The sequence below is a fragment of the Chenopodium album genome, chromosome 6, assembly GCF_948465745.1.
Source record: "Chenopodium album chromosome 6, dcCheAlbu1.1, whole genome shotgun sequence".
NCBI lineage: Eukaryota > Viridiplantae > Streptophyta > Magnoliopsida > Caryophyllales > Amaranthaceae > Chenopodium > Chenopodium album.
This window is the reverse complement of record NC_137839.1, coordinates 18696516-18768604: the sequence shown is the minus strand read 5'-3', so window position 1 is coordinate 18768604 and position 72089 is coordinate 18696516.

Sequence of the window (72089 nt, the reverse complement as noted above, 5' to 3'; positions counted from 1 at the left end):
ACTCCCTTCTTCTCTGTCGACTCCAGTGGTGCTCCCTTGACGCCGGTCGTCAGCCCCTTTCTTCTCCCTCGGCTGCTAGAGTATCTTCTCGCCTAATTCCGACCACTTGTCCTCCACCTGCAGCCACCCTTACATTGCGGTATGCTAATCAATTTTTAAGTTTCAACTTTCATTCTATAACATAAATTTCTGGTTTATAATTTGAGCCAATATGATAATTTGATGAGCACAGTTGAATTAGTTTGATTTCTTTGAGTATTTTGTGTTATATGTAATTTTAATTAGTTCACTAGTTCAGTAAATTTTTTTATTTTTGAAGAATCACTAGTTAAGTACATAGGGTATTGTAGGCATCGCTTAAAGTGCGTCTACGTTAAAGTATGTTGTGAATATGCTTGGCACTCATAGGAAGTGGGAATTGACATATACGATTAGAGACAAGAAAAGTAGGGAGCCGCCAACAAGTTTTTAAGGAACTTGTAAACAATTCACGGATCATAAAAGGCAACCACAAATAAGGGACAACGATAGGCAACAACGATTGACCCGTGAAGGTTACACCCCATTCATAATCCATGAGATTACTAATTCCATATGGTTAGAAACCACGAAAGGAGGATCGGGGATGATGGTACGAAGTGAGTCATGGAGTTACATTCGCCCGCATTGGCCTCTCTTCGATTCTTATAGTGAAAAGTGATTCTTGCGATCTCAAGGGCATGCAAACAAAGATTCAATTTGCTCCAAACTACTATTAAGCTAAATTAGTTTAATATTAATGCAACATATAATTTTAAAATATTGTGATCACTTGATTAAACAACAAGATTAAAAAGGAACCTAAACCAGTTGTCCAAATTATCTTATTAGGCGTGATTTTCAATTACATATTCCCTTTAAACATGCAATATGGTGATCATAATAAATAATATAATAAGCATTAATATTGGAAGCAATTTTAACAATAATAGCATTAGTCAAATCAAATATAAAATAACCTAATCATGACACTAGCAATAAGAATAAAAATATCACGACGCAACTTGAGACATGTTCATATCAAACACATTGGAACACTTGCCCTTAGACATTGTTTTATTGTTGCTTTGCTACTTTTTTTTTTTACTTGATTTTTTAATATTATACAATTACACATCTTCCAATCCCAGGGTTAAGTGAATGTGGGTTGAATAAATGAAGGTCAAACATAGACGAGGCTCAAAGTGGTTGATGAAGAAATGGAATGTGATTGAACGGTTAACAGGGAATGACAGGGTTGCAAAGGTGCCTCAAGTCATTGGTGTACTTTGTGTTTAATTCGGTATTTGATTTTTTTTTTTTTTTTTTTTTTTTGAGAATGAATTAATGAAAAATTCTATGATCGATATGTAAAGGAAAATTTCTCATTTTATTAATGGAAAAGGTGAACAATACACATGAAACATATAAAAATTCAAAACGGAAAACCAATGCTAGACATGAATGGGGGAATCGAGATGAATGATAAAGAAAAAAAGAAATCATGAAATCTTGCACGAAGGATCTGCTGTGCGCCTTGTGTTCATTACTTCTTGCCGCCTGGAGGGACAAGAAGCTTGTTTGCATCCACGAAGTCTTGAATGACGTCCTTAAAATTCCAACATTGCTCCGTAGTGTGGCACCTTCCTTGATGGTACTTGGAATGGGCATTGGGATTCCATTTGGCGCTCCTTTCTTCAGGTTTTGGCTTTGGAAATGGCCCAATAGGTATGATAAAGCCTTGACCGTAAAGGCGATCAAAGGCTACATCATAAGTCATTCCTAAAGGAGTGTAAGTTCTTTTCTTCTTGGGCAATAGAGCATCAAGAGCTAACACTTCATTGAGATTAACTTGGCTTATATTGTTGGTAGTATTTTCATGCTTAGAAGACGAAGAAGAAGGATGGTCGTTCTTCTTGTTTTTCCAAGTGTTATTATTGTTACTACTAGCAGTCTTTATTAGCTCATCCTCGATATTGATGCCAATGTCGTATACAGCTTCAAAAGTGTTCAGTGGAAGAAATTTGAGATGTTCCCTATACTTGTGAGTCAGATTTTGAATAAAGAGGCGAACCATCTCTCTTTCTTTGGGAGGATCTACCAAGAGTGAAGCCCTTTCCCTCCACCTGTTTAGATAAGCGGTGAAGCCTTCATTCTCTTTCTGTTTGAGAATGGAGAGTTCACGTTTAGAAGTTTTTGTTTGATTGTTACACTTGTAACGATTCATGAAACTGTCGGTGACATCTTGCCAAGTCGCAGTACGCTTGGCACCTAGGGAATAAAACCATTGTTGGCAAACATGTTCTAAGGAGAGAGGGAACATCGTAGGGAAGATTTTTACATCCAATCTCTTAAGAGCCATGGTTGCAGAGAACGCCTTCAAATGGAATATTGGATTGTCAGTAGGCTTGAACTTTGGAATATCAGCAGTGGAGAACTTTTTAGGGAGCCTATCTTTCACATCCAAAGGAGCGGGAGGCCTTTCCACATGGGTGAAATCCTCAGAGATCTTGCTCATTTGCTATTTGATCTTGTACATTGCAGCCGCAGTAACATTATTTTGCTCTACTGTGATGACTCTGGTAGTGAGTGCTTGCAACTTGGTAGACATTGTTTCAATGGACTTGTTAATGCTCTCAATATCTTCCTTAGTGGCCATTGGGACAAACTGAAAGTAGTTTGAAGGTGATGAGTGATGTGGAGATGGTGAAGTTCTCTTTAAAGCCTAAGAGGTTAATGTAGTAATGACTCGTACTGTACCAATCTACCCCTGCTCCTTGACCAAGTACCATGAAATGAAATAAATTCACTTAATTGTTTGACTCATTGCTCAAGATAGGAAAGGAAGGAAAAAATAGACATTTGAAAACAGGTGAGAAAACTCCACTTATTTTTTTATTATGAAAAAAAAGGGTGCGTGAACCTAGTATACGATCATAAACGACCTGGTGCACGACTCGAGTCGGAACATAAAGAAAGGGCGTGGACTATACTTGACTCGTGAGTGATTAAGTGATGTTATAAGACTCGTGGTATGATCGTATGGCTAGACATGTGAACGGTAACCAAAATGACTGACACGTGGACCAAAATTAGCACGGAAGACCAAAATAGGGGCTGACTGGACTAAAACATAGGCACCGTGTCGCGGCGCAACTGTCGTATCACGGCAAACCTGCACCGTGGCGCGGTGCAGGCCACCGTGACACGGTACTGATTGCCGTGACGCGGTGTTTTTTGCCGTGTCACGGTAATCAGTTCTAATTTTTTTTCTTTTTTTTTTTTTAATTTTAGGGTTTGTGCTAATTACTAAGTGAGTGCGATCCATTGGAAATTGTTAGTCATAAAATAATCAACCATAGACAAAGAAAGATCGTTAATGTTAGGATCAAAACGACCAAATATACACACATAGGACACGTAGGCACAATGATGCAAAGAATAGTTCGCAACCTAAGGTCCAGTTCTATGTTCCACTATGGTCAGGTTTTATTTGGTGTCAAAAGGGTACCATGGTTAAGAGTTTGGACGCATTAGCAAGGCAGCCTCCCTTGAGGGTGTATGCCAACGGGCGGCTCCGTGAGTTCGTGATGAAATCGAACTCGACTCCATGGTTTGGCTGGATTTAAAAACTCGGATAAACCCTTATTGCCATGAGAGTTTTTGGATTGATAGAGCTTAAAACCCCTTGGGCTAAGACGTATGTAGAACACACACGTTTTTTCAGAAAAGTCGAAGGAAGTTGACTGTGAGAAGAGAAATAAGGCCACTGGAAGAATTTCACGACTGCCGCGACACGAAATAGATCACCGTGTCACGGTGCCCTGCGCCGTGACACGGCAAGCTCTGCCGTGGCACGACAGTAAGGAAATCTGACTGGTGCCCCTATTTCTTTGTTCACGACCAGGTTATCCAATTTTTCCTACGACACAAACCTGAAATACGACGTTAAAACATCTATGCATATGTAAAAATGCCAATTTAATCACAGGAATATTTTCAAGAATCTTTCAAGTCTCATCCACTCATCTTAATTAAATACCTATCACTCAAGTCAATAAATAACCAAGAATCCTCCCCAGTGGAGTCGCCAAATTGTAGGCGTCGTTTGAAGTGCGCCTACATTAAAGCATGTTGTGAATATGCTTGGCACTCATAAGAAGTTGGAATTGACATATACGATTAGGGACATGGAAAGTAGGGAGCTGCCAACAAGTTTTTAAGGAACTTGTAAACCATTCATGGATCATAAAAGGCAACCACGAATAAGGGACAACGAAAGGCAACAACGATTGACCCGTGAAGGTTACACCCCATTCATAATCCATGGGATTACTAACTCCATATGGTTCGGAACCACGAAAGGAGGATCAGGGATGATGGTATGAAGTGAGTCATGGAGTCACATTCGCTCGTATTGGCCTCTACTCGATTCTTATAGTGAAAAGTTATTCTTGCAATCTCAAAGGCATGCAAACAAAGATTTAATTTGCTCCAAACTATTATTAAGCTAAATTGGTTTAATATCAATGCAACATATAATTCTAAAATATTGTGATCACTTGATTAAACAACAAGATTAAAAAGGAACCTAAACTGGTTATCCAAATTTTCTTATTAGGCGTGATTTTCAATTACATATTCCCTTTAAACATGCAACATGGTGATAATAATAAATAAGAATAAGCATTAATGTTGGAAGCAATTTTAACAATAATAGCGTTAGTCAAATCAAATATAAAATCCTAATCATGATACTAGCAATAAGAATTAAAATAAGTAATTAAATTAATTAGGTCAATTCCCGTTGGTACACCCGTGGTTTTGACTTTTTCCATTGATACACTCCAAAAATTTTGCCTTCCCATCGGTACACCCATGGTTTAGTCTTTTTCCTAACCATGACTCACACCGTTAAAAAGTACTTCATTAAGTTAAAATAATTAAGGAAAAGACTATAATACCCCTTTTAAATATCTAATGTCTCGATTTGCGTGTTGAAAATTGTTCGGTTAAAGTTTTGGAAGTCATCTTAGTCTTTAAGGATCCAAACCTCGAAATTAGCAAAAAAAATAACGCAAATGTCTCATGTATGTCTCATGTGCGTGTGAAAAAATATCTCGATTTGCGTGTCATTAATTTTTTGTGATAGTAATTGTTCGATTAATGTTTTAGGGGTCATTTTGACCCTTTAAGGGTTTAAATCGAACTCGAAATTGTAAAAAAAATAACGAAAATATCTCGTTTTGCGTGTCATGACAAAACAAAAAAGAAATATCATGACGTGCAAAATGAGATATTTTTGTTAATGTTTTTACAATTTCAAGTTTGATTTTGATCTATAAAGGATCAAAATGAAACTTAAGACCTTAACCGAACAGTTATTATCATAAAAAAGTAATGGCACGCAAATCGAGACATTTTTTGACACGCATATGAGACATTTGCGTTATTTTTTGATAATTTCTAGTTTTATTTTGATCCTTAACAACTAGGACTCCCAAAACTTTAACCGAACAATTTTTTGACACGCAAATCGAGACATTAGATGTTTAAAAGGGGTATTATAGTCTTTTCCTTAATTATTTTAACTTAATGAAATACTTTTTAACGGTGTTAGTCACGGTTGGGAAAAAGACCAAACCATGGATGTACCAATGGGAAGACAAAAACTTTGGAGTGTATGAATGGCGGGAAAAGTCAAAACCACGAGTGTACCAATGGGAATTTCCCAATTAATTAACTACTCACATTATGCGCGTTCCTTTAAATTGCTACATCATGAATAAACTGTTAGTAACTTCAATAAAAATATAAATCAAATGAAAGATAAATTAAATAAATGTAGATTTGATTTGGTCCAAGCCCTCAGTTATTAGTACCTTTCACGCCTTGGTTTAAGTACGGAACCTCGGGTGTTGTATGGACTCCTTGGAGTGCTTAGGGAAGAATGGTATAATTAGAAATATAGGTTTAAGGCTTAGAATATGAGAGAGAGAGAATAGAATGATATTTGGTGTAAAAGAAAGGAAGAGAGAAGGATTTGATGCCCCGAACTGCAGAAAGGAGGGGGTATTTATAGGGAAAATGAGTAGAGGGAACACACAAAACCCTAAAAAGATAAAAACCCTAAAAAATAACACCGCGACACGGCAGAGAACACCGTGACAGGCACCGTCAGACGGGGGAAAATCCCGTGACACAGTGGAAAACAGTGTGACGCGGAATAGAAACAAACCTATAGAGGATAAAACGCGTTTAGGGATTACGTGGAAAAAACACGGAGCAATCCCGTGTCACGGGGTGTGCACCGTGACACGGGAAGACATGCCGTGACACGGTGGAGTTTTTGCGTCCAGATTCTTAAGCGCGTGGGAATGAGACGCAGAAAAGACACGGGAAAGCACCGTGACACGGTGAAAAATCTCGTGTCACGGTGCCATACCCCGTGCCACGTCATCATCCCCCGTGACGTGGGGAGTTTACGCGTTAAAAGAACACGGAAACAAGCAAGAGAATTCCCGTGTCACGGCACCAGGCACCGTGACACGTTGAGAATTCTCGTGTCACGGCACCAGGTCCTGTGACACGTCACTTTCCCCCACAACGCGGTGGTTTTGTTGCATGGGTGACGATTCCAGTTTTTTACGCGTTTTTATAATTGCGATAACTTTTGATCCGTAGCTCAAAATAAGGCATATAATATATAATTGGAAATATTATTAAGTCTACTTTCGAACCTGATTAGAATTAGGTCAAAAGAATTTGTATATTTTAATATATGGCCGTTTTAGTGGAAGGGTGTCGGTTTTGGGCCGAGTTTAGTGTTTTGCTCATATCTTTTTCGTTATAGCTCGAAATTGGGATTATGATATATGGTTGGAAAGCTTATTTCAAGGCCTATCCAACCAAATAATAATTGGATCAAAATTATAGAGCCATAAAATCAGTTTAGTTCGGTTTTGTGATGTGGATACGAAAAGAGGAAAGCAAGTTATGGTTTAGGGAAATGAGCTAAGAAATGGGTTGGTTTATGAAATGTATTGGATAGTACATGGATTTAAGCACTCAAAAGATTAAATACTCAAGCCTACCAATAATGGCGGTGAAAGGTGTTCATCATCGGATTTGGTTTTGGGAAGACATTTTTAGGTGTCTACAAGTATGCTATTAATGCTATTTTTATATGTTTGTGGATTGGTAATTATTGTGGAAGCTATGAATTTTTCATTGCAATTGCAGAATTATCATGAAATGGGATTTGTAATTGTTGTGTTCAGCACTACTAAGATGATTTGAGTTTTCTTTAGAAAAAAAAAAGATAATTTGATCTTAAATTTTTGTAAAGCTTCATCATATTTCGACATTTGTTAGTGAATTTGATTTTGAGTGGTTCTAATCTGTTAATGATGATGGTCAATTGATGGGGTTATTCAATTGGACACTCTTTTCATTTTTATATTAATCTATATTTGTACAAATACTATTTGCCAACGAGGGTATACTAGTAGTATTAGTAGTCACTTACAACAACAAACCAAATATGAAGCTACTGAGAAAAACTCGAACAAATTAAACAAATTTGACCCGGTATATAATTTGAAGTAATAGACTTTGGATATACTTAAGCATATAACCCATTATAGACCCAAAACTGAACCTGAAAACTCTTTTACCCAAAAATAACATAAAAACAACAAAGATAAGTAAAAGTCAGTCATTTTCAAAAGTAAATTAATCAATCTTAAGAAACCAATTAAGATTATGACAAAGTGAGGGAGACACAGAAAGAGGCCCAAAAATCCCTCCTCCTTCATAGAAGTATTGAGCTTTAAAATTGTCAATTTTAGTTTTCAAGAGGGACTGAGTTATTAGTTGTACTTGTTTACAACTAACGAGCCATTGTGCATTGGTTTTTGATGATTCTATGATGAGAAAATATAGTTGTAAGCATTAACCGCTGACAATGGAACTTGAGTTAGAAGTGGAAGTTCATATTAGATTTGAGATCATCAAGGAACATAACAACCACTTCAAGATCTCCAAGGTAAGCTATCATATCAGCAAAAGTTTTAAAAGTTATATTTTTACTGGTTTAAGACTACATAAGATATAAGTTCTTGTTCACATGACGGCATTAGATGAATTGAATTGATATATTTTTGGTATGAATGCAATATGTGAATTTATGAATTGATTAACTTATGGTTCTGTCTTAACTTGTCATATTCTTGTATATTTCTTTATGGAACAAGACTTGATGAAACATAACATGAGTATAAAGTATTTTTCCCTTAACTTATGTCAAGATTGGGTTCCTATGCATGTTAAACTTGAAGTAAAGAATGTACGCTTATTGTTTATGTGTCACACTTAGTTCTTGTGTTGTAAAAGACATACTCACTTGCCTAAGAGTATTAGAGGTCTCATAACAGAACTATGGGTGTTGTCAAACACAAAGTTCCTAAGTTGCAAAAGGAACAATGGAAGAAACTTTGATGGAACAAGACATGTAAGTTCCCAGACCGTTTGTATCTCACCCGTTTAAATTTCAGAGGGAACTAACCTATCTATTAGCCAACTTTCAAGCATCCACACCATATTTCTTCTAATGCAACATTATTCTACAACTTTTAGTTGTGTGTCCGTGTTGCGCTATACTTAATTCATATTTTCATATATTCGAAATTCGATCTATCGACCCTATTTCCTTATCTTTTCATATAGCCATACTTCTTATTCTTAATTCCCATGTGCTCTAAGTTTGTTCATCATATTTTTATGGATCAATGAAACGTGAAGAATGGTGATCACATGTTGAGGGGGAAGTTGAAGAAAAAGAAAAGAAGTAAGCACTTGAAAAGGAAGAAGAATGGTAAGGAACTAAGGGGGAATAAGGTAGGAACCAAGAAATCAAAATGGTTCAAATCTGGTTGTGGAACTCAAGTGTATGAGTAAGTATTATCTTCATTGATTTAAAATGTGTTATTTTAGGAAATCATGCAAAATATGTGTAATGACACCCTATGTTAAAAAAAAAAAGAATAAGGGTGATCCAATATTTAATTTCCTAGATATCTAAATATGAAGAATATTGACTATGTTGATGTCGTGTACTCGTATACTTGGTAAGCTAGCTAGTGAAGAAGCAACATTAAACGTTGAAGGAACTTGACTATGAAGCTGAAATCTATTTAAATTCCAGTAAGCAGAATGTTTCTCAAAGAAGTTGGTAGTTGAAGTAAGGGAACTTGGTTATCAATTAGCAAGATGAATATGTGTTGTGTTTAGTAGGAGGTTCAAGAGTATGAAATGAAGAACAAATGTGGTGAATCATATCATCTCAAAAGGTCTAAACGAAGAGCACAAATTCCACTTCATGTTCCCTCTACTTATTTTGTTCCGTATGGTTCTATATATATCCTTTGAGCTTGCGCTTTCATTTGCCTATTTATGCAATCCATTTCTAACTTTTTAGCTATGTTCTTTACTTGATTTTTAACTTCTTATTTGTCAAGTTCAATTAAGGGTTTTGAAGTTGGGCCTTTGGATTGTGAGTTGGAAATTAGTGTGGAAATGGAATCTGTGTTTGAAAAGTGAGTACCTTGAGGCTTTTAGGAACAACAAGTGTTTAACCATTATATATTTACTTATTATATGGTGGTAGGTGTGACATATATGACTTTACGCGTGTGTAATTTACGGAAAACAAACGTGTGAAACAATACCCTTTTTTATAATGACAAAAGGAGGAAGAATATGTATGATGCTTATGGTATGCAATAGTTAAGTTTAAAGTTCTAACATCATTATCGTTGAAAGTATATATATATTAATAATGGTGTTTATTTCTAAGTTCCAAACTGTGTGAAGTTCCTTTGTATGTTCCTAACTTGTTCTAATGTTATCTCGTTGAAGAATTAAGGGGGAATAAATGTACAACGATTTATTCTTTAATGTGTGATAAGCATCATTAGTTTGTCATCATCAAAAAGGGGGAAATTGTTGAGTAATTAGGTTTTGATGATTGTAAACTAATGATGATTATCTATCTAACGTGTTTGTTAAGTTATGCATAGAAAGAACAAGTTATTCTTGGAACAGGATACAAGGAACCTGAGCAATGTCACATATATATATATAAGGAACCTGAGTAATATATGATAAGCAATAGAGAAACAAGAACAATGATGAGTGTTATGGTTGATAAACATGATGATGGCTAAAGAACCATGAAGGTAACTATGTAAATAAGTGTTTGCATATGTTAGCTTCATAAGGTAAGTACTCTATGCATACATGAGTTGTATACGGGTAGGAGTATTTACATAAGCTTTAAGTTTAATTAGTTCTCTCACTTGAAGTTTGTTTATGACAAATAAACTTCAATCTAATGTTCCTCTTAAGTGTTTATGTGAAGACAGGAACTGACTTAGGTGAAGTCAATGGGTTGGAACATAAAAGACTTCAAGAGGAACAAGAGAGAATGAATGAACCTAAAGCAGGTTCTCCCATAAGAACCAAACCAAGAAGGAACCAGAAGATATTCTCTAACGAGATGCAGAAGGAACCTTTGGCAGGCTTTCCCACGAGAGTCGGAGCATGTTCCCTAACATGTACATGAAGAGTTCCCTAACAGGAACTTAGTTCTCTAACAAGAACTATCTAAGTTCCCTAACAGGGACGTTCCCTAACAGGAACATTCCCTAAAAGGAACTTAACGTTGCCCCGAGATCTAGAATACATCAATACTACAAGATTCCAGAACAAGAGTTTCAAAGAAACAACATGAAGACGGAGAAATCGAAGTATATCGCTCTAGGATTTATGTAAGTATGTTGGACATAAAAGTCAGTCTGGAACAAGTCTAAAGAACCAAAGTGAACTCATGATAGTCAATGAAATTAGAGTTACTGACTTGTCAGGAACTCAGAGACTGTCAGAGTTCCGAAACCTAATCGGAACATAGGTCTGCACGTCGTTAAAGGTCGCAGGTCGAATTTAATGATATAAATATTTACCTAATACGTGCATATCTTTTAGGGATTTGGTTTTACAGAATAAAAATATTTATTTTCTAATAAATCCCTTTTGGAAAAAGATAAGTTATTTTTGGAAAATATTTTCAGTAAAATAAGTTTTAAATAAAATCTAATTTTATGGAAAGTATATCTTTTGTTAAAAGATATGGTAAATATATCTTTTATAAAAAGATATGGTAAGTATATCTTTTATAAAAAGATATGCAAGTTTATCTTTTGTAAAAAGATATGGTAAATATATCTTTTGTTAAAAGATATATTAGTATATTTGGAAAATATAAGATTTAGATAAAATCTGATTTTATGATAAATATATCTTATTATTATTGATAGAATATATTCTTAACAAAAGATATATTTTTGGAAAACTTATTTTTGGAAAACTTATTTTTGGAAAATATCTTTTATTTCTATCTTTTAATAAAACTTATCTTTTACGAAAAGGATGATTTGGGTGTACTATAAATATGCTCATATGTATTCATTCAAAGTCGAGGCTGATGAAGCTTTGTGGTCGTGCTTAATGGTTTCATCCTTCACCACGAAGCTAAGTCAAACCTCCAGGTCAAAGTTCCAGTCAGGTTTCGGTTAAAGTTCGTCCAGTAATTTCCAGACAGATCTCGATTGTCCAGCATATTAGTTTTATCTCTTTATTCATCGGTATGTATTTAGAGTTATTCTTTGGGATCTTGTAATTGGGAAAAAGGGTTTTGAGTGTTTTGTGTATTGGGGTGTGAGAGTTCGTGAGGATTCTCGTTATAATTGTATAGTAAGAGTAGTTTGTGTAAGCTTCTAGGTGAAGCTGTGGTTTTGTACTTAGGTGGTACAAGTATTTAGTACTTTGGCAGTACGTGTAGTGCTTTGGTGGTACGAGTGAATTTAAGTGTGGTGCTTAGATTGGGTAGGATAGGGTCCTATCAAGTAGCAAGTCCAGTGAGCAACTTGTGAAATAAAGGTCCGTGTCTAATAGGTTGTAACTTGGTGTTTGCCCTATTATAGTGAAGTGGTTTGTGCACTATTTGAAATCCCTAAGGTAGGGTCGAGGTTTTACTTCCAGTTGGGCCCTGGATGCTTTCCTCGTAAAATCTTCTTTGCATTGTCTAAGTTCCTAACAACAATCAGTTTTATATTCCGCGAAAAGTAGGCACTAGGAACATACTACAATTCACCCCCCCCTCTTGTAGTATATCATCCGAAATAGCAGGGGCTGAGGCGTTGGCTGTCAGATTATGGGTTTGCTTGGCTGTACGCTTGGGTTTCCAGAAGGTGGAGGTGGAGTGTGAGTGTGTGACTCTCTGGTTGTGATTAAAGCTATTAAAAAGCATACTGTGGGGTTAACACCCTTCGACCTGATCATTGAAGACATCACCATGGTAGGAAGCTCTTTTGTTTCCTTTTCTTGTAACCATGTTAGACGTAATGGTAACGTTGTATCCCACTCTATGGCTAGAGTGCTACCGGGTGTTGGGGATGAACAAGAGTGTTTTTTACTCCTTTCCGCAAGGTATTTTTACCATGGCGGAAATGGACTTGTTGTAATTTGCTGGTTTGTTATTAATATAGTCCCCTCTCCTATTTGTCTCAAGAAAGTTACTTAATTCTACCAGTACACATGATCTTTTCACCCAAGATAATTTTTGTATGGATTGGTTGTTTGAATGGGTATCCTCCCAAGGATCTTGTGATAGGATTGCCTGGCCAACCAAAAGTTGGATTCAGACAGTTTGCTGGCTACATTGATTTGGGTGATAAGACTGGTGGGAGCTTGTTTTACTACTTTGTTGAAGCTGAGAAGGATCCTGACCATAAGCCACTCACTCTTTGGCTCAATGGAGGTTAGCTTCTTGCTTTTCTGTCTGCTTCATATCTTGACGTTCCATTGTACATTTTTTTCTTTGTATTTGAATCATTGAATGTATTCTTCTCACTCTTTGGCTACAAGCACCATTGACTGCTCTGCATTCATCATTATTGATTATGTATTGCTATTCCACTAAGATGCCCTGATATTTCTATGTCGGCTGGAGTATCCACAAGGCCTTTAAAATTTCATACCTTAAACGAGTGACCAAATAACTGGCTTGATTACAGCTTTTAATAGGAAATTCCTGTTTTGTGTTTGTCTTCTCTTTTTTGCATTTTATCAGATGTGCTCCATACCTTTATTTGAATATTATTATTATTATTATTATTATTATTATTACTATTATTATTATTATTATTATTATTATTATTATTATTTCTGGTAGGTTTGGGTTTATTTCCGGCTGCTAGGTGAATAATTGTTCTTGTTTAATTTTTAATTTTAAGTGTTGTTCTTTAATTTTCAGTTTTAATTAATTTGTTGTGGAAACTAACTATACTAATGTGACTGTTCAATTTCAATTCAAAACCTTGTAAAATTTATATGAAATAAATTTATATTTTTTGAAAATTTGATGAGTCTGAAATAAATTTGCATGATTAGCGGGAGAATATGCAGTAATAATAAATTTGTATTTAATTGTATTGTTTGCCTAAAGAACTAAATGAGAAAATTCCATGTTTTGAGCTTTCTGAAACTGTTTTACCTCGGGTTATGCAACTAAGATCTGCCGTTGAAAGTATTATTCGTGAACAACCGCGATGAATTCAACCCCTAGCTCTGTTTAGCAGCTATTGAGCTACTCACTTCTGCAACAACTCACTAGGTTTGTTGCGTTTCAGTACTTTTCAATAAGAAACTGTAATGATGCCAGAGTATCTTATTGTTGATTCTATATGAATGGATTGAGTTGTGCTTAAAAAAAATTTGAATTTTATGTTGGAGTAAACTATTGCTGAATTTGTATGAATTATCTAGCTATGTATATATCTGCTTCCGATCTCTTATTCCCATATATTGATTTATAGTATTATCTTGTGCCACTAGGCAGGCAAAAATGCATTATATGCCACCATTTACAATGTGACCAAAGGAATGAACAAAAATCTTAATAATTGTTAAAATGTATAGTATTAAGCAGCAACACAAGATACAACATACATCTAAGTATCAAACTGCTCTGATTTTCTTGTTTTATTGAAATTATTACTCAATTTTAATTGTTTTTTTATTTTATGGAAATTTGTTGTAGTTTGCATTTCCATCTAGTTTAATTCAATTGAACTGTTGTTTTTATTTTGCTTGAACATATCCTTGATTTGTTGATTGATCTTGAATGTATTAGTATTTATTATGCATTATATCTTCATCTGCCTAGATACCTATTCAAGATAAAAGTACCTTAGGCAATTTTGAAGCCTTTGTGGCTCTAAATGCTCCAAAAAGTGAGTAAAGGTCATATTTCATTGATTTCAACTCATAGAAACCAAATACATGTTAATTATGGATGTTATGAGACTTCTTTCTATAAATTGGACCAATACATGAAAAATGGGGGAAAAAAATCCCTTAGGCAATTTTGAAGCCTTTTTGGTTCTAAGTGCTCCCAAAAGTGAGTAAAAGGTTATATTTCATTGATTTCAATTCATAGAAACCAAATATAAGTTAATTATGGATGTTATGAGCTTTATTTCTATAAATCGGACCAATTCATGAAACATGGGAAAAATAGAAGTCCCTTAGGCATTTTTGAAACCTTTTTGGCTCTAAATGCTCCTAAAAGTGAGTAAAAGGTCATATTTCATTGATTTCAATTCATATTACCAAATATAAGTTAATTATGGATGTTATGACTTTTAATTCTATAAATTGGACCAATACATGAAAAATGGGGAAAAATACAAGTCCCTTTGGCAATTTTAAAGCCTTTTTGGCTCTAAATGCTCCCAAAAGTAAGTAAAAGGTCATATTTCTTTAATTTCATTTCATAGAAACCAAATATAAGTTAATTATGGATGTTAAGAGATTTATTTGTATAATTTGGACCAACACATTAAAAATGGGAAAAATAGAAGTCCCTTGGGCAATTATGAAGCTTTTTGGCTCTAAATGCTCCCAAAAGTGAGTAAAAGGTCATATTTCATTGATTTCAATTCATAGAAACCAAAATATAAGTTAATTATGGATGTTATGAGTTTTATTTCTATAATTTGGACAAACACATAAAAGATGGGAAAGATAGAAGTCCCTTAGGCAATTTTGTAACGACTAGAGTCAACACATGAAAGATGGAAAAGATAGAGTTGTATTTCTTTAATATGAAATATGGGAAAGAAAACATTAATTCTAATAATTGTTTTTATTTTGTAACCTCATTCTTTTTTTTTTTTGAAGGATTTTTGTTCAAGAAAAGCCCCCTTATGATGTTGGTGAGTTGAATGTAGTTCGAGAATAATGGGCGCAATACTTTAGATCTAAATATTTATTGAATGCATAATTATTAGGTAGAATAATGTAATATTATAAGTATTTTATATTTATTGGATAAACTTATACAAGTTTTTATTTGTAATGTATTATTTATATTATTATGTCTTATTAATTTCTACAAATGTTTTGTTCAGTATAATTGTTTATTTACAGGTATATATGTAGAGGAACAGGTTTATTATCACAGGTTATAATTATATTAATTCCAAATATAAATAAATGCTGCCGAAATTTAATAATTTTTTTTTAATTTACAGACTATTTGTAACGGGCAACAAATATGCCCGTTACAAATAAGTACTTATTCGTAACAGGCATTAGTGTTGCCCGTTACAAATAAGTACCAATCAAAATACAATTCGGTATTTGTAACTGGCAAAAAAGTGTTCGCTACAAATAATAGGTTATTTGTAACGAGCAACTGAAAAGCCCGTTACAAATAACCCATTATTCATAACGGGCATCGTAATTTCCCGTTACGAATAATAGGTTATTCGTAACAAACATATATATTAGGTGCCCATTACGAATAACCTATTATTTGTAACGAGCACCGCCCGTTACAAATAACAAAGGCCATCCGTAACGACCACATACGTAACGGACGCTGCCCGTTACGAATGGGCAATTTTTGTCCGTTACAGATGGGCTTTTTCCCACTAGTGGATGGAAGAATAAAAAAATTATATAAAGCAAAAGTAGCTTAGTGGAGAGAATTGGAGGAGAGGGAACATGAAATTAATAAAATATGATTAATAGTGGGTCCACTAGGTGAGATAAATTAAATAAATATTGTAAAAGCTTTTCAAATAAGGAAATGGAGCAAGTATTTTAAAACGGCCGAAAAAGGAAAGTGGAGCAAATATTTTAAAACGAGCGGAGGGAGTAATAGTCTTTATAATCAATAAAAATTTATATCCTACATATATGAAGTAAGTCTATATACTATACTAAAACAATATACTAGCTCCAAAACTGACACGTGTCCCTATTTTAGTTTTTTAGTTTATTTATTTATTTTTTGGTAGACTGTATAATTGTCGAAGATATTATTATTTAAGATGCTCCAAGATAATATCCTTGACTTCTTAATATTATTCCTCAATCAATATTATTTACGGATATTCAACATATATTTTGTCCATATTAGTTGACTTTAGATTGCTTAATTCAAAGAGGGTATATGCTTATTTTGTAGATTATATTTAAACTATTCTTATTAGCACAAGTACAACTTGTATATGCTCTAGACTTTTTTTTAGTTCCAAATGAGGCTACAAATAACCTAGAAAAGGAAAAATCAAACAAGCAAAAACAAGAAAATTAAAAGAAAATAGAAATCTAAACACCTAATTACGGAGGAATAAAACCCTTTCATGGTACTACAACAGGAATAAAAAGCACTGTATTGAGTTAATGAACAAAGTTTAATTATTTTTAAAATGAGGTGGCCAGTGACTCAAGTAGAAATGAGAAAAAAATGACTTAATGTAGGTATTGATTATCAATTCATTGAGTTAAATTACATTTAAACTTTCCATTCAATTTAAAAATAAAAAAAGTTCCTATTAGAGAAAAATGAGATTCAATCACTAGTAGAAAACTCAATTTGGCACCGGTTCAAAACCCCCCTAAGGCACCGGTTTTGAACCGTTGACAATTTTGGGGGTGCCAATTCATCTAAGAAATGCCACCAATTCAAAACCGGTGGCAATATCTAATATTGGCACTGGTTAATCGGTGCTATAATTGATTTTTGGCATCGGTTAACCGGTGCCATAACTATTCCCATTTTTTTTGTATTAAAGTCAATTGGCACCTGTTAACCGGTGCCATTTCATGTATTTTTTTTTTAGTTTGCTTTTTCCACTTACATATAATCAAAGAATTAAAGATGATTAAATATAATCAAAACACCATCAAAAAGAATATTTGAATATGAAATATAATCAAAAATATATTCATCATTAAAATTTTATTTTACAATACAAAAAAAAAAAAAAAAATTGCAACATCAAAAAAAAAAAAAAAAATTACAACATCGTAAAGAAAATTCCAAAATCAACACCTTGATTCTTCACCTACATCAATTAAAACACCGAAATTAATAAAACTCACAATAAACTAAAAAACCTCCAAGATTCATGAACTAAAAAAAAACCCATAAATCATGAAAAATAAACCCCGAAAATCACGAAAAATAAAATCAACCCAGGAAATAATAATTAAAAAAAACCCCAGAAATCACGAAAATTAAACACAGAAAATCACGAAAATTTAAATCAACCCGGAAAATAATACTCGTAATAAAAAAAATCCCAGAAACCCCAAACATAAACCCGGAAATCACGAAATTTTTTTTATAAAAAAACCCCAAAAACGCATGCATTAACCCAAAATAATCGATTATTTTAACCGAAAATTAACCCAGAAAAATCAAATTGAAATCCGAAAATCGATTTAAATCGATTAATGAAACCCAGAAAAATCGAGTTAAAATCCAAAATCAAACCCAAAAAAAACATGCAAGAACCCAGAAAAATCGATTAATTAAACCTAAAATCAAACCCAAAAAATCGATTAAAGTCGGTGTTGTTCGTGGTCTTCATGGTGGTCTTGGGTGTTGGACTTGGTGGTGGTCTTCGTGATTAATTGTCTTCGGTGGTCGTCTTCGGTGGTGTTCGTGGAAACGAAAGAGAAGGGGACGAGAATCGGGAAGAACGAAAGAGAAAGAGAAAGAGGGGAGACGAGGACGGAGACCTGGTGCCGGTGGTGGTGAGATGAGGGAGCAGCCAGGAGATCTAGAGAGGGAGAGGAGAGAGAAGGAGAGAGAGGAGTGGAGATCAGGAGAGAGAAAGGAGGAGGGAGGCCGAGTGTTTAGGAGAGAGATGATGTAGGGTTTAGGAGTATATAAGGGGTTTTTTTATTTAAAAAAAAAAGGAAATGCCACCGGTTCGGTTCAAACCAGTGGGAATAATTGTTTTTCCCACTGGTTTGAACCGAACTGGTGGCAAAAACCTCTCCTAAAAAACCAACCTAATTTTACCCATATTTTCCCCACCAGTTTTGAATAACCGGAGGCATTAAGGCGGTGCCATTCTTCTTTTTTTCACCTAGTGAATTGCTTTCCTAGAGAGAGAAAGAGAGAAAAAAAACCCACCTTTGCCCCCACAAAACTTCCCTAAACACCAACACTCTTGCTAAACCTACCCCCCTCCGCCGCTTCATCTTCCCAATGAAGATGGCCCAACTTTTCTTGCTCAAGGATCCACACTAACCCTTCTTGAAAACTTTAGTAATAATGCCCAACCCCAATTTTCTATTGGCTCTTGCAATTGTTACTACTTTTTTTTTATCACAAAAGCTAATCTTTTTGGAAAATTTACCTCTTAAAGATCCTCTAATTATGATAAATCAATGATCCAAATCAAGCCTTACTCTGTTTTCATCAAGATCCAGTGGTTGTGTGGTGTTGTGTTTTCAAATACGAAAGTTAAAGGAGCTGTAATGATTACTTTTTTCGTCTACTCCAAGATCTGTAAGCTTTGGAACCAGATCTTTGCTGCAAGAGACACTACCCCATCTTAGAAAATCTCTTTGATTACTCCGTCAGGGAAGTACTTGAATATTTTTTATTTCATTTTTTTTAATTTTCTTGTCATTTTATCTTTCATCTCCTGCTATTTTATCATGCATGTGTTATTTTTAATTAATTTGTCTCTTGGTTTGTTGAATCTAGGCCATTGCATGTCTTATGGGATTGGGGAAATTTATTTTTCTGCTTTCTTTTTTAATTTTGATTTTGCTTGGGGAAGGGTTTTAGTACTCTATTTAAACTCGAGTCCTCCTGATCTTGAGTTCATCGTCTTAAGTATTTCCTCTTCTTTGCCTACTCATTTTCTCAACAAAGCGCTCTTTCTTCTGTTCAGTTCTTCGTTTTTCTTCTTATTTTCTATGTCGGATAATACTCCTCCTACTAGCTATGCCAGTATTCTTACAAGATAGTGTTTTGCTCCTACCATTTCTGTTACCCAACCTAGATCTAATGAACATGGATATTACACTATGGATAGCAATCCTAGTGAAACCAGTCCTGTCACCTCCCTGCTCCTCAGAACACCCTTTGGGAGGTGACATTGCTGGTGCTTCTTACCATTCCCATTCTTCAAAGGGTGCATGTTCTCCTCCTTTGCCAATTTCAAATCCAGTTCACGCCTGTGTGAATGTCCAAGCTCCTGTTCTATTTAAAGCCTCAATCGCCCTACATCAATCTACCGTTTTTATGCCAAGGTGTGTGGCGATTTTGTTCCTTCTTCTGCTATCACCTCTAGATTACTTAGGGATTGGAGTTTTATTCATGGTGTGGTGTCCATTAGTTACCTGGTTGATGGGTGGTTTATAATTCGTTTCTGTAACTCCATTGATAAAGCTGCGATTTGGGAGAGTAGACCTTGGTTTTTGCAAGGCCTAAATTTTGTGTTGATTCCTTAGGTGCCTAATTTTAAGCCCCTTACAACTTCTCTTTCTCATGTAGATCAGTGGGTTAAAATCCCCTCCCTCCCCACTGAGTATTAGAATCGGAGTCATCTTTCCTTTATCACTTCAAAAATTAGCAAGTTTATCAAGCTTGACAAGTACACCTCTAAAAATGATGACAAAGCCCAATTTTCTAGGGTCTGCTTAAATATCGATATCTTGAATCCTGTTCCTTTCACCCTAACCATGCATAATGATGGTGACGCTATTGTTTTCTTTTTGTCCTATGATGGGGTTCATGAAGTTTGTCCTCTTTGTGGTAAAAAAGAACATACTCTTAGTGGCTGTCCTGATAAACCTAAGCCTTCCATTGACCTAGTTGTTGCTCAATTTGAAGCTAGCACCCTCGACTCTCAGGGTGAGCAACCCTCTTCTCTTGGTTCTGATTGGATTAGAGTCAAGCCCCAACGTCGGGGTCGTCCTAGGTTTCTTCCTAGGGGGTAAGGCTAGGAGAGGTTCTTTCCACGGTACTTTCTCTAGGTTTAACAATTCTTCCTTTGTTCCTTCTTTTGGTCCTAATGTTGATTCTTAGCAAGCAGTTGCTCCCCAATATCCCTCTGTTTCTTCTACTCATTCTAACCATGTTGATATGCTTCCTTTGGCCAACACTTTCTCTGCTCTCGGTGATCTCCGAGTTCAATCTGGAGAAAGTATTACCCTTCATCCTCCTGCTGGCCCTTTTGATATGTCTATGCCTCTTCATGAAGATGAGGAAGATGATCTGGATGACAACTTTATCAATGCTTTAGAGGTGATCCACCATAACCCTAACATCACTCTGAATGCAGAAATTTCTATTTCTTCTCCTTCTTCTGAAGAAACTGCCATATCCAATGGTTCTAAGAGGAGAAAAGGGAGGAGGGTGATGCCTACTCTTCTCATCCCAACATGGAGTTTGACTAATATAATTATTACTATGATGCTGCAATAGAGTCTGAGATTCCAGATTTTTAGTTTACTTTCGATGTATAAAAGGGCTACCTTTTGTCTTCTTTTTGTGTTTTTGGGGTTCAATTGTGCTTTTATTCCTTCTATGTATGTTGAACCTTCTCCATGTAGCAGTTGCTTTCTTATCTTAACTTTACTAATGCAATATATTATTTCGTATTATGTTTCTGGTGTGTCTTTTGTTGATTTTTTGCTTTAGCTCTTTTTTCTGTTTCGCGATTTTTACAATTCTAGTGGATTCTTCTCTAGACTTATTTTTCTTGTTTTGTTATCTTTTTATGGTTAACTTTCCCAGTAATGCTGACTACTCCTTCTGCAATAATGTTGCTACTTGCATGATGTTTTTATTTTTAAAAAATGTTGGGCCATGGCCTTATTATCTCTTTGTCCTAGCTTTTACTCATGTTCTAGTTCCTTTTATTACTACTGGTGGTCTCTTTATTGTTGTTGTTTTCCTATCTTTACTGTCTCGTCCAGGGGCTTTGTTCCTTGGCTATGTAATTTCCTGGTGTTTTTTAGACCCTTGTTTTTCTATGCTTCGGATTATTATTAATGTAGGTCTATGGCTCCACCTTTTGGTGGTAGCTTGCACTCATCTCTTTTCTGCTAAATTTGGTTTTATTCCAGGGTCAATTGCTGCCAAATGCTTGTGTTGGTGCCCAGCTAGCAGCTTTTGGCTTCTCATGACTTCTTAGATTGACCATAAATTCTCTGTTCTTGCACATTCTTTTTGTTTGGGATTAAGTTGTAGCTATGGCCTTTTCTTTGTCCATAGAAAATTTAGTTTGCTTTCCTGTCTGATTTATTTCCTTATCTTTGCCTACAAATTTATCTTGTATAATTGTAATATCTCAATATTTGGATATGTGGTGCATGCACCAGAAATCGAGTGCTTGACGCTCGCTTTGACATCTTTGTGACATTGTCACATTTTCCAGAGACATTTATTTAGATGAAAGTCTTAAGTTGGAATATTCAAGGGGGAAAAATGCCTGAGGCTCTTGCCGAATTGATCCATTTAAAGAATAAACATAATCCAGATATCATCTTCATTTTGAAAACTAGAACTAATCATAATAATAGCAAAAATATATTAAAGGCCCTCCATTTTGAGAACAAACATATTATTGATCTTATTAATCATTCTGGAGGTTTGTGGGTCTGTTGGAATAATACTAATATAACTATGAAAAGTATTGAACTTAAAGAGAGATGTGCTCATTTGTTAGTAAATTTTAAACCTTTGAATAGAGATATGGTTATCACAGGGGTTTATTGTCCTGCACAAGAAGCTGACAAACCTTTGTTTTGGAGTTATTTAACCTCATATGGTATTAATACAACTCTTCCGTGGCTTGTCCTTGGTGATTATAATGATATGTTATTTCACTCAGATAAGCTAGGAGGTAGAGCACTTACTAGTCAACAACTCCAACGTCTATCGGCCTTACTTTCTAACACTAATTCCATTGAGGTACCTTGCACTCAAAATGCTTTTTCATGGAAGCAATGCTAAAATAACAAAGTAATATATGAAAGGTTGGATAGAGCCGTCTCTGCAGGGAATAATTTCAAGCGTTAACCCCTTGCTTGAACCCCACTATGATGATACACTAAAGTACGGTGGCATCCAAAAGGGAAGAAGATAGAGCAAAAAAGTCGCCAACAAGTTTTAGGAACTTGTAAACCGTTCCCTGGGTGAAGGTTACACCCCTTAACGATCCAAGAGATCATCAACTCCATAAGGTCTAGAACCAAATTAAGGTTCTGGGGATGAAGGTACAAATCCAACCTAAAAGAGATTGAACCTGCCCTAATAATAGGCCTCTACTTTGTTCAGAACGTATTCATGTGCGCTTTTTAATTAACATAAAATCAATAGGTTTAACCCTAAACCTATTTATCTATGTTGGTTGAATATAATGCACAAATAAATCTATTATTGGCGATCACTTGAATTATAATCATATTAACCCTAAACAAGATTATTAAATATCTTATTAAGCGTGATTACAAGTACCAAATTCCCTTTAAACATGTATAAAAGGTGTGATTAATCAATAAATAATATATATATCAAGCAACATTATCATAATAATAAATAATAATAATAATCATAATAATTATTATAACAATTATAAAAATAATCATGTTAAAGCATAATAATAGCAAGATCCTAGGCATGATACTGACAAGATTAATAACAAACCCTAGCATGTCACTAAACAATAAAAATCAAAGCTTTAACCCTAACATGATACTAGCAACCATAAATATTCGGAAGAACATAGGAAGCATCGTAACAATCATATTTAATATTAAAATTAACCTAGACATGATACTAAGAATATCATAATAACAATAGAAACATGATTTCTACATCATAATATCAATAAAAATCAATTAAAGTACCTACTTTGATGCCTCGTACCTCTTTCTAATAACAAAATACACACGTTAGTAACTTCAAGGAAAATAATAAAAAAAACAATTAAATTAAATAATTGAAAAAGAGATTTGGAACCAAACGCTCATAAATTAAACCTTTCACGTCTAGGGCAAAGGCAACTTCGAATATGGCTAGGTGTTTCTAGATCTTGTGAATGTGGAATTTTGTATGTAAAAGACTAGTTGTAGATAGAAAGAAAGAGAATGAGAAAATTAATGAATGAATTAGAGAGAATGAGAATTGAAAACTGGTTGTAGGTGAATGAAAACGGAGTTTCTAATACGTTATTTATAGAGAAATCAGCCAAAAAGATAAAATATCAAAACAGAGCACTTGGCGCACGTGAAACAGAGTTGGCGCCAGCACCAGCTGATTGGCGCCAGGCGACAACACTAGCGCCAGGCGCCAATGGCTGGCGCCAGGCCTAGCTCCAGGCGCCAATGCCTGGCGTCAGGCGCTAGTCCTGTTTTTGACGCGTTTTCGAAAATCAGATAAGTTTGCCGTACTGGAGGATAAAATCGTATCTTTTCCTCGAAAATGCTTTTTGATTTTAATTAAAACTCTGAAAAGTCAACAAAAGTCAATTTATCAATGCTAATTAAATTAGGAATGAAAAGAACCTTCTAGAAGAATCTAGAAGACTAAAACCATTCCTAATTGCATTAGGAATGATAAATCTATATTAGGCCCTCCTCTAGATCATTGGGCTGCATATAAGGCTCAAACCGGGCCAAGTTTAGTAATTTGGCCATAACTTCCTCAATATTCATCGGAATTGGGCTTATAATATATCGTTGGAAAGCTCTTTTCATGCCCTATCCAACTACACTACTATTGGACCCATACAATGGACCAATCAAACTGGATTGGCTGTTTCCTTAAAATAGATTTTCAAAAACAGAGAGAAGAGAACAGAAATTAAAACTATCCGCAACACTAAACTTTCCACACTTTCACTTTATTCGCTTATGATTCGACGTGAAAGGTACTCATCACTGGGTTTGGTTTTGAGGAGACACAAATGGGTGTCTACAGAAGCCCCCACTTTGACTGAGTTTGGAGAAACGCGAGTTTCGAAAACAAAAGTCAAAGTATCGATAGGGACGGAGAATGATTTAGAACGTTCTGCAATCCTAAATCACTCTTGTAACGCCGATACCTGCTAACTAGCGTTAGTTAAAACAGATAAGAGAGTTAAGAAACGCGTATCTTGCACCGTCGAGCACACGTCTCTGAAAGTAACCGATTGTTTTGATGACCTCCTGCAAGCTAGAGAATTCCATCCCGCTTGAAAACCGATACGCCCGTAACTGCTTCCAAATTAGAAGATTGCTTTTTCTGAAACAATCCTCCTTCGCTTTGATAATATTTCCACGTCCAAGGGAATACTATCGAAGATTGCTTCTCTTGAAACAATCCTCAATTGTTTGTGACAACTCTCCACAATCTAGGGAACGCCACCTTTCTGTTTCGATGTTCACTCGTCTCTGAACAAAGAGCTTCCTTTTTTCGGGTATGTTCACGCGCCTCTGAACAAAGAGCTTCTCTCTTTTTCTTTTTTTAGAATATGTCCACGCGTCTCTGAACAATACAACTTCTTTTTTTACTATGAACTTCTAAATGATGTGTCCACACGTCTCTGAACAAAGAGCTTGGTAATAGGATGCCCACGCATCTCTGAGCGAAAGAGCTTAAAAATAGGAGATCTTTGATGATATGTCCACGCGTCTCTGGACAATAGAGCTTCGGTACTTGAACGTTTGTTGCGATAATATTCTGAAGAAAAACTTCCGAAGACCAACGTTTGTCGATCTCTAAAGCTCGCCTGAACTTTGTTTCCGCTATAACCAGTATGTCGGTGTTTCCGTGATGAGCCAATTCTTAGGCGCTTTAAGCTAAGTGAGACGATCTTTCGTCAGGTCGATCACTTATTTGCGGTTGTAATCAAACCGACTACTTAATCCTGTCAAATTGCTTATAGGGGCTAACTGGCGTACCAAGGAACCCGAAATTGTTGTATGAGGTCGAAATCACCTTTCTGAGAGGCTTCGAGCTCCGTCGCTGCTGAAATATCTCTAGCGCCAGGAATTGGAGTAGGGTCTTCCCTATTCTGCTACACCTGTATTTATTTTTTACTATAGAACTTTGCCAATTTCTTGAATTATCTTAGGGTTGACCTAAGGTTTAACGTTTCTTGACTCATCGACTTGACACGACTCAAGGCATAATCTTGACTCGCTGTGATTGACTTACTCGAGGTTGACTCGACTCAAAGTGAAATGACTCGTGTGTTAGACTCAAATCAAAGTGATATGACACGACATGACTCAATGTGCACATAACTCGTGTGTGATTGTGCTACTCGAAAAATGCAAAAAAAATAAAAATTTTCCATCATTTTTGTGGAGGGTACCGACTTTCTCCCGGAAAAGAAAGACGCGAAAAAGAATCGAAGTGTTAAGATGCATGTTGAACGAGCTTAGTCAAATGTTGTTTGATACTATCTCTCAAGGTGAAAGGATTAACCCATCCTAGGCTATCTCAACTGTTGACTCCATGATGAAAGTATTTGGGTAACTTAGGCACGGAGGCTAAGTACTTCATACTTCGTGATGCAATGAAAATTATGATTGATGAGTGATGTTGATATGACAAGGCATGCTTCAACGTTATGTTAAGATTTCATGACAAAGGGTTCCTAAGGGAAATATATTTGGTCATGTATCTGTGCAGTGTGTGAGAGTGACACTAAATTTAGGCCACAAGAGCTAAGTGTGTGGAAAGAATATTATTTTTAGGAGAGTCAAATTATGGTGACTCTTAGGCTAGGTAAGCTAATGATGTAGGGATCAAGCCCCCAAGTCTAGCTCTAAGTAAATAGGGATGAGCATAGGAGATCCCTTGATATGATCATGGTGTAAGTGTGTGAATGTGAATATGAATGCATTTTATTACGGTCGCACCTCAATGTGAGGTTGCCTACGTATCCGTTAGGAATCAGGCCGAACGTAGCTCTAGCCGAACCTCGCACAAGTGTATGTATACCTTAAAAAGGTCTTTTAAGGGTTGTAACGTGGTAAGGCTAAAGGTTATAGAAGAAGGGGATAAAGGCTCAAGACCCTCGATAAGCCCCCAAGGTGTGCAACCTTGCTTTTGAATATTTGTATTTTTATGCTTGAGTTTATACTCTTTTTTAGCTCTCTTTTATCTTTTTCTTTAGCATCTGTTTCATTCTTATAAGTGTGGGCAATCCCGATCATGCGGTCTATCACTCACTTGGCATTCATGTTTCTCAGGCACGGTACCGAGCACTCGATAAGAGACTCAATATGAGACGTGTTCTTATCAAAGATATTTTCATATCAAAGATATTGGAACACTTGCCCTTTTGTACACACTTATTTATTTGTTTGCTTTTGCTTATCTTTGATATTTTAGTATTTTGAATCACTCAAGCCTTTTTGAAATTGCATAAGTTGCACACCATTCCATCCCATGGTTAGGTAGATGTAGGTTGAAAAAATGAAGGGTCTATCGTTAGACGAGGCTCAAAGTGGTTTACCAAAAAAAGGATGTATAATTGAAGGGTGAAAGGTAATATGATGTGGCTACAAGGGGTGCCTCAAATCATTGGTATACCTTGTGCTTAGTTTGACATGGATTTTTTTTTTTTTTTTTTTTTTTTTTTGCAATATAACGAAATGATCATATATAAGGAAATAAATGCTCATTTTATCAAAAGAAAAAAGAATCTGCAAAATTCATCTAAGGGAAAAGAAAAGGTGCCTATGCTAGACTTATTGGGGAAAGGAAAAAATGAAAAAGATTAGAAAAAAGAGGTCACGAAATCTTGTCGTTGAAGCTCGCCTCTTATCTTTTGTTGTTTCCTTTATCATCACTCGCTTTTCTTGTAAACTGGAGGTATGGGAAGCTTGCTATTATCAATCAAATGTTGGGTATCCTCCTTTAGCTTCCAACAGCTCTCAGTAGCATGACCCCTACCTTGGTGGTACTTGCAGTGTTCGTTTGGATTCCAACTAGGCAATCTTTTCTTAAGTGGGGATCTTTTATAGGTCCAATGGGAGTAATGATTCACTTGGCATGGAGTCGATCGAAAGCATCATCGTAGCTAATTCCAATAAGGGTAAATTCCCTTTTTGGTTGCTTTTGATTACCCATGTCTAGGATCTCACTAAGGTCGAAAGTACCAACACTATTACTAGAGTAGGTGTTTCTGGAAGAAGAAGGATAGTCATTCTTTTTCCCTTTACAGCCACTGTTACTATTGTTACTAATCTTGGCCTTCTTGTCGCGCGGAGGAACATGAAGGAGATTTGAATCAATGAAGTCTTGAGCACGATCCTTGAGGGCGAGGCACTTTTCAGTAGTGTGACTGCGACCTCTATGGTATCGACAATAGGAATTTGGATCCCAATTGGGAAAACGTTTTTCTGATGGAGGGTCTGGACTGGGACCAATGGAGCGAATATGACCTTGATCATGTAGGCAGTCAAAAGCTTCATTGTAAGTCATTCCTATTGGTGTGTATTCTTCAATGGTCCGTTTTGCCTGTGGCTTAGGATCATTGAGTTCTTCATTAAACTCTTGGCGAGAATTTTGTTCGATGACCATCACCCGATTTGCTAATCCTTCTACCACATTCAAGAGCATGGCAACGACATCTTGCAATTTTCGAACGTCCTCTTTTAGACTTGACGAGCTGAGTCCTCCCTGGTATTATCTAAGAAAAGACTTTCATCCTCCTCAATCATGGCCACTTCATCGAGAGAGGTCATATAAGTTGTCTCGATCATGGGCTCTCCTACAGGTGTGATAAGAAGTGATGGATCGAAGGATGCTTGGTCATCTTCGATGGCTAGAATCTCGGAAGTTTCATTGCTATCGATCAGATCTTGAATAACTTCTATGAGTTTCCAACACTTCTCGGTGTCGTGACCCTTTCCTTGGTGATATTTGCAGTGCTTGTTAGGATCCCACTTAGGTGGCCTGGCTTCTGGAACTGGATCTTTGATAGGCCCTATGGGCATGACTATTCCTTTGTGATGTAGCTTCTCGAAAGCCGTTTCATAACTCATACTAAGTGGAGTGAACACCCTCTTTGATCTTTGGATTCGTGGTTTAGAGGCATTCTTGGCATGTACTTCATTAATGGGAGAGGAAGAAGAAGGATGGTCGTTCTTCTTTCCTCTCGCACTATTATCTTTCAGAAGGTCATCTTCAATGTCAATGCCTATATTATACACAGCCTTGAAAGTATTCAAGTTGTGTTGGTATTTTAAATGCTTTGAATACTTCCCTTGGAGATTCTTGATAAACATCCTCACAAATTCTTTTTCGGTAGGAACCTTGACCATATTAGCAGAAGTTTCCCTCCATTTTTTGAAGAAAGAAGTGAACCCTTCGTTTTCTTTTTGTTTTAACATGTCAAGTTGTCTGTGGTCTGTTTCGTCTTGAATGTTACATTTATATCTATCTATAAAAGCATTTGTTATCGATTCCCAAGAAGAGGTTTTTTTTTTCTCGAGAGAAAAGAACCATTGTTGATAAACGGTTTCGAGAAATAGTGGGAACAGAGAGGGGAAAACCTTCTTATCGATACCCTTAATGCTCATTATAGTTTCAAAAGCTCTTAGATGGAAGTAAGGGTTATCTGTTGCCTTGAATTTAGGGATGTCAGTGGCGTTGAACTTATGTGGAAGAAGTTCCTTGTCCTGAGAGACCCCTTGTGAACTCATGCCCTGAAATTTATAGTCACTAGATAGCTTGCTTAAACTCTCTTGCATTAGGTTCATTTGTTGTTGCTTCACGGGATCATTGATCTTGAGTGTGAGGAGCTTCAGCGTCTCAGTCACGGTAACCAATTGGTTCCTAAGCTCATTGACTTCTTCTTGAGTTGCCATTATCTTTTTAGCCTTCCTCTTTTGACGAATCGGTTTATCAAAATGCGAAACTTGAATAAAGAGGTTGTCCTTTATTAATCGCCCTTCTCTCCTCGCCAAGTACTGTGGAAAAGGAATTTGGGGATATTTATTGTTAATTATTCGACTCAAGCTTTATTCAACATGCAATGGATGGAGGAAGTGAAGAAAGATGGAAGAATGTGAGGAAAAATGACGGAGATGGAGGGATATGGAGAATTAGGAATAGAATGTACCCCCCAACTCGAATGACGGAAAAAACCGACTCATGCATGAACCTAAGACATGGTCATGGTGACATATACTGAAAGTGTGTGCTAAGACTAGTGAGTGTAGGTGACATGTTAAGACTCGTGTCATGACCATGTGTCTAGACTGTGTGACTAGACTCAATAAATGACTCGACAAGATGTTATTGACAGCGAAAATTAACCGAATTAATTAGCAAACTGATTAATTAGACTCTAGGTGATGACTCGACCAATAATCCGAACTGTCGGCCAAACGACAGGACTGGCGTCACACTGTGTAGCTTGGCGCCAAACGACAGAGTTGTCGCCAGGCGCCACACTCCACAGGGTGGCGGTACTGCTCAAATTTTGGCGCCAATAGTGGAGCTTCAATCTGAGACTGTTTTCGGTGTTATTAATCAACTGGGGTATGCCTAAAGTCGTACTAGGTCAATTCCGATTAAAATATTAGACTTTATTCACTCAAATTAATTAATTAATTAATTAGTTAATTAGGAAAAGTTCTTTTAAGTCATTAATTTATTTAATCTCAACACAAGTCAAACAAACAGTTAAGAGAAACATAGAAAATATGCACAACAAATAATGCAAGATTAGTCAAGTAGGCACGATATGATGCAATGAGTTTGCAACCTAACCATGGCTCTAGTTCTCTAAAGTTCGGGATATGGTTTAGTCAATAGAGGGTCCATGGTTAATTGTCCGGATGAACCGCGCGGAATTCTAACCGTGAAGGGTTGGCGCGAGTGGATGGGACACCGCGAGTTTTAGAAAAAACTTGCTTCCATGGTTTGGTGAATTCAACATCTCGGATGTACCCTTTGTTGCACAGAGCGTTCAATCAGGTAGATGGAGCATGAATTCCCAGAGGGTTATGTCCATATGTAGAACACATATGGGTTTCAGAAAAGTGAGAAAAAATTCAATCAGGAAGTAGGATCGAGCAATCAATACGAAAAACCGGTCGAAATTAGAACGCATATTTCTGGCTCGGTATTAGGGGAAGTTGGCGCCAGCAATCAGAGACTGGCGTCAGCTTTTAGCTGTAGCGCCTGGCGTCAATGATGGCGTCTGGCGCTACGGTTAAAATGTTGGTGCCAATGCTCTAGCCCCTGGCGCTACTTCCCACATGCCTCAGCAGCTTTCTGTGCTCGATAAAATTTTCCAGTTTCGCGCGGTGTTATTTCGGTCCTAGTTGTGAAAGATATTTCTCAAATTTCCTACGTGTAAAATCCTATGTTTTTAACTCATTACAGATGGTCTTTCCAATGAGATCTTTTTTTATGCATATGACAATAATGTTAATCAAAATTACGCACATGAAATACTTAGAACGTTTCGAGTCTCATCCACTCATTCTAAATCATTGCCAAAACAAATTCAGGAATTAAAATAGAAATCCTCCCCAGCGGAGTCGCCAAAAACTGTAGGGAATATTTTCAAGCGTTAACCCCTTGCTTGAACCCCACTGTGATCATACACTAAAGTATGGTGGCGTCCAAAAGGAAAGAAGATAGAGCAAAAGAGTCGCCAACAAGTTTTAGGAACTTGTAAACCGTTCACAGGGTGAAGGTTACACCCCTTAACGATCCAAGAGATCGTCAACTCCATAAGGTCTAGAACCAAATAAGGGTTCGGGGATGAAGGTACAAATCCAACCTAAAAGAGATTGAACCTGCCCTAATAATAGGCCTCTACTTTGTTCAGATCGTATTCATGTGCGCTTTTTAATTAACATACAATCAATAGGTTTAACCCTAAACCTATTTATCTATGTTGGTTGAATATAATGCACAAATAAATCTATTATTGGTGATCACTTGAATTATAATCATATTAACCCTAAACAAGATTATTTAATATCTTATTAATTGTGATTACAAGTACCAAATTCCCTTTAAACATGTATAAAAGGTGTGATCAATCAATAAATAATATATATATCAAGCAACATTATCATAATAATAAATAATATTAATAATCATAATAATTATTATAACAATTATAAAAATAATCATGTTAAATCATAATAATAGCAAGATCCTAGGCATGATACTAACAAGATTAATAACAAACCCTAACATGTCACTAAACAATAAAAATCAAAGCTTTAACCCTAACATGATACTAGCAACCATAAATATTAGGAAGAACATAGGAAGCATCGTAACAATCATATTTAATATTAAAATTACCCTAGACATGATACTAGGAATATCATAATAACAATATAAACATGATTTCTACATCATAATATCAATAAAAATCAATTAAAGTACTTACTTTGATGCCTCGTACCTCTTTCTAATAACAAAATACACACGTTAGTAACTTCAAGGAAAATAATAAAAAATACAATTAAATTAAATAATTGAAAAAGAGATTTGGGACCAAACCCTCAGAAATTAAACCTTTCACGTCTAGGGCGAAGGCAACTTCGAATATGGCTAGGTGTTTCTAGATCTTGTGAATGCGGAATTTTGTATGTAAAAGACTAGTTGTAGATAGAAAGAAAGAGAATGAGAGAATTGATGAATGAATTAGAGAGAATGAGAATTGAAAACTGGTTGTAGGTGAATGAAAACGGAGTTTTTAATACGTTATTTATAGAGAAATCAGCCAAAAAGATAATCCGTCAACGAGAAAATCTTTTCTTATTTGGCCAGCGGTATTGGGGCGCCTTAAGTCCAAAAAATCGGCTAGTTCAAGGAGATATAAATACTCGCTTTTTCCATAATCGCATGCGGAAAAAAATAGCCTCCACAACCATTCACAGGCTTCGAAATGAGGATAATGATTGGGTTGATGATTTAAATGACATTAAAAAGCTCATTCGAGATTATTCTTTCCATTTTCGTTTCAACACTCGACTCACTCTACGTCTTTAAGGAGGGTGATCCCATCGTAAGGGGTACTCTCCTTAAATGCCCTTGGCCACTTAAAAGCCTGGGACTTTACACTTGTTAGGGTGTAGTAGGATTTGAATTCCTGACTGTTTGGGGGACCTTGAATTAGAATTGATTCTGTCATCACGCTTTTTTGTAAGAAACAAGTAGGAGTCGCCAATGAGTTTTAGGAAAAACTCATAAACCTCGTTCATGCCTTTCTTCCATGTGGAGTTCATGGAATAATTAGCACAAATCATAAGTTTACCCATGCCCAAATTGTTCTATAAGCCAAAAATGAGTTCGGGAGCGAGGGTACTAAGATAACGTTCCTTTTAGAGGGGAATCGTCATCCTAGCCCTAATACTAGCTCTTCCTTTTTCACAATTTCATCACCAAACAATATATGCAACGCGATACCTAAAACTATGTTAGTTGATTTTATTTTCAAGAATTAATCACATAGGAATTACATTGCAAAAGTCGTTATTGTTATTTAATAATATCCGTGAAAGAACAATAAATAAACAAGATTCGCCTTGGCTTAAGTGATCAACCAACAATTATTTAATTCAATTCTAATCTTTATTTAACGCAAGATACTATGTGGAATTGATTAATTAATTATTTTAAAGGTGATCAAACAACACTAATTAATTAATTAAAATCCTTTTAAACAAGAAAATAAAGGTGATTTAACTAAGTGCTCGGGAAGTTACCACTTCTCTTCGCTAGATCTCCGTTTAGAACACTTATGGACACCTTCTTGTTGGGGAACCTCCACCTTAGTAACAAAGTATCGAAAGGGTGAGTGTTTAGGACAAGAGGGCTAGGTTGCACAAGTTCACAAGTTATTTCGCCAGAGTTTTAGGTTAATTTCTGTGTGTTGAAGCCTCGCTTTAAGCTCGTATTTTTAGAGAATGATTAGGCTTAGGGTTTCGAGAAATCTGCCGCATCAGGTGTCGCGCGCAACAGCTGAAGTTGCGCGCGACATCCCATCACAAGTTTTAGAGTTGCGCTGCTATGTGCAGCGCAACTATTTGTCTTGCGCGCGACTTTATGGTAAGATTCGATTTTATATTTTTCGTATAATTCCGAATAATTCTGAATCTTCCGAAGCGCAACTCTGAGAGTTGCGCTTGGTATCACGCGCAACTCAAATAGTTGCGCGCGGCAGCCCAGCGTGACTTTGTGAGATGCGCGCGGCTTTTTCTACGGCAACACTAAGTTTTAACCTAGGCGCTCCTAAATCCATTATTATCAGGGTTTAAGCACGGGCTTAAGCCTAATTATGATCGGGTTTAGTTAATTGGACCTTTTTTTTGGCTTTTTCTTTAATTTGGGCTAGTCTTTTGTGTTTTGTGGCTTAACCTGTTATCCATAAGTATTCTTCACTTTGATCCAACACGAAGATGGCTTTATTTATCATCATTGCACTTCCTGTCGAGACAGGAGGCCAAAAGTAAATGTTAGCCCCCACTTTGATCTAGTCTAGAATAGACGATGATCAAAGTAGTCAAGGAGATAAATCCGAGACTCGTTTTGCGAAGTTCTCTAAGGATAGAGAATCTTTCAGTAATGTTTAAGGATGTCGAAACAATCCTTAGTTCGCTAAGTGTTTGAACAAGTAGCTATTAAGGCTAGAAAAATTCCTTCCTAGTTTTAACACGCTAAAGACTCTAGATTGATCCTTTGCAATTGTAGAACGCTCTTACAATTAAAAGTATTCTGGGTGATGTCAGGTCATGAGAAGAGATCGGTTTTAAAAGGATAAAAGGGGAGGATTTCCTCTCAATCGTGTCATCGTTGGTCTAAAGTCCCTCGATATGTCATTGAAACTTTAGTCTGACTTGAACAAAGTAAAAGATGAAAATAAGGGTTTTCAGTATTCGAGCCGAAATGGTCCGGTATTCGAGCCGGAAGTCCACAAGATATAAATACATGTCTCATGACTGGAGGCATATATCCAAATTTAGTGAGAGGGAAGAAAGTCAACAACTCTCTCATTAGTTTTGTCCACAAGATGAGTACACGTGTCTCAGGACTGGGGGCACGTGACTACATAAGTGCGACATCGTCTCGTCGCTTCTTTATACAGGGGGTGGATTCGACACCCTAACTGTCCGGTAATTTAGTAAGCGCACTAACTACCGTATCCATTCAAGAAGTGCCTGTTCTTGAAGGTTCGGCGCGCCTGTCGACTCGTTGAGCTAAAGCCTACAGTAATTCTCTACCTTTTAGTCCCGAGAGGTAGATCTCGCAAAGCTTGATCTGAGTGAAATTTTACGCAACACCTACGCCGTACAATTTTGTGTCGTACGATACGCCATTTGCATTTTTACGCTGCATGAAAATGCCTTCCTTTTTTCTTTGAACGTGCAAAAAGAAGAAAACCCGGACATTTGTAACGTCAGTACAGTAAATTGACAAACTTGTCTATGGGTGATTTTGCGTAAAGCACCACCACGGAACGTCTTAAGGCACTCTTATGAAAAACGTTCAAAACGTATGCTTAGGGAAGGCACAAAGCACGGTGTGCATGCAAGATGATGCAAAAAACTAACAAAGAAGAAAACAAACTACAAAATGCAAAGCAATTTAAAAGATTTTGATAATTTTAGTAACCGGTATCCGCACGCAACTCAGTAGGTCGCGTTGGCCAGGCGCGCGCATCATTCTAAGTTGTGCTGGTCTGTCACGCGCAACTAATTTAGTTGCGCGCGACATTTAAGTCAGCAAAAAGAGAATCGTTGAGCGCGATTTTTCATTTCGCTTTCTCTCTCCTTCCTTCACGATTTTCGCTTCTTTCTCTCTCTAAAGAGCTCGGATTTTCTTGTTTTTCAAAGCTAAAGGAAGTAGATCTCGTCCCTTATTCATATTTTCCATAATTCGTTAATTCTTGGCTGAATTTGGGCGATTTTAGAACCGTTAAACCCCAAATTTTGAATTAGGGGGTTATTGATTCGACTTGTTTTCATGAATTTGTTTGTTTGTTGTTGTGACATGTTTAAGCAATACTCCCTCCGTTTTTAAATACTTGCTCCACTTTCCTTTTCCGACCGTTTTTAAATAATTGCTCCATTTCCTTTTTTAGAATGCTTTTATAATATTTAATTCATTTCTCACACTTAGTGGACCCAACATAATACCCTCTCTCCTCCTATTCTTCCACTACTTTTGTTTTTTTTTTACATTTTTTTATTCTCTCAACTACCCCACTACCTTCATATTTTATTACTTTCTCCAATTTTTCCTAAAACTCCGCGCATGGAGAAATGGAGCAAGTATTTAAAAACGGAGGGAGTATATTGCAACAAATTTCATGTGAAGTGACAAAGTATTGATCCTGTATGAGCATGCCAAGAATATATATATATATTTTTTGTTCTAATTTTAACTTTGTGCTTAAACTTTATTGTTCGCATAGACTATACTTGTTAATTTTAATGTAAGTTGAAGTGTTTAGAACAACAATTATGCATTAGAATTATCAATGAAATTTTGAACTTTTATAATAGCATGAATTTGTTCTTGCGACTCATGTTTATTATTATATATTTTTTTTTTCTTGCATAAGTTGCAAAATTGGTTTTATCAATGATAAAAATAACCGATGGTTATTATTATTCACTTATAAAACTGTGATTTCAAGATTTGCACAAAACTAGTTAGTTTAGGAAATTCTTGAAGAGATCATTGAACTGGTGTGGCTTGGTTATATTTCGGGTTCATAAACCCCCATTTTACATTTTCGAATGTTGTAGCCCCCAGTGTTGGGTGACTTCGATGAGTTGCTTGTTGTCAATAATTAGACCCTTTCATGTTGCTTAAAATGGGTCTAGAAATCCTGTGTTTCGTCTTATTACGATAACAACTAGGATCTTGGAAACGATTAAACTAGTGTGTTTAAATCGTTTTTTGACCATTCATAGTTTTAACAAAGAAATTTGCTTATTCTAGTAATATTGGTCATTCATTAGAACAGGTAAGTGGAAAAATGAAATGTTGTTCAAATTTTTTTTGTCTATTCTTGCTACTTTTGAATTCTTTCTTTTGAGTTCGATTTTTTTTTTCACTGTTTTGAAGCTCAAGAACGTAGATGTTATCCCCCTTGCAAAATTCTAATGTGTGGAACAATGGAGAATAATGAAGACTCCTTAATTTAGAATTTAGGAGTCTTTTGTTTACATTCTAACTCATGAAATAATGTGTCTTGATACAATTTTCATGATGAATGATTGAGTACTAAACTTTCGTAAGAGCAAGTATGTTTTATGCATCATGATTTTGTTTCTTTTGCTCTATACTAGACATACTCTCTAATCTCTAGAGTAAATTGAAGTATTATTGGAACAACAATTATGCACTAAGATTAGTTTCTGAAGTTGAACTTGAAAATGGCTTGAGTATGTAACATGTTTAATGGCCAAGTTTAGTTGCAAACTTAGTTTTCAAAGGAACAACATGATTATTAAATCATTGTGATACGTTTGAAAATTGTAAGGCTCGAGATCTACGTAAACCCTTTTTAGTTTAGGCGATTCTCGAAAGTAGCTCGAATGACATGAATATCTCTTTTTTTTCTTGAGGATATTGGAGCCCCCATGTGTCGGGTTATGCGCATTCTTTCTATTTCACAAGTCTTGGAGCCCCCAATTGGGGGTAAATTCTAATGACTTGCTATTGTTTAGGCCATTCATATGATATTGAGATGGACCTATGTATATATCCTATTTTTGTTTTTGAAATATTTAGGACATTGATATGGATTTCACATTTTAGTTAAAGTTATTTTCAAGAAAGCAAGTTAGTTTTTTGCTTGTTTATAGACCAAAAACAATTGTGTTTAAGGTTTAGTAATCTTACCTAATGTCTAAACGTTTGTAAAGATCATTGCGGTGATTTTATTCTCCAAATTTGATTTAGAACATCAAATATTTTCTTTGTTCTTGTCAATCTTTGATTTTGGTCTTGTAGGTGGTTTGTTTACCATCCCTTAGCCAATAAGCGAGAATAAATTCGAGTCAAGAAGAAGTCGAATCTTAATTCATTCCTTTTGGAAATATAAATGTACATACACGTATTATCCAAACGGTTATTGAGAATCTGAAAATTTATTTATTTGAGGGAATGAAACAAAAATTCAGAAAGGAAATTTTTAAAAACTATTTTTTTATTAGAGACGAGTTATTTCGAACTAGAATTCAAAATTTGGCAAGGGTCCAATAATTTAAATAAAAGTTTGTTTTGAAAAGCAACTTTTGTAGTTGGCAAAATACATAATATTTTTTTTTTAAAATTGAACCCAAAATGGAAATAAAAGTCTAGCTCTTAATTGAGTGTGACTTTTTTTGTTCCAAGATTGATGAAGTTAAGTTAGTTTGCAACTTATTTCAGCAAAGATATGAAAATGTGAGCAAACTTCATATATCTGATTTTGTTTATGTTTTTCTGCTTGTCATCATTGTCATATTTTTCTAATTAAAAGTGAAGTTCTTTCAATTAAATAAGTACCGTAGTTTGAAAATGAATGTTTATCAAACCTTGGTTTGGTGAAGTGTTAGAATAATTTATAAAAATCATTCGAATCACTTTCTAAAAAATGGTCTCATTTTAAAATAAAAGTTAAGGTGAGACCTATATTTGTAATTTGAAGCCCCCAAGCGTAGACTTTAAATGGCTTTTGGAATTCATGTATACATATGCTAGGGGATGTTTTTCATGTTTATTTAAAGCCCCAAGGTTTGTATTTTTAATTTGTAGAATATTGCATATGTTTATCATGAATTGTTTAATCAAGTAACATAATTAATTATCTTGGTCAAATAATAGGAAGTGGTATTCTTCCCTTTGTCATTTAAAGTTATTAAGATGGTTCGTAATAAGCTTTGCATGACATTGATTTTGCAGCATAAATAGCGTGTTCAAATCTGTATATAGAGAGAAGTGGGGATTTCCTGGCTTTTTTAAGCCCCCGATTTGAGGCAAAGAGCGGAAAAATTATACTATTTTCGAGTATTTTAGTTGCCAAATGGGAAGGATCATCCCGACTTACCCCCCTAAAAAAGAAATGAACAAAAAAGACGGATTTATATAAAAAGGAAGGGGAATCCAACTTTCCCATAGAAGAATAAAGAAAGAAAATTAGACATGTTTTCGAAAAACAATGATTATTGTCTTAATATTTGAATCATCGTGATGACTTGATAGTGAGGTATACGTGTGATAGCGATAACGATCATTTTTTTATGTAGCGATTATGTTCATTTAATATTCCTCGCTTAGAGAATATGGAGATATCCCACGTAGGCGGACATTTTAGTTGCTCATGACAAGTGAAAATACCAATTCTCAAGAGTTGTAAAAGACATCTAAAGTTGACGTCGAGGCTGTCGATATATATATCAAATCAATTTATTGTGTGAATTCTTTTTCTTTCTAGACAATGTATATAGAACCTGAATTACCTTGGTAATAAATGGCCCTATTATTAAAAGAAAATAAGATGATTGTTTTTTTTTTTAAAGTGATAATCATCTCATTTTTCTTTGGCCAAAGATATAGAAAACATCGAATTTAGTTTGATTCGATTGCTTTACTAACATGATGTAATCAAGCCAATGGCTATCAAATCATCCAAATTTTTTTTATATATGATCCTGTAATCATAACTCAACACTTCATGCATTTTATATATGGGCATGACTACTTAATAGTAGGTCCATATGTGCAAAGGCCTAAGATTGACCATATTTTCATGGAATGATGATTTTGGTATATGGTTATGGTCTACCTCAAGGAGGGCCTTTCCAAGGTCGTAACGTGGCTAGGCTTGGGGTTATAAACTATGGACAAGCTCAAGTATACTCCCAAAATCCCTTACTTTGGGTGCTTCTCAAATTTAAACCTTTCTTCTTTGTGTGGCAACTTCCTACATTAGATGCCTTTTCCTTGTCATCTCTCCTTTCTTTCTTTTTTTTTCTTTTTCTTTTATTTTTTTTACAAGTTTTGTTTTGGGTTTAGAACGATTTCTTTCTTTCTTTTGCATTGGATCTTTCCTTTTGGGTATAGACTAACTTTGTGTCCCCCTCTTATGTTTCGTTCCCCCAATTTCGTATTTGTATCTTTGCACCATTCCCATACTAAGGTATGGAATAATGTAGGTTAAATAACTAAGGCTCAATTGACGAGGCTCAAAAGGGCTGCCAAAATGATGGATTTTCTCTAAGGTTAAGAACATGGGATTATATTTATGGAGTTTCAAGTTGCCTCCTGTGTTGGTGAAATCATCATATCCTTTCTTTTTGGGACAAAGATGGGCCTCTTTTTGTTCGATAAATCTAGTAAGCCAAAGCTTATCAAGATTCTTAAGGTGTTGAGTATGTATGCCTTTTGATATTGCCTGTTTGTATGTATACGTTTTATTTAATTCAAGTCAATAACAATAAAGAGATTGAAAAGAGAAGAAGATAGACGTACTTAAAAATATATTTTTTTATTCATTAATTAATGAGAGTACAAAATTAGTATATTCGACAGCATGAATCTCTTAGTCTATCATAAAAAAAACAAAGGAAAGAAACAAAACAAGACCTAGGGGGGTGCTACATCTTGAATTGTTGACAACTTCTTGAGATTGCGTCTTCAAGCTTTGTCCGTTTTTGACGTAGGTGAAATCCTCTATAAAAATCAAGTCCATCTATATGATTCATGGTTTCATTTATCAAGTCCCTTTCAATTAATGTTCCCACAGTATAGACTTTTTGAAATATGTCTAAACCAAGGTATTGTAAATGGCACTTGTATGGTGGAGACATATTGTCTATGAACTTTGGGACAAGTTCATGATACGGAGGTCTTTGTGGAATAAGAGCAACCTTTGATCGCCACCTGGAAAAGAAGTCAATGAATCCTTCTTCTTCCCCTTGCTTAAGCAATTTGAGATCGCGCAAGGTAGTTGTGAGCTCGATGTTATCTCCATATTGGGTTAAAAACGCTTTTACAACCTCACTACAAGTGGAAATTTGTTTTGCATCAAGGTTATAAAACCATGATCTAGCAGTTGGGTCCAATGAAAGAGGAAAAGTACATGCATATAGGCTTAGCTCAACCCATTTCAATGCCACAATTCCAATAAAGCTCATTAAGTGAGTTCTAGGATTGTCTGTAACCTTAAAGGTTGGCAAATCCGTAGTTAAGAACTTTTCTAGGAGAGTCTTGCCACTAGGTTGTGGTGCAAGCTCATAATTAAAGTACTTATTCCCTGAGTTAGCTCAAAGGACAAGTTTCTCCAAGGACTCTACTCTTTCGGCTCTTGCTTTTTCTTGGAGAATGTTTTCTTTTTCTTTTTCTGCTTTTATTTTAGCCTTTTTTTCTTTTTTTATGAGCCTTCATTTGGGCTTCTTCTTCTCGTAGGGCATCTAGTTTTTGGAGTTCTTCTCTAAGTTTCTCCTATGCTGCTTTGTCACCTATGATTGGACTAGTATGCGAATGTGGAAGATGACCTAGTAATGTGTATCACGAGAAATTGAGCGCGTTCACTTAAACCTTTTCTGCTGAGCATTCAAACAATGAACCAAAGTCAAAATGATTGTTTTATTTCCTTTTTTTTAATCCTTGTAATACGAATTCACTTTAAGCAAGTTTGTTGATAAAAAATGTCAAAAAATTCACGAACAATCATTAATGGAATGTCATGATTTGTGTTGACTTCAACAAGGTAATCATCTAAGGATTTTACTTCAAATGAGTTGTTTTCGAAAAAGGTAGAAGAGAAAGAGAAGAAAGTTGGATTGAAAGTGCGCATCAAATTTTTAGAAATATTAATTGACTCGAACACACTCCTTAAAATGATCAAATATACTATAGTATTTGTTGATCACTTAGATTACAATAGAGATCAATTTCGTTTTTTTTTAATTATGATTTTCATATTGCTTATCTTTAAAGGATAATATATTACTATTTGTTTAAAAAGAATGATGGCCTCTGAATGTAAAATCCAAGAAATAATTAAATCATTTTCTCGGTTTTATTATTCATTATCTTCTCTCTTTTTTTTTTAAGGATAATATATATTTTTTTTTGTATCATACTCTCTTTTTTTTTAAGAACGACATTTCCTTTTTTTTTCGTTCTATTTTTCTCTTCTTTTTTTTTTTTTTGTGTGAGGCAATCATCCCATGTAAAGTTCTCGGGATTTTCTTTTTAAACCATAGAAGAGGTAAATAATTTATACTCTTAAATCAAGGTTGACCAATTACAACTAAAAAAATGATGAATACGAAAATAGGCACGTTTAAGAATAAACATATTGATGACATCCTATTAAGAGATGTGAACTTCTAATGACAAACCTCATAAGAAATAATGTCATTAGCTCGATTATCAAGTACGTAAACGAATAATCATAATCAAAAATAGTATTGCACAATTTACCGTCTTACGCTAAGGTGGATAGTGCATCTTCAAGAGTAGCATCTACCACATGCGGTTTTTTTTTTTTTTTTTTTTTTTTTTTTTTTTTTGCGAAAACGCAAAAAGAACGATAGAAAAACATGTTTTTCGAAAAAGACGATCGTAGTAAAAGTTAGACAACGTTGTTAGCCAAAGAGATATTTTTAGCACCTACTTAGCGATTAACCTTGAAGCGGTAGTATCGTTTTCTCCGTATGATATTGCTCGTAATGAGTCAAAGTCAACGTTGAACAGTGGGCGAGCGAATGACACAGAGTTGCGCGGAGGTGCCGCGCGCAACTTCAGATTTTACGCTTAGAGGGCTCGCGCAACTTTGACAGTTGTGCGTGCCCCCTGGTAGGTTCGACATTTTTTTTTTGTTGAACCACAATTTTTGCGAAATTTTTTTATTATATCTCTAGGTAACAAGTTGGAATTAGTTAAAGTAGACACGAATCACATATTCATGTAGTCACATAAGCACATAAAAGGAACCGTCAAAGCATACAATGTCATTCTAAGGTCAAGGCTTGGGTGTCCAAAGGTACCATATCTTAAGGGACGATGCACGAATCAATCACTCAACGTGTTGACCCATGACATAGCCCTCCCAAAATTTTGTTGGCGATATGGGTGGGATGATTGTTATTGATTTTGGGATAGAAGCCTAGTGTTGGCTACCCCTAGTCAATGAGCCAATCCCCAATGGTTAAAGTGTGCTATGCTTATGCATGATGCAATGTTGCTTGTTTGATTTTTACTTTTGTGAAAAAGAAAGATATTATGCGTTCGAGTCTCGCTCTCTAACTAGAGATTATCCAAGTTAGTTCTCGTTACAATCCATAGGCAACCTAGTGTTGGAAACCTTGAACCATAACTAAGAACTAATCTTGTAACCTCTAAGTCCCCAGTGGAGTTGCCACTGTAGGGAGGGTGATCCCATCGGAAGGGATACTCTCCTTAAATGCCCTTGGCGACTTAAAATCCTAGGACTTTACACTTGTTAGGGTGTAGTAGGATTTGAATTCCTGACTGTTTGGGGGAACTTGAATTAGAATTGATTCTATTATCACGCTTTTTTGTAAGAAACAAGTAGGAATTGCCAATGAGTTTTAGGAAAAACTCATAAACCTCGTTCATGCCTTTCTTCCATGTGGAGTTCATGGAATAATTAGCACAAATCATAATTTTACCCATGCCCAAATTGGTCTATAAACCAGAAATGAGTTCGGGAGCGAGGGTACTAAGATAACGTTCCTTTTAGAGGGGAATCGTCATCCTAGCCCTAATACTAGCTCTTCCTTTTTCACAATTTCATCACCAAACAATATATGCAACGCGATACCTAAAACTATGTTAGTTGATTTTATTTACAAGCATTAATCACATAGGAATTACATTGCAAAAGTTTTTATTCTTATTTAATAATATTCGTGAAAGAACAATAAATAAAAAAGATTCTGAAAGGAATGGTGTCCTTCGAACAAGTGTATTATTCTGATAGCGGGTTCAGAATTATTAGAAAGCTAATATATTCAGCAAGGTCAACTGATCGGAATGCCTGGGAAAAGGCCGCTTCCGATCAGTAATATTAATGTATAATTAATATTACGGCTTAATATTGACTGAACCCTTCGGGTCACACCCTAGCAAATATACGAACCGACTCGACGAATTAATTCGGAAGAAATTAATTCGTCGCCTGAGTATTAAATATTTAGAAGTCGAAAATTCGAGCTTAGAGCGTCGGAAGTCGAGTCAAAATAATAAAAGACGAGACACGAAAATAATAAATCAACAAGACCAAAATACCCCTAGCATCGGAATGCCCAGAGCAAACCCAGTGCTAGGGGCATTTGGTATAGCATGGTGGCTAGCATGCGCACCAAGCCGAGCCTAGGCTAGCTGGTGCGTGCTAACGCACCAATGCTAGCACAACATGCTAGCTGTGCTGGGCCAACGCGCGCAAGGTGCAAGGCACTCAGCTAGCAGCCCGCATCATTGATGCGCGGCTTGCTGGCCGAGTGCGCCAAGCAGCCCGCACAAGCAACTGCTAGGCGTGCTAGGCCAGCAGTGCCAAGCAACCCGCACAAGCAAATGCTTGGCGTGCTAGGCCAGCAGCGCCAAGCAGCCCGCACGCTTGTGATGGGCTTGCTGGCAGCCGCACATGGCAGCGCACCTTGGGTTACCTTAGTGCCTAAGTGTGGTGCCATGTGGAGCATTATGAGGGGTAGCTTGAGGCATGAGGTGGCGGTTTTTGGAGAGGGAGTGGGGAGCAAGTTTGGTCCCCCCCCCCCTTCTTCCAAATGGTCCTCACCTAACCTCTCTCATGAGCTTGCCACTTGTTGATTTATTACTAGTTTGATTATTTATTTTATTTTAGCTTTAAAATAAAATGGAAAAATCAAATTCTCCCACATTGGTGGGAGAGCTTTTTCACTCTCTTGATTTCCCTATAAATACCCAAGTTGGGGTATTGGGAAAATCACTTGAGTGAGAGTTGAAAAAGGCATCACCATTGTGAAAACCTTTGAACTCATTTAATCACTCGGGTTTTGGTCGGACCTTGCTAACTCCAAGGTAGCGGACCTAAAGGTCGGTGTTCGTCCTTTGTGGGTGGATACCGTTGGAGGTTGTCGTGTGAGCGGGGCTAAAGCTTTCAAGTAAGAGCCCGTCTTAAGGGCGAAGCACGCGTCAAAGGTAAATTATGATTCTACCATTTTATGTTAATTTGTTATGCTTTATGTTTATGCTTTATGGTTTTATTAATTGCGAGTGATTCTTTGGGTCGGGGTCGTTTCCGCGGTAAGGTGGACTTACTAAATCCCAACAGCGGTATCGGAGCCACGCTCGTTTATTTTTTAAATTATAATATTTTTCAAGGTGTTTTTTATGGCTTAATTTTTCTGGTTTAAGTTGCTAATTAGATTAGTAGCTCGTATTATCTATTTAAACTCGTATTTAAGCTACCTTTAGCCCCGAACCCAGATTTCGACTCAAAAATAGTGAATTTTGGGTAAAAAATGTGTTCTGGAAATGGTTTTATTCTTTTAGAGAGTGGTTTTTAGCCAAAAACGGCCAGAAATGCTATTTTCGAGGGTTTTTTTTCGTTTTTACGGAAAATTTTAAGTCTTTCTAACCTTGAAAATTAATTGCATATTTATGGTGGTTATGTAATTGGTTCAATACATATTTTATATGCAATTTTAAACCTCTTTAAGCATGGTTACTTTGTAGTAATTTGTGCTTGAATGCTTGGTTTTATTTTTCACATAATTGCAAACTAATTGCATTAAGTGTGAAATTGTTTTTCTTTGAGGCTTCCAAGTATTAAAGATTCAATCTTTAATTATGTTAAGTGATTGAAACTTTATATTACTAAATTCCATGAATTTTTGTTAAACTTTATTGATTTAATCATTTTTTAGTTGATTGGAATCATAAAGTTTGAAACTTTGTGGTAGAAAAATTGTTTATCTTCATATTGGAAGATATAATTTTTTCAAGGATTCACAAGTATTAAAGTTGGAATCTTTATTGAGTTTATGTTAATTTTTCCAACTTTCTCTTATTTTGTCAAAACTCAAAGTTAATTTAAATTAATTAAACTAATAGTGAGTATTTGCCCTATTATTTTTATTGCACCAAGTTAAACCAATTTAATTAAAGAATGGTTCTTGGTAATTATTTTGGTTGCATGCACTTTAAAAACTTTATTTGAGTTAGACTTATTTAAATTTTAAATTTGCTCATTAAAATTAGTTCTAAAATTAATTTAGAATTAATTTCGAAAGTCATGCAAAAAAAATTTGGGGGATCAAATCCCGAGGCTAATGGCACGCAAAACAAGGCATGAAAGCCCTTGGCTAGCCGGGCTGCATAGCAGCCCGCATGTGGCTGCCATGCCCTGTGTGTGCAGCCATTGTGTGGCTGGTGCGCGCGGCCACAAGCAGCGCAACACAGTAGCACGCTGCCATGTGCGTGCGTGTGTGCTGTGTTGCGTGCACTTGGGGCTGTTGTGGCGCGGTGATGCAGGGCACGAGCACATGGTGCATCGTTTAAACTTGGTGCATGTATTATGTAATTAGGGGTATGCGTAGACGTTGCTCGTGAAGCAATGTATTGCAATGAATTCTTCAACATGGCTATCGAGGGCCACGTTTTTTATGTGTGAAAGTTCGCTGATATGGGCGGTGTAACGCTTAGCGACATTGGGCCCACTCTCACGTTCATTGAGCATCTAACGGTTGTGCGAAATGTGAGCACTCCGTGTCTTAGTGCTAGGAACTTAGACACTTTGGACTACGTAATTTTGCTTAAAAAATTGTCGTTTTAATTATTTTATTAATCTAATTTGTATCTATTATTTTAATAAATTTTTGGAGGCTATGCCTCGGTTTTGAGCGGCATTGGCAAAATATATTTTGACAAATTTTTGGAATTACCAGCTTGATTAATTGGATTAATTAAGTTGGATGCGGAATTTAGAGGGAGCTTCAAATATTAAATTGCGCTTATTTACATAACTGGTTAAAACAACTTTGACTAGTTTTAATTAGGCGTGTTAATTGGATTAACCACCTAGATTAGTTACTAGTTCATGCGTGTTTTATTTGCATTGTTACTTGTTTACTGTTGTAAAATGCATGGGCCATTCAAAAATAGTGAATGGATGAATAGAATGTATATTCTCTCACAGGTTTTATGAAATGGCAACTAGTGGGGCCCGATTAGGATTGAAAATACAGACTGCGATCCGTGATGTATTTTTGTAAATCTAAATACGGTCTGTGTACCGTTGAGTATTTTTGTACCTTAATATTTAGATTAGTCCTAATCGTAGATACTAGTAGTTGCATTTAATTATGGTCAAGTCTTGAAGATGGAGTTTCTTGGAAGACGTAGCCATGAAGTTGCAAATGAAGACCTTTTGAAGATTTGAAGATCTCAAGGGGTTATGCTAGTTGCCAAATGCATCTATATTTATGTTTTTCAATATATGTATATATATACATATATACATATATATATATATATATATGTATATATATATATATGTATATATGTATATATATATATATACATATATATATATACATATATATATATATATACACATATATATGTTAGATGCATGTTTAGGATTTCGAATGTTGTGATGATTAATTAAGTTCACTTAAATCAACCAACATTAAAACCCTAGGTCCCTAAATATTGAGTAAAAACTTGCCATTCCAAAACAACACTTATCGGCCGAACGAGGGTAGTGATGGGCTATGCCAAAGCGAGGCATCACTACCTCTCCTAGGAAGTAAGGCATATCCCGTATGCAAGTTGGTTTTGGTTGTACTCAACGATATGAGTGATGGAGTCCTAACATGTCGTGGCAAAGTGAATAAATTGTTGAGAGAGCATTAGATGCGACGATTTATTCAACCAAGAGTGGCTTGGAGCCATTAGCAAAGCATTGCTTACCTTAGGAGATTGAGTGTTAAGACAATCCAAAGCATGCTTAACCACTCTTTGTTTCTTCGGATCTTGGAATCGACTTATTCTCACCAAATTGGGGACAACTTTAAATGTGTGAATAACACGTTTTAAATAAGTTTGATTAAAATGCATGAATTCAATATTATTTAAATTTCATGAATGGTTTTTCATTAAAATTCTTTCAATTGTAGAATCATGTCTTCAAATAACTCAAACAACCAATTCTCGTTACGCTCAATTCTTGACAAGGAGAAGTTGAGTGGGCCAAATTTTCTTGATTGGCAAAGGAACTTGCGAATTGTTCTCATGCAAGAGCAAAAGGAATATGTCCTTGATGAGGAAATGCCCGAGGCTCCCAATGAGGAGGTGACTCAAGCTGCCCTAAATCGATGGCAAAGTGCCAATCGAGATGTCAAATGCATCATGTTGGCCACAATGTCTCCAGAGCTTCAAAAGACTTTCTTTGAGAAGGAGACAGCTTTTGAGATCATTTCTGAATTGCAGAATATGTTTCAAGAGCAGGCCCGAACTGAAAGTTTTGAAACCCACAGGCAGATCCTTGAGAGCAATCTCAAGAAAGGAGAGCCAGTCAGCCCACATGTACTCAAAATGATAGGATTGTTTGAGAGCATGGGAAGGCTTGATGCAGGGTATTCAACCGAGATTGAAATTGACATCATTCTCCACTCGCTGCACAAAGGCTATGATCAGTTCAAGATGAACTATAACATGCACAGCATGGAGAAAACCCTCACCAAGATTTATGGTGTGTTAAAGCAAGCAGAGAAAATGCTTAAGGATGAGGGGAAGCATGATATGCTCATGATCAAAAAGGGCAAGCCGTTCAAATTCTTAGGCAAAAAGAAGAAAGGATTTAAGGGGAAGGGCAAGAGGAAAACCTTTCCGCCTAAGCCTAAAGCTACCAAGGATAACAAAGAGAATAAGGTAGCATCTTCTAAATCTAATTCCAAATGCTTCTACTATAAGAAGAAGGGACATTGGAAGAGAGATTGCCTTAAATTCAAGGAAGATAAGAAGAACGGAACCGTTGCTTCTGAATCAGGTATATTCGTTATAGACTTTAACTTCACTAGCTTAGCATCATGGGTATTAGATACCGGATTGTACTCACATCTTTGTTCTAATTCTCAGGGACTAAGGAACGCTAGAAGGCTAGAGAAGGGAGAGGTTGAACTCCGGGTCGACAATGGAGCCAAAATTAGTGTCGTATCCGTAGGAACTCTCAGTTTGTTTTTGCCCACCGGGCTTGTTTTGGAACTAGATAACGTTTATTATGTTCCCAACATTACCAAAAACATCCTTTCAATTTCGGCGTTGGACGCCAAGGGTTTTGAATTTCGAGTAAAAGACAATGAATGTTCGTTTTATCTCGATAATGTTTTATATGGTATTGCACATTCTGAAAATGGTCTTTATGTGCTTGATCTGGACAAACAAATTTATAATGTGAATAATAATACCAAAAGAGCTAAGACCATGGAGTCAAACCAAACTTACTTGTGGCATTGTCGTCTTGGCCACATTATCATCAAACGCATCAAGAGACTTCTACAAGAAGGTGTTCTTGACTCATTCGATTTAGAATCATTTGAGAATTGTGAGGGATGTTTATTAGGCAAGATGATTAAACATCCATTCTCCAAGCTAGGAGAAAGGGCAGGAGACTTATTAGGTCTAATACACACTGATGTGTGTGGACCAATGAGCTCAACCACAAGAAATGGACAACGATATTTTATCACCTTCATAGATGACTATAGTAGATATGGTTATGTCTACCTAATGTCACATAAATCTGAATCATTTGAAAAGTTCAAAGAATTTCAAAGTGAAGTTGAAAATCATCTTGGCAAGAAAATCAAAGCCCTTCGATCGGATCGAGGTGGTGAATACTTGAGCCAAGAATTCGATGGCCATCTTAAAGAAAAAGGTATACTTTCAGAATTGACACCTCCGGGAACTCCTCAACGGAACGGAGTATCCAAAAGGAGAAATCGAACCTTGTTGGACATGGTACGATCAACAATGGGTCTTAGTGATCTTCCTATCTCTTTCTAGGGACACGCACTTCTAACTGCGGCACTAACACTAAACCGTGCACCATCAAAAGCTGTAGAAAAGACTCCATATGAATTATGAACGAAGAAACCTCCTAGGTTGTCTTTTCTAAAGATATGGGGATGCGAAGCATATGTCAAGAAATTGATTTCTGACAAACTTCATCCCAAATCTGACAAGGTTTACTTTGTTGGCTACCCAAAAGAAACCAAAGGGTATTACTTCTACAACAAATCGGAGAACAAAGTATTTGTTGCTCGCGATGGTGTCTTTTTGGAGAAGGAACACCTTTCCAAAATGAGAAGTGGGAGGAAAATCGAACTCGACGAAGTTCGTGAGGATGAGCAACAAAATCAGAATGACAGTCAAAGTGCTCAAACAAAATTTGTTGACGCAGGTCAAAATAATCAAAATGTGCAAAGTCAAACCAACAATGCAAATGCTCAATCCATCACCCTACGTAGGTCTCAGAGGCTGAGATCTCAACCTGATAGATATCTTGGTTTAGTGTTAACCGAGATATCAGAGGACATCCTAATTATGGATGGAGATGAACTGGCAACCTACAAGCAAGCGATGGCTAGCACCGACTCTGCTAAATGGCATGAGGCCATGAGATCTGAAATGAATTCCATGTTTGAAAATCAAGTCTAGGACTTGGTTGACTTACCCGAAGGTTATACACCTATCGGATGTAAGTGGATTTTTAAGATGAAAACCGACAAAGATGGAAATGTATTCATTTACAAAGCTAGATTGGTGGCAAAAGGTTATAGACAAGTTCATGGTATTGATTACAATGAAACCTTTTCACCAGTCACAATGCTTAAATCCATTCGGATCCTCCTATCGATTGCTACATATTACAACTATGAAATATGGCAGATGGACGTCAAAACCGCCTTCTTAAACGGTATTCTGGAAGAAACTTTCTTTGTACATTACACAGCCAGAAGGTTTTGTCGACCAAAACAATGTTGGGAAGGTTTGTAAGCTTAAAAAGTCCATTTATGGACTAAAGCAAGCTAGAAGAAGTTGGAATCTGCGATTCGATGAGGCCATTGGTAAGTTTGGTTTTATCAAGAATCCAGATGAATCTTGTGTTTACAAGAAGGTCAGTGGGAGTGACATCGCCTTCTTAGTCTTATATGTCGATGGTATACTGCTCATTGGAAACAGCATTTCGTTGTTAGAGTCTGTAAATGCTTGGCTTGGAAAATGTTTCTCAATGAAAGACTTAGGAGAGGCTCAGTACATGCTAGGCATCAAGATCTATAGGTATAGATAAAAAAGGATGATTGGATTGAGTCAAAGTACTTATATTGATAAGGTACTTGCTCGATTTGGCATAAAAGGGGCCAAAAGAGGTCACCTGCCAATGTCACATGGCATAACCCTGAGCAAGAAGCAGTGTCCACAGACACCTGATAAGCGGGAAAGAATGAATCTGATTTCATATGCTTCGCTTATTGGATCAATCATGTATGCCATGATATGTACTAGGCCAGATGTATCGTATGCCTTGAGTGCTACGAGTCGTTACCAATCAGATCAGGAGAGGCCCATTGGACTGCGGCCAAGAATATCCTAAAGTACATGAAAAGGAACAAGGATAAATTCCTGGTATATGGTGGTTCAGAAGAATTAGTTGTTGAAGGTTATACCAACGCAAGCTTTCAGACAGATAGAGACGATTTCAAATCGCAATCTGGATATGTGTTCTTTCTGAATGGAGGAGCGTTCAGTTGGAAAAGTGCCAAGCAGAGTACAACTGCAGATTCTACGACTGAAGCCGAGTACTTAGCAACTGCTGAAGTGGCTAAGGAGGCTGTTTGGATTCGTAAGTTCATTGGTGAACTTGATGTTGTACCCTCCATAAAGGGTCCAATAGCTCTCTATTGTGACAACAACGGAGCTATTTATCAGGCCAGAGAGCGAAGGGAACACCCGAAAGTCAAACATGTCAAATGGCGGTTTCACATGATTCGAGAATAGAAATCAGAAGGTGAAATCAGAATTTGCAAAGTTGGAACGGATGACAACGTAGCCGATCCAGTTACTAAACCTTTGCTTCAAGTGAAGCACAACAAGCACGTTGAGGCAATGGGAATCAGGCATGTAGGAGACTGGCTTTGATTTCCCTGTTTAGTGTTTTAGTTAAATTTTGAACTCTTAATGTAAGACACTAAGAAAAATCATTCAAGTTTTGGAGTAATATAAATTTCATGCAATATTTTATTACTCCGTTTGCTATTAAATTGTGGTTTAGGATTAAATAATGAGTCTATTCGATTCTTGGAATATTCAAAATAAGGTATCAAGACCAGTCTTGATAAGGAAACACTTATTAAGTGAACATTGAATATTATAATCGAAAATTGTCCCTAATCAAGGTCATTTAAACGATAGACGATTAATGACCAATTGAGATTAGTGTGTAGTTTGATTTATAGCTCTGTTTCTTGTGCTACGAGGACATGATTGTCATAAATCATTTGCACAGGTATTGGTTTAGAACCATAATAGATCGACCTATGAGAATACTTTAAGAGATTAAAAATCGTCATAAGTATACTTCTCATTATGGCTATCGGAACCTAATTCCTTGACCATGAGTATTGTGAGTTCTCTTGTTTGAGTACTAGTCCGTTTTTATGTCGCTAAACGTCTGCCGTAATAGGAGATTATAACGGCAACACTCGGGCGGCTAGGTACTCTCATTAAGAGGAGCTACATTACAAGACTGGGAATGTCCCCATTCTAAAATAGGGAAGATGTCTTTGTTGTATACAAGGCCTCTCGTAGAGCGAGACTTTAAAATACATGGGCGTGCTCGGATGGATTTTAGAAATCATCTGTTTATTGACAATCGGACTTGTAATCGAGAAACACTTCTGGAGGTAATAAGGATGACATAATAATCTTACCTTATAGTTCATGAAGAGACATTAAGCGACATAGGGAAATGGTTGTACACTAAATGCGCACTTGTCCAGAAGGACAACTGGGAGATGGAAAGGAATGATGTCCTTTGAACAAGTGTATTATTCTGATAGTGGGTTCAGAATTATTAGAAAGCTAATATATTCAGCAAGGTCAATTGATCGGAATGCCTGGGTGGAGGCCGCTTCCGATCAGTAATATTAATGTATAATTAATATTACGGCTTAATCTTGACTGAACCCTTCGGATCACACCCTAGAAAATATACGAACCGACTCGACGAATTAATTCGGAAGAAATTAATTCGTCGCCTGAGTATTAAATATTTAGACGTCGAAAATTCGAGCTTAGAGCGTCGGAAGTCGAGTCAAAATAATAAAAGACGAGACACGAAAATAATAAATCAACAAGGCTAAAATACCCCTAGCATCGGAATGCCCCGAGCAAACCGAGTGCTAGGGGCATTTGGTACAGCATGGTGGCTAGCAAGCGCACCAAGCGGAGCCTAGGCTGGCTGGTGCGTGCTAGCGCACCAATGCTAGCACAGCATGCTAGTTGTGCTGGGCCAACGCGCGCAAGGTGCAAGGCACTTAGCTAGCAGCCCGCATCATTGATGCGCGGCTTGCTGGCCGAGTGCGCCAAGCAGCCCGCACAAGCAAGTGCTAGGCCAGCTGCGCCAAGCAGCCCGCACAAGCAAATGCTGGGCGTGCTAGGCCAGCAGCGCCAAGAAGCCCGCACGCTTGTGCTGGGCCTACTGGTAGCCGCACATGGCAGCCCACCTTGGGTTGCCTTGGTCCCCAAGTGTGGTGCCATGGGGAGCATTGTGAGGGGTAGCTTGAGGCATGAGGTGGCGGTTTTTGGAGAGGGAGTGGGGAGCAAGTTTGGTCCCCCCCCTCCAAATGTTCCTCACCTAACCTCTCTCATGAGCTTGCCACTTGTTGATTTATTACTAGTTTGATTATTTATTTTATTTTAGCTTTAAAATAAAATGGAAAAATCAAATTCTCCCACATTGGTGGGAGAGCTTTTTCACTCTCTTGATTTCTCTATAAATACCCAAGTTGGGGTATTGGGAAAATCACTTGAGTGAGAGTTGAAAAAGGAATCACCATCGTGAAAACCTTTGAACTCAATTAATCACTCGGGTTTTGGTCGGACCTTGCTAACTCCAAGGTAGCGGACCTAAAAGTCGGTGTTCGTCCTTTGTGGGTGGATACCGTTGGAGGCTCTCGTGTGAGCGGGGCTAAAGCTTTCAAGTAAGAGCCCGTCTTTGAGGGCGAAGCACGCGTCAAAGGTAAATTACGATTCTACCCTTTTATATTTATTTGTTATGCTTATGTTTATTCTTTATGGTTTTATTAATTACGAGTGGTTCTTTGGGTCGAGGTCGTTTCCGCGATAAGTTGGACTTACCAAACCCCAACAGATTCGCCTTGGCTTAAGTGATCAACCAACAATTATTTAATTCAATCCTAATCTTTATTTAACGCATGATACTATGTGGAATTGATTAATTAATTATTTTAAAGGTGATCAAAAAACACTAATTAATTAATTAAAGTCCTTTTAAACAAGAAAATAAAGGTGATTTAACTAAGTGCTCAGGAATTTACCACTTCTCTTCGCTAGATCTCCGTTTAGAACACTTATGGACACCTTCTTATGAACACTTATGAACACTTATGGGAACCTCCACCGTAGTAACAAAGTATCGAAAGAGTGAGTGTTTAGGACAAGAGGGCTAGGTTGCACAAGTTCACAAGTTATTTTCGCCAGAGTATTAGGTTAATTTCTGTGTGTTGAAGCCTTGGTTTAAGCTCGTATTTATAGAGAATGATTAGGTTTAAGGTTTCGAGCAATCTGCCGCAGCAGGTGTTGCGCACAAAAGTTGAAGTTGCGCGCGGCATCCCAGCGCAAGTTATAGAGTTGCGCTGCTATTTGTCTTGCGAGCGGTTTTATGGTAAGATTCGATTTTATATTTTCCGTATAATTTTGAATAATTTTGAATCTTTCGAAGTGAAACTTTGAGAATTGCGCTGGGTGTCGCGCGCAACTGAAATAGTTGCGCGCGGCAGCCCAGCGCGACTTTCTGAGATGCGCGCGGCTTTTTCTGCGGCAGCACTAAGTTTTAACCTAGGCGCTCCTAAATCTGTCATTATTAGGGTTTAAGCACGGGCTTAAGCCTAATTATGATCGGGTTTAGTTAATTGGACCTTTGTTTTGGCTTTTTCTTTAATTTGGGCTAGTCTTTTGTCTTTTATGGCTTAACTAGTTATCTATAAGTATTCTTCACTTCGATCCAACACGAAGATGGCTTTATTTATCGTCATTGCACTTCCTGTCGGGACAGGAGGCCAAAATTATATGTCTACAACAGCAAAGCACCTTGATCTTTCTTTCATCAAACCCATAATCTCAAATGAGAATTGTAGCTCTCTCCTCTCTCCCATCACCCAATTAGAAATAAAAAACGCTTTCTTTGATATGAACCCTAACAAATCCCCGAGTTCAGATGGTTTTGGGGCAAAGTTTTTACAGTCCTACTGGAACATAATTGAAAAGGATGTTACCCTTGCAATCTAGAGTTTCTTTTCCCATGGCCATTTGCTCCCATCTTTGAACCATACTATTATTTCTCTGATTCCAAAATTCGAGCAACCTGAATCTCCTAACCATTTTCGCCCCATTAGCTTGGTAAAAACAATTTATAAAGCCATTTCTAAAATATTGGTCACCCGTTTATGTCCAATTCTAAAAAAAAAACAATTAGCCCGCTGCAAAATGCTTTCACGCCAGATCGTTCTATTCATGATAACATACTTATTGTTAAGGAAGTACTAAATACTTTTCAAAAGTCGAAGAATAAAACGGGATGGTGTGCATTAAAATTAGACATGGAAAAAGCCTACGATAGGATCGAGTGGGACTTTATCTGGGAGTGCCTTAAAGCTTTTGGATTTCCCAATCAACGGATTAATTGGATTAAAGAATGTGTTACTACTGTGTCGTATTCTCTCAAAATAAATGGGGAAACGACCGAATGGTTTAAGCTTTCTCGAGGTTTGCGGGAAGGGGATCCTTTATCTCCTTATTTATTTATTATATGTATGGAGGTAATGATCAAGAAACTCTCTTTAGAAAGCTTGGATCGTAAATCAGGTATTGGTTTTAAAATTTGTCCAAGATCGTTTAATATTCCTTGCTTGCTATTCGTTGATGATAGCCTTGTCTTTTGCAACCCTTCAGCTTGTCGTAACTTAAAAATAGTGTTAGATGAGTTTTGTGGGGTATCTGGTCAGCTAGTAAATTTCCATAAATCATCTATTATCTTCTCCAAGAACGTTGCTAATAATCGAAAAGCGAGCTTAGCTACCTACTTTAACATAACGCCAAAGGCTTCCCTAGGTAGATACTTAGGGGTGCATTTTAGTTCTTATCATCCAACTAAACACGATTTTTGGAATGTTATAGAAAAAACAGAGCAGCTTATCCAACACTAGGAAGTAGGCTACCTCTCCAAAGTCGGTAGACATACACTTATTCAAAGCAACCTAGAGGTTCTACCCTCTTATTTGTGCTCCTCGTCCCTTCATCCTATAGAAGTTGCAAATCCATTCATAAAAATTTATTTTGGAGGCAAACAAGGAAAAGAATAGCATTCCCCTTATCTCTTGGGATAAGGTGTGCAGACCAAAGGATTGTGGGGGTTTAGGCTTACGGCGTAATCTACCGCTTAACAAAGCTTTCATAGTAAAGTTGGGTTGGAAAATAGTTTCGGACCCGACCAACCTATGGGTTCAGATTATTAGAGATAAATACCTTCATAATGCTTCCTTTTTTTAATACACACTAAGTGCCAAAGACTCCCTTATTTGGCGTAAGATCCTAGGCCAGTGAGATATTCTAAGAAAGGGCATTCGTTGGAAAATTGGGAATGAATAGGATATCTTTTTTTGGATTAACAATTGGGAAACACACCAAAGCCTGCTTGAACTCCTACATATGGACCCCAACCTTGTAGATCTAGACACCAAGGTGTCTGATTTTATCTTCGATAATAATCAATGGGATCGCCAGAAACTCAGAGTTGTTCTTCCCTCTCATGTTATCTCTCAAATTATTGGGATCCCCTTGCCCTCCGTCCCGACAAGAGATAGTTCTATTTAGGGTCTTACTCCATCAGGAAACTTCTCAGTTATAACAACCACATGGCTAGCTCATGATCTCAACCTGGATGACACCAAATGGACTCATCGTTGGATTAGGAGACTAGATATTCCGCCAAAACTCCAAATCGTCCTATGGAAAATCTTGCATAATAGTATTAGTACTCGTGACATTCTCCATAAGCGACGGATATCCCCTTGTGGTACCTGTATTCTCTGCAATAGTCTAAGTGAAATAATAAACCATCTCTTCCTTACGTGCTATCGGCCTATCGCATTAAAGATGTTTGGAATCATTCTTTGGTTAGATAATGGCTAGGTTGTACTATTCCCTGAAATGATGTAATAATGTTTCTTAAACAATACAAAATAACTACAAAGAAATTTATATTCCTCATTTGGAGTATTTGGAAGGAACGAAACTCCATTATCTTCAGGCAAGACTCCTTTGATATACCAAAAATTTACCACCAAGCGCATATTGCGTTCACCAAGTGGCATTATAGAACTCTCAAAGATACCTTTTTCTCCTTGGGGTATCCTATCCAGAGGCTCCCCCCCCCCCCTTATTTTCTACCCATCCTCCTACACCTAATTCCATCTTGGTTTCTTGGGAAGCACCACCGCTCAATTTCCACAAACTTAACTTTGACGGTTCGGTTCTCAACAACTCAGCAGCAGTAGGAATCATCATCAGAGACAACAACGAGATTTCTTCTGGAGCACGTACCTTCAATCTCGGCAACACCAAAGTCTTCATTTCCGAGGCGACAACTCTTCACAAAGGTATTCTCTTGGCCCTTGAGCTTGGGATAAAAAATATTCAAATTGAGGGCGATAATCTCCTAATCATCAACTCTCTCAAGGGCTTTTGGTCAACCCCATGGCAGATTCATCTCATCATTAAATACATTTGCACTCATCTCACCAATTTTAAAAGTTAGAGCATACGACATATCTTTCAAGAGGCAAATCGAGTAGCTGATTGGATAGCTACGGTCATCTAGTTAGTGATAGCATGGACATTACTCTTTGTAATAACTCTAGTCTTTCTACTATTCTCTCCTGTGATGGATTAGGAGTTCCCCTCGTGAGGAGGGTCTCCTAATGTCCTCATCTTTTCTTACCTTTAAAAAAAGTAAAATTTTTAAAAAAAAGTTATTTTAAAGCACAAATTTTTATATGTTGCTGGCCACATCGTGTAGCCGAGGTTACTCATGCTTAGGTGTGTGTCAGCCGGCCACACAAAAAAGCGATGTATTGAGTTCGTGGACAATGTTTAATCATTTTTAAAATAAGGTGGCCAGTGACTCAAGTAGAAATGAGAAAAAAAAATAACGACTAAATATATGTAGGTATTGATTATCAATTCATTGAGTTGAATTATATTTAAAAACTTTACATTCAATTTAAGAATAAAAAAGTTATTTTAAATCACAAATTTTTATATGTGTCTGGCCACACGATGTGGTCGGGGTTAATCGAGTTATTCGGTTGGGAAGTTACTCAAGTTACGCGGTATGGGGTTACTTAAGAGGTTCGATCAGGGGTTATTTGAGGGGTTTGGTTAGGGGTTACTCATTCAAGGGTTATATACTTGAGGGTTTACTTGGTCACATGTTACTTGAGGGGTTTAGGCAAGGATTACTTAGTCAGAGGTTACTTGAAGGGTTACTCGGTCAAGGGTTACTTGAGGGGTTACTCGGTCAGAGGTTACGCGAGGGTTTACTCGATCATGGGTTACTCGAGGGGTTTGATCAGGGGTTAATCGGCTAGGGATTACTTGAGGAGTAACTCGGTCAGGAGTAACTCAAGTAATTAACTCGAGTAACTCCAGCCACACGGTGTGGCTAGCCACACAGAAAGTTTCCTCATTTCAAAGTAGTATATCAATTTTTTTAGAGGTGGAAAATGTATGATTAAGACACCTATGTAAGTAAATTCATTATTACTCATTAAATCGTTTTATCTTAAAATTTTGTCAAATGAATATAAGTATTAAGATTTGTAAGACGTGAGTATTAAGAATTGTAAGACGTGCATCGCACGGGTGCTGTGCTATATTATACTCTCCACTATATCAACCTTCTAAATTATAGCTTATTCTCCATTAATTAAAAGGTCTCAGTATCTTATGCAACTACTTTAAGTAAATAGAGCATGGCATAAAAAGGAATACAATTATTATAAAAATAATACACAACCTTTCATATGTGGCTCGCCAAACCACAAATTTTTTTTTTTTGAAAGAATGGTCGGGGTTACTTGGTTAGTCACGGGTTACTCACTCTATCAGGCGATACCCGGTCAAGTCATTAGCTACTTGGTCAGGGGTTACTCGGTAGGTCATGGGTTATACTCAGTCAAGGGTTATTCGGTCAAGGTTTACTTGGTCAGGTTTTACTCAGTCACTCAGGGGTTACATGGTCAAGTGTTACTCGTGTGTTAGCTAGCCACATGGTGTAGCCATCCACACACAAAAGTTGTTTTAAATAATATATAATATTAGAAATAATATTATTGTAGTTTTATTTTACAAATATTCTAGAAATAAATATTTTTGCTAAAAGGGATGGGAAAGTTTTGAAGGGAAAAAAACAACACCATAAAATAACATGTGTCATTCCTGGTGTCTGTTTAATATTATGTTATTGATTTAATAAGATATTAGGTTAAACCTTTTTTTTTAATTGATATTAGGTTAAACCTCATGCTTTGCACAAATGTTAATATTTATAATATCAATAAAATAATACAGAAAATTATAAAGAAACGAGTCACCAGGCATTAAAACGTATGAAATAAACTAAAACAAAGAATACATGTGAAAGGAAAGATTTAAATATGTAATAATTATAATGTGCAAGTAGATAAAATTATAATAATTAATCAGTTAGTGTAAATGAGCTTTTTATTACTAATTGAAGTATTTTTAATTTTTTACGGGTTTAACAATTAGATTTATAAACCATGCATCGCACGACACTATGCTAGTTACTGGAAACTATAATAGGAAAAACTAAGATATGAAATAAAGAAAAGTCAACTCAAACTAATTTCTAAGCTTAAGAATTAAAGCTGCAAAACTAATTCCCTAAAAACAAGACTTACAAAAACAAAATTAAGACTAAAAGACTAAATAAAAAATAAGCTAACCTCTCCCTCCTACGGACTATGTACCTTTCCTATTTTATAGCAAATTCCAAGACCTAATCAAATCACAATTGGGCTTTTTACATCAAAGCCCACTGATGAAGTAAAGATAGCAGTGGCAACAAGCGCAAATTTTAAGATGCACCATGGTGCTCCTTGAAATAGGCGCATCACGCCTATACTTTTGAACCTTTAGTAAAAAAATCTGAATAATTGCAAATTTTGTACATGTAGTAAAAGCATCTGAACATCGCAAATTTTGAACATTTAGTTAAAAATCATAACAATTGCAATGCATCACGCCTATACGTTTGAACATGTAGAAAATAAAATTCTGAACAATCGTGAATTTTTAATAATTTAGTAAAAACAAAACTGAACATCGAAAATTTTGAACATTTAGTAAAAAAATCTGAACAATTGCAATGCACCACGCCTATACTTTTGAACATTTAGTAAAAAAAAATATGAACTATAAAATTTTTTGAACATTTAGTAAAAAATCTGAACAATCGCAAATTTTAAATTATAACGAGTTAGACAAATTTTGAAATAAGTTTGTCTGATTCATAATAATTCAATAGTTTTGTAATATAAACTGAAAATTTATTGTATATAAAATGAACATTTCTATACAAAATATGAACATAAAAATTGCATGTTTATATTCAGTTTTTGTGACGTGTTTATATTTTTTTTCTAAATGTTCATTTTTTGTAAAATGTTCAATATTTTTTACTAAATGTTTAAAAGTATAGATGTGGTGCACTTATTTCTAGGTGCACCATGGTGCACGTAATACTAATTGGGCAACAAGCTCCCCCGGTCGGGCTGCACTCCACTCGATCAGGCTCGGCCAACAATCATGCCCAACAGGATCATTGTTAAGGTTTGGGCTGTTTAATTCTTTGGCCTAATCTTCTACTCTTTTGCTTGGTCTATGATAATAGTTAAGCATTAAAACTTTAGATCTCTTCACTTAATCAAGCTCTTAATCACTGAACTAAATTTCTCTAACTCGGTGTTGACTTTAAATATGCGGTCATAAAATACGATATGACTCCAATGTTTCGTAGTGGCTCAATAAGCTCGGGAATTGTCATAAATCTGCATATTCCTACAAAATAATATCAATTCTATAAAACACTAGAAAAACGTATATCAGTAATAAAAATAGCTCTGCATAGCTTAAATAAGCACAAATATGACTGTGGGACAGGAAATATATATATATATATATATAATAGACTCATACTTTGTATTATTATCATTATTATAATTATAATAATAACAATAATAATTGTTATTATTTTTATTTTATATATATATATTAAATATGTTAGATTAAAAAATTAATGATAGATGTCCATATTTATAATTATAACTACATGGTTATTCGTATAGGAGTAAAATTCTATTGTTATTGGATATTCATATTAATTATAAGATGTGGTGTGTTGATATAAGTAAAATTCTATTGTTAATAAAAAGATTAATTTTTTTCAAAAGAATTATAAATTATGTTGTGTATACTTTTTTATCTTACACAAATCTATCAAATCTAATCAAACATGACACCTAATCTTACAACAATATCTATTTGTCACCTATGTAGCGCAGGCGCAATAGGCGCAACACTTGGCAAAAAAAACTGGAATGTCAAGTGTCGATTCTCGTGGCCTGACTGCGATACCGACTATATTTATTACTGATATGATATGATATAATTTTGTGCTTTGACAATGCCCAAATTTCCCTAAACGTTTTTGCTTGAATGTTAATGATGCTTATATAATCCCTTTTGATAATGTAAAATATTTAGACATATAATATCGAATCCTTTATTTATATAATTGTGTACCCTTTGTAATTTTGTTTATAAATAGATATCTAAGGTATTATTGACTTGAAATTATTTTTATTGAATTTAAATTATTACTACATTGAAAGTATTTTTACCAAAATAAAATTGATTAAAACATTATACAGATTCTATAATATTTTTTTAAAAATAACTTAAATAAAACAATGCATTTTTTATGCGGCTAGCCATACCATGTGGCCGAACAAAGTAACCCCTATAAAACTGACCAAATAACCCTTGTAAGTTTAAATATTAATTGAGTAACCTCTAATACTTTTACTAAGTAACCTTTATCTATATCACTGATTGAGTAAATATTATAACACTGACCAAGTAACCAGATAGCACTAATGAAGTAACTCTTGTATTAAGATTATGCCAATTCAAGTGTTGCAGTGTCGTGGCCTGACTGCGAGACCGACATTATATATTAGTGATATGATTGAAAGTTCAGTACCTTTCCATTAATTGTGTCATAATAAGTTTCCTTTTTTTTATTTTTTATTTACTTGTTACCCGGTTGATGTAGGTGTAAAACTTAAGTACCTTCCTTGATACTAATGCCAAAGTTTTAGTACACTGTAGTGTATATTACTCAATATTTTCCTATGTGACGCTCTAAAATTAATCTTACGTGTCATAATCCTATTGTAGCGTTTTAAAATTATTAATCCTATGTGGCGATTTTTTTTTATTATAATCATATGTAGCACTTTTTTTTAAAAAAAAATAAATAATCCTGCGTGGCAAAATCCTACTGTAGCATTTTAAAAATATTAATCCTAAGTGGCGCTCTAATAATTTTTAAAAAATTAAATTCTTACGTGGCGCTATAAAACCCAAGAATAAACTCCCTTTTATATATTATATACTAGATTAGATTGGATGGATCTAACCCATTTATAACTATAGGACCATGATTTTTTGTAATAAATCTTAGATAAAAGATTGAATTATTATTGATATAATTTGCTAAAATATATAGCTTATAAAAAGAAGGGCTTGTTCTGATTTACTGAAAACAAATGAACTTAATTGAACTGAACTGAATAAAGCTGCAATGAATTGTTTATGAGAGAAGAAAATTACGAATTAAACTGTATTGAATTGAACTGAAATTAAGCTCAAGAGAACAGGCTAGAACTCCTTAGAAATATAATACTCTTAACTTATGGAAACTAACTAACTATTCCTATACATAATCAATTACCTTTCATAATTCAATCTCATACCAACTAACTACTCCCTCCATTCCCATTTGTTTTTTACATTTCCATTTTGGGTGTTCCTATTTATTCTTTACATCTAGGATTTTTCTATTTTAAAACATAAAATTTGGAATACTTTATCCTTGATTGATTTTTTATTATCTCATATTGCCCTCAATTTTGCATGTGATAGTGTACTTTTTCCAATTTTATAGTGAATGGGTACTAATTTCAATGTTCATTATACTTTTTCTCTCCTCTCTCCTTTTCTACCTTTTCTTTCTCATTATATTTTTGGTAGTAATAGTCTCCTTTACCATCTACCAATGAATTATAATGACAAAAATGATTGAATGTACTCACTATATTAATTTTCCTAAATAATTGCGCATAATTCTAAACGTAAAAAACAATAGGGAATGGAGGGAGTAGAAGATATACCTGAATTGAATAACAGATACAAGTACAATACTCCAAGAGCTAAATAAAGTGAGGAAAGAGAAAGAGAAAAAAAAAAGAGATGAAGAAAGTGAGGAGAGAGAAAGAGAAAAAAAAATGCTTTAAAATGACATTAAATTAAAATACTCTCTTCGTCCATAATTATGTGTAACAAAGGAAAATTTTATATCTCACAAATAATACCCCTTTGTTGTACATAAGTGGGCGGAGAAAGTACAAGAAACACAAACTCTAACTTTATGAATAGCGAAGTTTCATTGACATTGTAGTCTATACTCATAACACTACTACTTATATGTTTGATAAAGTTTTCTCTTTTAATAAGCGTATAACTGTAGATATAGATAAGGGAAGAGAATATTTTAATTTTAGTTAAAAAGTTATACAACATTTCATGAATGCTTTTCATTTGTCTTGATGATTATATTTCATCTTCCTAGACCTGGCAATCCTGATCTGACCCGAATAATCCAAATCTAGAGGTGATCAATGGGCGAGCCTAGCCGGATTCACACCGGGTCGAGGTCAAAAAAATTTGCCCATTTTTCGGGCCGGGTCGGGTTCGGCCAAACTTCGGGCCGACAAAGGTGTGCCCAAACTAGTCGAGCCATATGGGCTTTTCGAGCCAATTTCGGACCGGGTCAAAAAAATCAACTAAAAATGCAAAAAAACAATTTCCCAAACCCGTCCATACTTTTTAAAAAATTGGGCCGGAAAATTCTGCCCAAAATTGGGTCGGGCTTAGTGTGATCAGCTCTATCCGAATCATAACCCAAAAATTGACCCAACTCGACCGAATACGACTCGTAATAAAGTTGAGTCGAATGTGACCCGATGCCCAAAATGACCCAACCCGAACGACCCGACCCAAATTGACCCGAAACCCGAAGTTGTCCTGACCCAAAATAACTAGAATTGATTAACCCAAAGTGACCCGACCTGAAATAACACGACTCAAAGTGACCCGATAGGTACTTATATTTGTTTTTTTAGAGGAAATTTACTTTAGTTTCTAAATATTATGTAAAATAAGAGAAAATTTTCCCACAAAGTTTTTTAGTGAATATATTTTTGGATACTCGATCCAAACTTGACCCGACTCAAACTAACCCGACCTGAACTAACCGAACCCAATCCGAAAAGATCTGACCCGTTTGATCTTGACCCGAAACTTGAACTGACCCAACTCGCCGAACCCAACCCGAATATTAGCTGACTCGAACGACTTGTTTGCCAGGTTTACATCTTTATAGGAGCCTACTGCCCTACTCTCCCATGCACTTTAGCCATTAAAAGATATTTCCTCATTCTTATATAATTGACACGTTTGTTTTTTTGTCACTATTTATATACTCTAACTCAGCTAATTGACCCTCGATTTTTTTGGTAATGCATTTTATTAAAATTATCATAAGATATATTGTTCCATAGATACAAATATAAAATTTCATAATATCGGTTTTCTTTAGATTTTTTTAAAATTATTTAATTATATGTATTTAAGGTCAACTAGGTTCATTGACTTGTGTTCTAAGTTAAACTATGTAAATTTACTTAAGGGATGTTTGGTTCGTGCAGGGGAATCAGAATTGAATGAACAAAATAAATGTAAGAGAATGAAATGAAACCCTTTACATGTAGTACGTTGTTTGTTTTGAAAAAAACAAAGGGAATCACCACCACCACTACATTATCCCATATTTCATCACTTTTCCAGCCACCACCTCGACGGAACGTGTTGGCCTTCGGCGCACCTCCCCTACCCCTCGATGCCCCTCCCCTCCCCAGAAAATCTTCCACCACCTACGCAACACCCTAGAAAACACCCTTCCTCCCCTTTAAATCGTCGGTCGATCCTCCGATCCTACCACCCTCAAAACCCGTAGCGGCTAAGGTTTTGCGGGTGGTGGGAGGATTGACCAGCGATTTTAAGTGGAGGGAGGGTGGTTTCTAGGGTTTTGTGTGGATGGTGGAAGGTTTTTTAGAAGAGGAGATATTTTCGAGGGGAGAGGTGAGGGAGGTGCGAAGGGTTCTGACAAGTGGTGGGGAAGGTGCGGCGGTTCCGGCGATAAATAGGGAGGTGCGGCGAGTCCAGTGAGGTGGTTAGGTGAGTTCTGGCGGCTAGAATGGTGGTGGGTATGGTTGATGGGCGGTGTTAGACTCTTAGTTTAAGAATAATTATTTCATATATAATACAAATATATATTGAGAATAAGCTTGCCTATGAATCGAACATCTGACTACAAAACCCAAGCAAACAATACAAACGCTAAATTACCGGTGAGCTATGCTATGTTTCCAATAAAATATACTTAGAGAAATTGTATTTAAACCTTTATTTTTGGATCCACGATGGGTTTAATGAACCCATTTGAACCTTGAACCTAATGTGGATCCGCCACTAGACTTGAGACAAATCTGCACTTGTACTAATTGAGGTTAAAGTTAAACCTCGAGATTCACTTGATTAAGCAGGTTTAAAGCTCTAAATATGAGAAGAAAAATAAAGATTTCCTTTGTATCTTGTACCATGCCCAAATACCTACATGACAAATCCATTTACAGTAACCAATATACATCAAACAAGGGCATAACAATAAAAATTCAAGATTCAAGTGTAATAAATTATATATAGAACTGTAGTTTTTATCTTAAGCACAAGAATTATAAATGTCTTCACCACTTTTTTGACAGATAACAAGTTCCCTCTTATTTAAACTAGATGCGCCCAACTAAAGTGTACATTCACCTCCTGATATTATCATGAGAAAAGAATGGATGTTAGAGAGTTTCACGAGTAGTGAGCCGGTCTAACGGATCATATATATGCAAACCTTATAGAAAATGTATAAAATCACCATAAGAATGATCCACACACTACATTACAAGGTTTTTAAACAAAAACAAATAAAAGTTAATAATGTGATCAACACATCAGAAGAGATGAAAAGGTCAACATAGTGCCATCATGCCATGACCAACATGTCAATAGTTTATCAAGTCGTAGAAGCTTTGAAATCGCTCTAATACTCTCTTGAGAAGCCACAACTTCTAGCCAATGTACCTCATCTAATATAATTCTCAACACGTAGACTGCAAATCAACATATATAATGTGTAAAGTTAAATTCAAGTAGAAATCTCGATGAATGACCTTGTGTCAATAATGCTAGTAATGAAGGTAATGAATACCTCTTGTAGCTCCAATTTAGATTCACTAGGATTATAACGGGTCACTATTTTTCTACAACTATTGTTCACTACCGGAAAAGGTGACAGGACAATTGACGACCCAATTAGTTTTTATAAGAAAGTTGTTACAAACATTTCAAAAAAAAACAAAAAAAAAAAAACTTACTAATGTAAATTAAATTATTTAGTATAGAATATGATAAATTTGGAAAAAAATCTATAAATATAAAGCACACATATTTATATGTGCATATGTTTGCAATATATAATATATAATATATAATGTATGATTTTTTTTAAAGATTTTAAAAAATGCCACTATGAAAGTAATGAATACATTTTTCAACTCCAATGCAGATTTCAAGACTCTATGTCTAACTAAGGCTAGGTTTCCCTTCTTTGTAAAGTTGACTCCTTAAGGAACCATTGTCAATGAACTTATAGACGATGATGAGTTAGTTTTGCTCAGCACAATAATAGACCAAGGGATCAAATGTTGGTGTTTGAATTGTGAACGTTGTTCAATTTAAGTAACAAACTTATTATGGCCTTGAAATTGACCTGGATTGCCCTTGTTTAATGGCAACAATTGTGCCAGTATTTAACTTACCCGTGTAAACCTTCCCAAAACCTCCCTATCCAATAATCTGATTTCCATCAAAATTGGATGTAGCTTATTGAATGGATGCCAAAGACAAACGAGTTGCCTTGTTTGAATCCAAGGTAGTATTAGTGTTTCCCATTAAAATCTCTAGAATGAAGGAACGAAGTTGGAATTAAAGGCACGAATCCACATTCAACCAAGTTCATGTTTTCACTATGAAAGAGACAAAGAAGTCCATCAAAAACAAAATGAATGACAACAAATCAGGCCCATTAATTTCCCCCGCTATCACCCTCAAACTACTCTTTAATGCCAAATCAAATTGCAATATATGGGGAACATAATGAGGAACATCAATCGCATCTAGCTCTATGATACTCCCGTCCCAAATATAGTTTATATTTGGTATAAATACGAGAATCTAGAAATTGCAAAAAAAAAAAGTACATAAGGTTAATAAAAAAAAAGAGTAAAATTCAAAAAAGGTGAGATAACAAATAATAAGTACATGCACATGGGTAGGGGCACAAATATTTAGAAAAAAATGAGGTTATTGTTACATATTGTTGGTAGTTGAGTGAATAAAAAGAAATAAGGGTAATTTGGTATTTTATTTCATAGTGTCTAATAAGAGAAAAATATAAAATAGGAACAAATAAAGGAAATGGAAATTATATTTGGGAATGAATTGAATATTATTCAGCTTCTTTATTTACAACGCATTCAATATATCATCATATCTGTTAGTTGTAATAGATGGTCTAATGTGTACACTTAATTGCTTAACATCAGCTATTCTAGGAGACATGAGTGATAAAATCCAAATAAACAGGGGTAGTCAAACACCTATTACTCATATATGCATTTCATCCTAAGATCTACCTATGATATCACATAACTGAATTGAAGAAAATATTAAACCCTTTAATCAATCTCAAACCTTCAAGTCACGCTAAAATTTTCACTAAATTATAACGGGTCACTATTTTTCTACATTTATTGTCCACTATCGGATATATGCAAAGCTAAGTTCAAGGCAATAGGTCAATTGACCCACTTAATTTTTATAAGAAAAATGTTACAAACATTTACAAAATTAAAAAATTTAATAATTTAAATTAAATTACTTAGTATAGAAAAATACTATATTAGAATTTGGAAAAATCTATCAATATAAAGAACACATATTTATATGTGTATATGTTAGCAATATATAATATATAATCTATGAATTTTTTTAAAAAAGATTTTTAAGTCGTTTTGAAAGTTTATATAAATTTTTTTATATTAATAGTTTAGAAAAAAAAATCATTTACTTTGGTTAAGAATTATTTTGAATTGATTTGAACCCACAAGTTAGATTTTAAAGGAAGCTAATGGCCTGTTTGGAAACCAGAATTTCATTTCGAAATTCTGGATTTGGCCCAATTACACTGTTTGGATTTACTCTGAATTTGGGAATTGGATTTGGCCCAATTCCAAGGTTTTTAAACAAAAGTTAATTTTGGTTGAATTAAAATTCCAACTTAAAAGGTGTCATTCGAAATTCCAACAGTTAAAAAAAAGCCCAACCCTCTCTCCTAATTTCTGAAATTCTCACTCCTATGGATGGGTTTCTTATTTTCTCTCTCCTCCATTGAAGAAGATCGTGAGTTCTATACTATAAAGCAACATGTTCTTTTCCATTAAAGGAACTACTGAGCTTTCTCGATCTCCTCTGTCGATGTTTTTGTCAATTAATCCTCCATTGTAGTGGCTTTTGTGCTCTCTTTGCCATTGAAGCTTACCTTTAATCCTCCATTAAAGCACACCTTAATCCTCCCTTGAATTAGCTTTTGAATTTCTCTACTCTTCAAACCTCCTCTCTTTTTAATTTGTTTGATAAGCTTTCGTTTTTCCCCTAATTTTTGGTTTAATTTTGTCAATTTGATGAAATTAGGGATTCTCTATTGTTAAGTTTTTCCCAAATTCATGCTTCAATTTTGTTGTAGTTTCAATTTGTTTAATTTGTGCGGCAGATTTCTTGTTCTTCTTTATTTCTTATTTTTTTTTCTCTAATTTTTTTAATTCTCTGAGTTGATTTTGGGAAAAAAGCGAAAAACAAAAACGAATTCTGAAATTTGGTGGCAAAAGAAATCAATTTTGTTGCTGATGAAGTGTATTATCGTTTTAGCTTGAATCTAGGATTTGAAATTTTTTGTTTTCCCAAACAAGTTTTTGGAATTTGAAATTCCAAATTTGAAATTCTTAATTTGACAAACATGAAACTTGGAATTGAATTCTAGAAATTGAAATTCTGGAATTGAAATCAGTGATTTCAAATGAAATGTGAGTATCCAAACACAACCTAAGGGAATTTCTAGGGTGTTACAAGCATTTTCTTGAAATATGAGCTATTCTTGGTTAATTGATAAAAACCTTGCATTTAAGGTTAAGGATTTTTAAGAACCAAGCAAGTTTCTAGAAAAGAAAGGTAAAGGTGTAGTTATATACTTAAAGAGATTAATAAGGCTATTTAAATTTGTAATATAATATTTCATTCACTAAATATATCAGCTAGCATATTTGAACCAAAAAAATAGGAATGATTTAAATAACAGATTACCTAACCTAATAAGTGTCACGTCGTTGACTCCCTGGTGCCAACATATAGAAGAATACTGAGCTTTTTGACAATTCCACAAGATCCACGATATCTGATTGAGGTAACCTCATTGGTGTTGGGTTCCGGAATATCTAAGACTGCAATCTTCAATTGTATAACTTTCTCTAGTCTCCATAATACATTTTCCATTATAGGCATATGTACTATATCGCCTAAATAGTCCCTTACAATAATTCCGTAATTCTGAAGACAATCAAGCCTAATGATTTCTTTATATATCCCTACACTCTAAACACTAGTAGAAAAAGGGAAAAGGCCACCGGTTCAAAACCCCCTTATGCTACCGGTTTTAAACAGATGGACATTTGGGGGGTGGCAATATCTCCTTTAAAAGCCACCGGTGGCAAAAACCATTATTAACCAGTGGCAATACTCACTTCTCGCTTTTTTTTTATATATTATTAACCGGTGACAATTCTCCTATATATATTTTTTTTAATTCACTTGAAATATCGAACAATTAAACCAAAAAAAAATATTCCCAACATCAAAATATAAATCGAATATCATATTATCATTCAATATAGTCACAAACTTACAACATATAATAAAAAAAAATTACAATATAAATCAATATAATCAAAGTATCGAACCATTACACCATATAAATCAAAAAAAAAAATTACAACATCAAAATAAAATAAAATAAAAAAACCCATACAACATCTAAATCAATATTCCTAAATATTGATTCTTCGATTTCAGATCTAAATCAATATACCTACATCAATTAAAACAAAAAAAATAAATCGATTATCATATATAAGCTGCGGAAAAAAAAAAAAAAAAAAAAAAAAAAAAAAAAAAAAAAAAAACCTCAGAACACTATGCATAATTGATTACAATCATTAAAAAAAAACCCCAGAGAAAAAGAATGTACCCATAATTAAAATCGAATTAAATCCAAAAGATCGAATTAGAATCAAATAAAAATCGATTTTAAAACTCAGAAAATTCGATTTTAAAAACCCAGAAGAAATCGAATAAAATTGATTAAAATCAAATAAAAATCGAATTAAAATCGATTTTAAAACTCAGAAAATTCGATTTAAAAAACCTAGAAAAATTCAATTTAAAAACCTAGAAAAATTCAATTTAAAAACCCAGATAAATTCGATTTTAAAACCCAGAAAAACCAAGAAGAAATCGAACAAAATAGATTAAAATCAAATAAAGTTCGAATTAAAATCGATTAAAATAAAATTAAAATCGAATTAAAATAAAAAAAAAATCGATTAAAATCAAACCCTAACCTCGATTAAAGTCGGTGTTGCTCATGCATGTGTTCGTGGTGTTATTGTAGCGGTGGTGGTGATATTGTTGCGGTGGTGGTCTTGGTAGTGGTAGAAAAATTGGTGGTGGAGATCGAAGGAGAAGATCGATTGAAGGAGATGAGAAAGAGAGGAGAGAGAAAGAGAAGGAGGAGTGGGGAGAGAGGAGAGGAGGAGAAGGGAGAGAGGAGAGAGAAACGGCTGAGAGGGGAGAGAGAGTAGGGTTTGGGGTTTATAAAGGGGCAATTTTTTTATAATATAAGAATACCACCGGTTTTGAACCGGTGGGAATAATATTTTCCCCACCGGTCCGATTTGAACCGGTGGCAATACTATCCCCGTCCATTTTTCCCCTTTTTTTGCCACCGGTTCTTAAAAATCGATGGCCATTGAGCGATGCCTTTTTTCCCTTTTCTACTAGTGAAAGCATGTATTTTTTCCTATATCCCCACTTAAATGACACTATTTAACCTCCACTACCCATTTATTCACTACTATTTCACTTTATCTGTCCATTATCCAACGCCATCATTATCAAGGCTCATCTCCTATCCTCCTCCTCCTCCTCCTCCTCCTCCTCCTCCTCCTCCTCCTCCTCCTTCTTCTTCTTCTTCTTCTTCTTCTTCTTCTTCTTCTTCTTCTTTTCATTTTTGAGTTGCGGCTGCCACTGTATCAGTGGGTCGTTGGTGATTATAGCACAATTGTTCTTGTGGTTTGTATTATGTTTTTATTCTTGTTTAGTCCAAGTATCTTTTTTCATGTCTAAATTGATATTTAATTATAGTTCCTTATTGAATTCGGCATGTTCTTGTTGATATAGAGTGTAACTTTGATAATTTAAATAAAATTTGGACTAATTGAACTTCATTGCTTTAAAACTGGATGTTCAGCCTTTTATGATCGCATTGTTTCAATGTTCATTTCCATTTAGTAAAATGTTATTTAAAAATGTTATATGTTTCAATCGTTTATCCACTTATAGATGTACATTTGATTGTTGATTTTTCTTCATTTTGTATCGTAAAATGCTCATTATATATTCATGTTCATATGGGTATATAATCAATCGCATTTGGAACAATGTAAACTTCAATTTTAAATTTCAATATATGTTTATT